Source organism: Phyllopteryx taeniolatus, chromosome 5, assembly GCF_024500385.1.
Source record: "Phyllopteryx taeniolatus isolate TA_2022b chromosome 5, UOR_Ptae_1.2, whole genome shotgun sequence".
Taxonomy (NCBI): domain Eukaryota; kingdom Metazoa; phylum Chordata; class Actinopteri; order Syngnathiformes; family Syngnathidae; genus Phyllopteryx; species Phyllopteryx taeniolatus.
The window spans coordinates 14,245,319-14,317,407 of NC_084506.1; the positions used below are offsets into that span (position 1 = coordinate 14,245,319).

At 43.3% G+C, this 72,089-nt stretch overlaps 1 protein-coding gene across 1 annotated transcript; it reads right to left on the reverse strand.

The window, feature by feature from the left end:
* Nucleotides 1-7,707: 7,707 nt before the first annotated feature.
* LOC133477733 (exosome complex component RRP40-like) lies at nt 7,708-46,361 on the reverse strand. Its single transcript, XM_061772806.1, has 4 exons — nt 45,940-46,361; nt 45,810-45,878; nt 10,701-10,823; nt 7,708-7,800 (listed from the first exon to the last, which is right to left on the reverse strand). The coding sequence occupies exons 1-4, from the start codon at nt 46,321-46,323 to the stop codon at nt 7,708-7,710; spliced, it is 669 nt and encodes a 222-aa protein (XP_061628790.1). The 5' UTR covers nt 46,324-46,361.
* Nucleotides 46,362-72,089: the final 25,728 nt, after the last annotated feature.

Genomic DNA, 72,089 nt, shown 5'->3' on the forward strand with positions numbered 1-72,089 from the left:
CTCTCCAGCGTGTCCTCGGTCGTCCCCGGGGTCTCCTCCCGGTGGAACGTGCCCGGAACACCTCACCACGGAGGTGTCTGAGAGGCATCCGAAGCATATGTCCCAGGCACCTCATCTGACTCCTCTCGATGTGGAGGAGCAGCGGCTCTAGTTTGAGATCCTCCCGGATGACCGAGCTTCTCACCCTAACTCTAAGAGAGAGCCCGGACACCCTGCGGAGGAAACTCATTTCGGCCGCTTGTATCCGGGATCTCGTTCTTTCAGTCAAGACCCACAGCTCGTGACCATAGTTGAGGGTAGGATCGACCAGTAAAGGGAGAGCCTCGCCTTTCGGCTTAGCTCCGTCTTTACCACAACGGACCGATACAAAGTCCGCATCACTGCAGACGCTCACCGATCTGCCTGTCGATCTCCCGTTCCTTTCTTCCCTCACTCGTGAACAAGACCCCAAGATACTTGAACTCCTCCACTTGAGGCAGGATCTCATCCCCGACCAGGAGAGGGCACGCCGCCCTTTTCCGACTGAGGACCTTGGTCTCAGATTTGGAGGTGATGATTCTCAACCCAGCCGCTTCACACTTGGCTGCGAACTGTTCCAGTGAGAGTTGGATGATAAAGCCAACAAAAAAGCAGAGATGCAATACTGAGGCCACCAAACCGGACTCCTTCTACGCCTCGGCTGCGCCTAGAAATTCTGTCCATAAAAGTTATGAACAGAATCGGTGACAAAGGGCAGCCTTGGCGGAGTCCAACCCTCACTGGAAACGAGTCCAACTTACTGCCGGATATGCGGACCAAACTTTGACTCCGGTCGTACAGGGACCGAACCGCCCGTATCGGGGGGTTCGGTACCCCATACTCCCAAAGCACCCCCCATAGGACCCCCCGAGGGACACGGTCGAACGACTTCTCCAAGTCCACAAAACACATGTAGACTGGTTGGGCGAACTCCCATGCACCCTCGAGGACCCTACCGAGGGTGTAGAGCTGGTCCACTTTTCCACAGCCGGGACAAAAACTACACTGCTCCTCCTGAATGTGAGATTCGACTTCCCGACGGACCCTTCTCTCCAGCACCCCTGAATGGACTTTACCAGGGAGGCTGAGGAGTGTGATCCCCCTGTAGTTGTAACACACCCTCCGGTCCCCCTTCTTAAAAAGGGGGACCACCATGAGGCCATGTTCAGAAATATATAATGTAATATCATGTAATACAACAACAATTTAATATTTGCAATGTGACATTTGGGTTGTGTGAGGTGAAACATCTCATCGGGTTCAGTTGACAAACCGATTTGACATCAGCCATTCAAATTTGCAGAAATATAATCACTCGTGGCGCTATTCCGATTGTAACACTGGTGGCGTTTAAGCGAAGTTCTTAAAATATGATATAACATTAAAGTCCAGTGAAGATTGTGATTAGTTAATCCGGGGTTGCAGTAGTGTTCCACTACCTGTGGGTGTCGCTAGTGCTCCATCCATTGTCCCAGACAGAAGGAACAAATGTCACTGAAAACAGCGGGGAAAAGAAGTCTTTGTTGATGAGAAGCTTCCGGCTGGCTGGGGGTGGAAGTTAATTAATTTAGCGTCCGAATGAGAAACCAAATGGCTGTGTCTCAGCTCTGATGAGCTACTTGGGACTGACCGGTAATTCATTTAGTGTCGGTGTACGAAGTTAAACCTTAAGTACAGTGTGCTTGTTGTGGTCTGGACCCTTTCACATCTAATTTAGCTCTACAGTATGTTGCCCCTGAACGTTTGACCCTCATGCAGTAGGCACTCAAATTAAATGCATTACTGATATTATTAACAAATATAAACTTTACAAACTGCGTTGTATCAATTTTTTTTTTTTACATTTGACACAGGAAAGAGGAAACGTAAAAGGAGCGGAGGAAATGAATGAAAAATTTAAGAACATCTCATCTGGCTCCTGGAGGAACGGGAATCAAATCCTCCACCACCTGTGAGAATACGCTTTTTATGACAAGCATGTTTCCTTGCTTGAAAAAACTGCCACATAAGAGGAAGGAATTCGTTAAATTACAATTTCACAAGTTACTTTATGAACAAAGCACGTTTACTCTGCATTTAGAAAATTTGCCTCAACAAATGTGCAGGTGGCAGTCTTTTCTTGAAAGGAATCATGCTCGTCATAAAAACTGTTTTTTGCGTTTATAATTAAAAATTTTTATGTGTTTTTTTTATATATAATAAATCCACTTTGCTTTAATTTTTTGTCTTTTACCATTTTTGGGACAAAAATATAGTTAACATATATGTAAACAACTTTGTTCCTTACCTTATGTCATGGTGTCAGGTTTATTTCCAAATTTCTCTGCAGTGCATTAAACGTTAGGTTTGGTTGCCTGCTTAATGCAGTCCAACAGTTTTATACAGTGTTGCTATTCCAAAAGTGATGCTTTAATGCCTCGCAATACAATCTTCTTCTTCTTCTTTTCCTTTCGGCTTGTCCCGTTAGGGGTCGCCACAGCGCGTCATCCTTTTCCATGAGAGCCTATCTCCTGCATCCTCCTCTCGAACACCAACTGCCATCATGTCTTCCCTCACGACATCCATCAACCTTCTCTTTGGTCTTCCTCTAGCTCTCTTGCCTGGCAGCTCCATCCTCATCATCCTTCTACCAATATACTCACTCTCTCTCCTCTGGACGTGTCCAAACCATTGAAGTCTGCTCTCTCTAACTTTGTCTCCAAAACATCGAACCTTGGCTGTCCCTCTGATGAGCTCATTTCTAATTTTATCCAACCTGGTCACTCTGAGAGCGAACCTCAACATCTTCATTTCTGCCACCTCCAGCTCTGCTTCCTGTTTTCTCTTCAGTGCCACTGTCTCTAATCCATACATCATGGCTGGCCTCACCACTGTTTTATAAACTTTGCCCTTCATCCTAGCAGAGACTCTTCTGTCACATAACACACCTGACACCTTCCTCCACCCGTTCCAACCTGCTCGGACCCGTTTCTTCACTTCCTGACCACACTCACCATTGCTCTGGACGGTTGACCCCAAGTATTTAAAGTCCTCTACCCTTGCCATCTCTTCTCCCTGTAGCCTCATTCTTCCCCCACCACCCCTCTCATTCATGCACATATATTCTGTTTTACTTCGGCTAATCTTCATTCCTCTTCTTTCCAGTGCATGCCTCCATCTTTCTAACTGTTCCTCCAGCTGCTCCCTGCTTTCACTGCAGATCACAATGTCATCTGCAAACATCATGGTCCACGGGGATTCCAGTCTAACCTCATCTGTCAGCCTATCCATCACCACTGCAAAAAGGAAGGGGCTCAGGGCTGATCCCTGATGCAGTCCCACGTCCACCTTAAATTCTTCTGTCACACCGACAGCACACCTCACCGCTGTTCTGCTGCCCTCGTACATGTCCTGTATTATTCTAACATACTTCTCTGCCACTCCAGACTTCCGCATGCAGTACCACAGTTCCTCTCTGGGTACTCTGTCATAGGCTTTCTCTAGATCTACAAAGACACAATGTAGCTCCTTCTGACCTTCTCTGTACTTTTCCATCAACATCCTCAAGGCAAATAATGCATCTGTGGTACTCTTTCTAGGCATGAAACCATACTGTTGCTCGCAAATACTCACTTCTGTCCTGAGTCTAGCCTCCACTACTCTTTCCCATAACTTCATTGTGTGGCTCATCAACTTTATTCCTCTATAGTTGCCACAGCTCTGCACATCACCTTTGTTCTTAAAAATGGGCACCAGTACACTTTTCTTCCATTCCTCAGGCATCTTCTCACGCACTAGAATTCTATTGAACAAGCTGGTCAAAAACTCCACAGCCACCTCTCCTAGATGCTTCCATACCTCCACAGGAATGTCATCAGGACCAACTGCCTTTCCATTTTTCATTCTCTTTAATGCCTTTCTAACTTCCCCCTTACTAATCATTGCCACTTCCTGGTCCACCACACTTGCCTCTTCTACTCTCCCTTCTCTATCATTTTCCTCATTCATCAACTCCTCGAAGTATTCTTTCCATCTACCTAGCACACTGCTGGCACCAGTCAACATATTTCCATCTCTATCCTTAATCACCCTAACCTGCTGCACATCCTTCCCATCTCTATCCCTCTGTCTGGCCAGCCTGTATAGATCATTTTCTCCTTCTTTAGTGTCCAACCTGCCATACATGTCATCATATGCCTCTTGTTTTGCCTTTGCCACCTCTACCTTTGCCCTGTGTCGCATCTCAATGTATTCCTTTCTCCTCTCCTCGGTCCTCTCAGTGTCCCACTTCTTCTTAGCTAACCGTTTTCCTTGTATGATTTCCTGTACTGTGAGGTTCCACCACCAAGTCTCCTTCTCTCCTTTCCTGCCAGAAGATACACCAAGTACTCTCCTGCCTGCTTCTCTGATCACCTTGGCTGCAGTGGTCCAGTCTTCTGGAAGCTCTTCCCGTCCACTGAGAGCCTGTATCACCTCTTCCCGAAAAGCTGCACAACACTCGTCCTGTCTCAGCTTCCACCACATGGTTCTCTTCTCTGCCTTTGTCTTCCTAATTTTCCTCCCCACCACCAGAGTCATCTTACACACCACCATCCTATGCTGTCTAGCCACACTCTCCCCTACCACTACCTTACAGTTGGTAACCTCCTTCAGATTACATCGTCTGCACAAGATGTAATCCACCTGTGTGCTTCTACCTCCGCTCTTGTAGGTCACCCTATGTTTGTGCCTCTTCTGGAAAAAAGTGTTCACTACAGCCATTTGCATCCTTGTTGCAAAGTCTACCACCATCTGTCCCTCCAAGTTCCTTTCCTGGATACCGTACTTACCCATCACTTCTTCATCACCCTTATTACCTTCACCAACATGTCCATTACAATCTGCACCAATTACGACTCTCTCTCTGTCTGGGATGCTCAGACCTACATCATCTAGCTCCTTCCAGAATTTCTCTTTCACCTCTAGGTCACATCCTACCTGTGGGGCATAGCCACTAATCACATTACACATAACACCCTCAATTTCAAATTTCAGCCTCATCACTCGATCTGATACTCTTTTCACCTCCAAGACATTCTTAGCCAACTCTTCTTTTAAAATAACCCCGACTCCATTTCTCTTCCCATCTACACCATGGTAAAATAATTTAAACCCTCCCCCTAAACTTCTAGCCTTACTGCCTTTCCACCTGGTCTCCTGGACACACAATATATCAACCTTTCTCCTAATCATCATGTCAACCAACTCCCGAGATTTTCCTGTCATAGTCCCAACATTCAAAGTCCCCACATTCAGTTCTAGGCTCTGTGTTTTCCTCTTCTCTTTCTGCCAAAGAACCCGCTTTCCACCTCTTCTTCTTCTTCTTCTTTGACTTCGACTTCGACCCACAGTAGCTGAATTTCCAACAGCGCCCTGCAGGTTGACGGCGCCGGTGGCGGACGTTGTTAACCCGGGCCACGACCGATCCGGTATGGAATTCTTTGGATGAACGCTCATATTTGTTTGGCAAGGTTTTAAGCCGGATGCCCTTCCTGACGCAACCCTCTGCATTTATCCGGGCTTGGGACCGGCCTACAGTTTGCACTGACTTGTGCCCCCCATAGGGCTGCATTAATGCCTCGCAATACAATAAAATCAATAAAAGACAAAAATATCATGGATAAAATATAAAAGCAGACAGAATGTTCATTATGATATGCATATGAATTTATGTTTTGTACACAGACAGGTACAACAATTTTGTTGCTGATGAAGTAATATTGCAGGAGGTTTGCTCAAAAGTAGGGGTGGGTGGCTCTTATAAGAGCTGTTTTGGGTGTGTAATATGTGTATTACACGTTATCTTGCCATGGGATAGTTACCTCAGCTGAGAAGAAGGATGTGAAGGCCTCCCTAACCCTGACAGCCTCTCTCGTCGGGTTGTTGGCAGCAACTCTTCCGATACCTGGCAGTGGTTCCACCTCTTCAAGTGGGATGCTTCCAGCAGATGCCTGGGTTTTCCGCAGGACATTTTAGAGAACAAAGGTGGTCTTAACACACTTCTCCGCAACTTGCTGATGAACCTCCATGGCACACCTTTATATCCTCCACTGGGCAGAGAGGATCCCGAAGGCATTCTTCACCACCAGCCGAACTCGGGAGAGAAGGTAATTAAACAGCCGTCGCTCGGTCAGAAGAATGCGTCCAGTGAATGGCCTCATCAAATTTCTCTGGAGCGGAAAAGCCTCATCAGCGTCAAAGACATATGGCTGGGGTCGTCATTGGTCAGCTCCTGGTAGTGGCCGTTCTGCTGGCAGTTGGAGGGTGCAGTGCTTGACCAAAACCCGAGTTGGCCAGAATCCCACCATCGCTGGTTCTTCCATAGCCCCTGGCATCAATGACCCTGAAACATTTTTCAGCATCCACAACTGCCAAGAGAACAAGTGAGTATGTTCCCTTGTAGTTATAGAACTGTGATCCAGAGTTGGCGGGGGCTTCCAGGACCACATGTTTTCCATCCAGAGCACCACAGCAGTTAGGGAAATTCCACTGCGTCTCAAACCTATCACCACTCCTCTGTGGTGGGCACAGCCATGAAATCATCCACTAGACAGTCCCAAATTGCTGTTCCCACATCGGGTACAATCTTGGATATGGTGGAGACCCCAACACGGACACTGTTGGCAAAGGTCCTGAAGGAGTCACCTGTGGCAAAGTATCTGCAATACATAACACATTAAATTCACCAGTGTCGAAATGAAGATGCTGTAGTAGTCTATAAAAGTAGTAGTCTATAAAACACACAGTTGTGCTAAAAAAATATTGGCACCCCATGAGCATAACTGTATTGTCTATTATATATAGTCTAAAAAAAATCCTTCTGTCACTATAGAAATAATTTTGGGAAACCTAATTGACCTAAAACAGGAAAGGTTTAGTCTGATTTCATGTCAGACAGTCAAGAAGAAAATAAAAGCATAGTGTCTTTTTATACAGTCATGGCTAAAAATATTGGCACCCCATTGTTGCCAATATTTTTGAGTGCGACTGTAGCAAACAAATTCAACAAAAGTAGCCTATAGAATTAAAACAATCATAAATTCATAATTAGCTTACATACACAAGACATAATCATACATTCATAATGAATCATGAATAGATAAATACATCAGACATAAAAACATGTTGCTAGTAGTTGTACCATTTTCTTTATATGGCTGTGTAGCTGCTTTCAAAAATTATAATAATAATAAATTCCAGTGTGCTTTCAAAAATTATAATAATAATAAATTCCAGTGACTTTATTTAGCTGTACAGTATGTTCCACACATTTCATCAGTCAATTTCTTTTTACTGTTTGAATGATGTAGGTGTTTCAACATGATTTGGATATTAAAATAATCATTTTAGCGCTGTAATGAACTGCCGTGAGACTCAGTTGATATAGTGAATATTTACCAAATAAAACTGTCACTCACCGGAGACAAATGGACAGGCGTTCCGCAGGTGGGATAGAACGCCTGTAGTTGGTGTGCATGCATCTGATCCTGGCCCCGATACAAGCCAACAAGTGGTCAAGCTGGGCACAGGTCATTCAAAAATACTGCTGGAAACGGCAGTCATCCAGAAGCAGTTCTTGAAGAAAGCGGTGGAATTCTCCAAGTTATGTGTGCCTCTGGATGGTGTCGTGTATCCAAAAACGACGCAATTTTTAGGATGTTTGGACTTCTTCTACTTCTTCTTCATGTACAGAGCCACAGTGCAGGTCAGGTTGTCGTCCATTGCTGCTAGTGTGGCGCCGGGAGGAAATGTTGTCAGCGCCTCCTGGAGGGTAAGCCCCGCCCCTTGCCGAGTTTACAGCGCTGATGAAGCATATACACGTTCAATGTGTCCGAATGTGTCATGCGATCAAACGAGGGACGCGAGGCGAAGCGCTCTTTCGCATCCGGTAGGAACGTAGCATAAGCCATTCTACTCGCCACACGAGTTTGCCTCTTTCATCCTCACGGGTGTCTACATTCCTCCCCAGGCTGACATGAACGCTGCACTGCTAATGCTCGCTGAACAAGTAAACAAACTTGAAAAAGAGCACCCAGATTCACCCCTCATTATTCTTCGTGACTTTAACAAAGCTAAACTCAACCAAGAACTCCAGAAAACAACATTCTAGACCACTGCCACACCACGCTAAATGACGCATACCGCGCTATCCCCCCATGAAGCTCTGGGTTCGTCTGATCACTGCTTAATTCACTTAATACCAACATACAGACAAAAACTTAAATTGGCGACGCCTATGGTGAAAACAGTAAAGAAGTGGACCAATGAAGCAAAGATAGAACTTCAAAGCTGTTTAGACTGCACAGACTGGATTGTCTTTGAAACTTGAACTGGCAGCCTGGATGAATATATGGACAGTGTTACATCCTATGTCAGTTTGTAGCGTATATGAGGGTTAACTAAAAAAAACTATAATTTGGGAAAAGATGAAGCCGGAAGCGATGCCTGCGATACCTCCGGTTTAGCGTAATTTTAAGTTTAATCGTTAAACTCAAACTGATCTATATCGTAAAGGGGGACCACGTCACTTTTTATATGTATAAAATTTAGGGAAAGTGACGATAAACTTTTATATCAGTCTCGTAATTTGAAGGTTGCTACATTTTATGAAATTTTGAGTTCTAGATGACAGAGGTATACTTAAACTCAGAAGACACACAAAATACAACCAAGAGTGGAATTTTATAGTATATTTAATGACATCTACAAGGGCTCGAGAGGGAACCACAAAAAGGGGTCTGACTTAAAAAAGAAAATAACACTAATAATGATAAAAAGAAGGAATATAGGCATACGAAATAGGACATCGTGTGTTGGACTGAAGTTGGAAACGTGAGCGTTTACTGCGTCCAGTGCAGACGGGCGAGAGAGAGAGGACAAAGTTGAGATTTTGTCTGGGACGAGCAATTTCCCCAAAATTATTAGGCACGAATATTCCACAGTCTGGCAAACGCGTGCAGTGTCTACTCACGACTGTACATCAGATGGCCTCTGGGAGTGGTCTCTCGCTGGGCGCATCACAGGAAGCAAGGAGACAGATTTGGTTGAAGAAGGAAAACAATGTAGAAAAATAAAACAAAACAAAAGAGGCGGAAGAAGATGTTCGTCACGCCTCCTTTGGAGAATATGACCGTCTCTCTCCACGCCTGATTTCCGAGATCCGCTCGCAAGTTCAGAGAACTCACGCTTGGCTGGGAGCCGAACAGCAACTGTTCGGGAGGCTTAGCAGCGGGGTTCCATAGAGGCTAGGGAGCCGGATCTCCATCACCAAGGCCTGCGGTTACCGAGCCATGTGTCCGAAAAAAGAAAGGACAGGGGTGGCCGAGGCCAGCCCGTGGCTGGCGAGCTGCCACCAAGACAAGAGCTAAGAAGCCAGAGGAGAGAAAAAACACAAGAGAGCGAGAGAAGGCGGGAGTCAGGGGTTCAGTACCCCGGGGCATGTCGAAGACGACTGAGGACCAGACAAGACCGCACCCATTAACTTGAGTCTGGTCTACAAAATTTCAGAAAACGGGTTTAAATTCATATATTAATATAAAATAACCTCAGTTGGTACTCTCTTTACTCACAGGTCAATCACATAGAATGTCTGTTTATACTTTAGTTTTGGCAAATCAACTGCTTATGGTTCAAATGACATTTCAATTGACGCACTGACACAGACATCAAGGCATACATTTGGAATATTTCTCCAGAGTTCGTGAACTATCAAAACAGAGATTTATCCTTGGTTAAACATCAAATGAGAGTTCACAGGTTGCAGTACTCTCAAACGCCAGTGGGTATCGCCTTGCGTGCACGTTTGGATATTAAGCAAAGTTTGTTGCTGTATTTGCATCCCATCATCGATCGGTCCCCTCTTGGGCTGTTGCCAGTTCAAATGAAGAAAAGAACTTTGGTCTCTCGAAAGCAAGATTTCAAGGGGACCTGCTCATTACTTTAGGGTCCATTTGGCGTCTTGTTGGGGGAGTCTCACAGCAGGGCGGCTTCGTAGAATGACGTTTATCAAGCCGTGGGGAGTCACTGTGTCACCTCAGTTTGCAGGACGCATGTCTGCTACACTTTTCTGTGACGATGTGTGTGCACCAACCAAGACATTTCACATGTTCGATAACAACAAGCCGTGGTTCACCGCTAAACTTAAGCAACTTCGCCAGGCTAAAGCGGCGTCCCTATAGGAGTGGGGACAGAGCCCAGTACAGCTGCGCAATTTCGGATCTGAATGACTACAGGCCTGTCACCTTGACATCTGCGGTCATGAAGTAATTTAAATGAATCGTGCTATACCCCCTCAAGAGAGTCACAGGACCCCTGCTGGAGCCCCTGCAGTTTGCCTACCAAGCAAACACGTCTGTGGATGACACAGTCAACATTGGACTGCACTTTATCCTAGAACACCTCGACGGCACGGGGAGCTATGTGAGGATCCTGTTTGTGGACTTCAACTCTGTGTTCAACACCATACTCTCCTCCAAGCTTCTCCAGCTCAGCGTCTCGTCTGCCATCTGCCAGTGGATTGACAGCTTCCTGATGGGCAGGACACAGCAGGTGAGGCTGGGGGACACCACCTCATCCAAACGCACCATCAGTACTGGGGCGCCCCAAGGATGTGTCCTCTCTTCGCTGCTCTTCTCTCTCTACAGGAACACTGCACCTAAACGCACCCGGCTGTCAAACTCCTGAAGTTTGCAGACGACACCGCAGTCAACGGCCTCATCAAAGACGGTGACAAGTTTGCGTACTGACAGGAAATGGAGCAGTTGGGGCTTTGGTGCGGCCGACACAACCTGGAGCTGAACACGCTCAAGACTGTAGAGATGGTCATTGACTTCAAGAAGCATCCTCCGCCACAGCTACCCCTCAGGCTGTTCAACTGCCTGTGTCAACTGTCAACACCTTCAAGTTCCTGGGAATCACAGTCTGTGAGCACCTGCAGTGGGAGACAAACGTCAACCCCATCCTCAAAAAGGCCCTGCAGAGGATGTACTTCCTGTGGCTTCTGAGGAAGCACGGCTGCCACAGGAGCTGTTGAGGCAGTTCTCCACAGCAGTCATCAAATCAGTCCTGTGTTCATCCATCACAGTCTGGTTTGATGCTGCCACAAAAAAGCCATTACCCGTTAGTCGTTTGCGCAATGAACGATGTATTCCGCAGTGAATGTACTCATGAATGATTTTAACCGTCAAGCACATGAAAACACAAATGATGAATTTACCATTAAAATGACAGAAGTTGTTGTAATAAGTGGAAGTTCTGCGCATGTTCTCTTCAATGAGCTGGTCCCATCAAAAGATCTCCAAAGATTTGTCTTATAATAGTGGCCGCCAACATGTTTGAAGCGGAATCACTCCTCGCGGTTGTCGTGACCATCATTACGAAATGGCGAAAAAATATGTAATCTTGCTAGATATCACAACTAAACCGCTGTAATTGCCGACTCACAGTAGCTCTTTGACCAACTCAAAATATTTTTTGTTCAGTTTCTCTGTGCGGCCACGCACTGTGGCTGGGGACGCTGCTTAAAATGATCAAAATCATAATCAGCGGTCAGGGGGTGATTGGTCTGGCAGGAAAGCTGAGCTTCATGTCAATATGCTGTCGGTGTGTGCGAATTTTGGCATAGGACTGCATTAGACTGCAATTGAAACAACAACAACAACAAACATTCCTATAGTGGCAGTTTAAATATACTTGACAGCTTTCTGGGCAGCCAGAAAAGAGCACAATTGTGCACCTTTTTCCTCTTACGCAAATGTGAAAATATGGCCCTGTGTGAGGCATTTTCGAGCTCACTGTTGATTTCAGCAGAAAAGTGGCCCTAAATCACACTCTCCACTTGTCATATAGTCTTTAATTAAGAGTTGATCACTCTTTCCTGCCACCCCTGCATTAGGGTGTTTAATTTCCTGCTGTCATATAGCCTTCACTTCTGGATGTATTATTCATCATGCCAACACAGCCCTCGGTGTTGCCAGGGGTAGTGGGATGACTCCTATTTCTTGAAGCGTCAGCTTGACAATAAAGACAATCTAAAACCATAATTCCTTTAGATGTTGCGCTCAGGTTAAAATGTCAACATTTACAGTAGATAACAGTGCTGTCGATTCAGCAACTTTACTGGATGAGGGATTAAATCATAAATGCCTACTGTTGTCTGTTTTTTTTTTTTTTTTAAATAGAAACACCAGTGTATTCTTTGGCGAAAATATATTATTGAAAAATATGATGTGTGATGAGAGTCAGGAGTTGTAAAACATAAGGTGTCATTATCTTTAGTGTAACGTGACCTTCAAGTCCACATTCATTTTCCTTTGCACTTGAGGATTCCAAAAAGCACAAAACCCATTCACTACTTCCTTAAACGGATGGATGGAGGTTGATGATTCGCATGGATTTTTGCTTTTCCATTTTCTATTTCAAAAACATGGCAGAGAGCATCTCTGTTTGCTCAGAAAGCCAATAAAGTGTGGCAACTGGCCACCCACTACTGTGACAAGCCCAGAATGAAAAACACTCAAGAGCACGACACAGAGCTGCTGCCACCCGTCAAAAGGTTGTCTTATCGGTGCGACGCGGGCCGTGAGCACTTGAGTGAAATGGGCAGAGAGACACTCTGATAGGAGGAGAAAGTAATGCTTCTGCTCTGGTTTGTTGGCAGAATAGTGAGGAACTGAGACCAAAGCAGAAGCATGTGGGTCAACATGCCTGCACAATTTTACAGTTGAGGTGCATTTGTCACTATAGATGCTGGTACAGGCCGCCTTGTTCCAAACAGCTTTGTTTAAGTTGTACAAGAAGCCACCAAATGTAAAAGAATGCGGACTCTGGTATTAAGTTTTTTTTTCAATCTTGTTTTCCTCTTTTGTGTTCACTATAGCGCTATTTTTTCAGCCATCACAGCAACACAACTTGGCATAGAAATTTTATCGTATGTTGTACTGCGACAACTTTGTCAATAGAAAAACACCCCACAAAGATAAGGACAATCCAAACAGAAAGAATGGGATATAAAATAAGAGAGATTGTCAATACAGCACAAGATAATTAGGGAGCATAAACTTGCTTTCTTTAAATAGCAGTCCTTTTGCTTGAGCACATTTCTATTTCAGAGCTATTGACTATGAAAAGCACCAAGAGAATCCTTTCATATGCCCATGTCATTCATAAATATTGTCAGTTTCTTTCTTTTTTTTTTTCTTACAATAGAAAATCTGTATCCCTTGTTTCATATTTAACATGCAGTTTGAAACGTTTTATAATGCAATAAAAATCAGGGACTAATCTTGGTTGATTTATTGCAACCTGCATCAATTCAAGTTACTTGGAATTGCAAATGTCATTTCGACTTCAGCTTGCGAAAATAATTGCATACACGTACATGTTTAATTTCCCTACACTTAAACATTACTATTAATTGCACTTGGTGGTGGCCTCAGGCACTGTGATGGACTGGCAGGAAAACATAAATGGAAAAAAATCAATCAAATGAATAAAGATTTTGGTGGAACACATGGGTGAGTAAAAATCATCAGGCATGTTGCTACAGGCTCTGCATATGCATATTAAATATGGGTGACAGCATTAGAAGATGATTTCAGTCCTTGATGAAAGCATCCAGCCATATTCAAATTCAAAGCATGTACAGTATGTTATATGCAGAACAAACCAGGCAGGCGTTACAGACAGACATGATTATGATATGCATTAAATACTGTAGACTGTGTTTTTTTGTTTTTTGTTTTGTTTCATTCATGTAGAGCAATATTGTAGTGGGTAGCAAAGGCATCTCAGCAAAGGCAGAGATGTGCACTCCACTTGTTACAAAAGGTTGCATTTGCGGTTTCACGGTTGTCATGGTATTTTTTCTCTTCACCATCTCTGGTTTGTGGTGGCATCACAAAAGAAATGCTCACTGAGCTGAAGTCTAATGAGATGCTCAAATCTTGTGAGATTTATTGAGCTCGCACATGACAGCAGTTGGAATTGGAATTTTCCTGAAAATGTTGGTCAAATTCCAAGTTAGCTACTGAATAGTGATACTGTATATCCAAGGATATACTGTACATTTTAATATTAACCCTGATTGCATCAGACAAAACAAGCATTACTAGGTTGGATTTACATTACAAGGGTCAAGTGGTCCGATCCTGTTTTTTTTTTTTTTTAATTTGGTGTGCCACATGGCCCATTTTAAATAAGCGTCATGGTAGTGTAAGCAGAAAAACAAAGCTACGTTCACACTGCAGGGCATGAAGCCCAATTTGGATTTTTTGTTAAATCGGATTTTTTTATGTAGTCATTCACATTACAAAAACCAATGTGGTTTATACTGTAGACGAAAGGCATCTGTGATGTAAAACACATGCGTACAAAACAGGACGTCACATTGCACATACACACAAAAACTAGCCGCCATGTTTACGGACGTAAACAGAGCCCCTCACATACAGTAGGTCTCGCCATTGACGCATTTTTGGTAATTTCAAGGATTTTGTGCAACTGGACCCAACATGTTCTTATATTCATCATTTCTAAAGCATCTTCTTTTCGCCACTGACTATTTTCTGCTCCTTTGTCTGCCGTTTGCTTTTGTCTCATCTGTTTTGTCAAACAATTGTGACATTTGTCGTCTTGTGATGATGTGCGTGCCATGTGAGCGTCCATATTGCACTTGCGTCGGATACATTAGCCGATTCATATCCATATTTATATCCATTTGTATGAATGGGGCCTGGGTCGGATATGAAAAAAATCAGAACTGTTCACATTGACATGAAAAAATCCGATCCAAGTCACATTGGGCAAATAAATCAGAATTGACCTGCAGTGTGAACCTAGCCCAAGTAGATGTCTGAATCAGAATTAGGCATTAAGCTCTACAACGTTAATTTATCCTTTGAGTCGAGGATAGGATTCGGGTTAGGGTTAGGACAAGGACAAAGTACGACTACAAATGCAGTCATACTTCATTAACTGCAGAGTAAAATGTGTGCATGACGCAGTATAATATAAAGTACTGTATATAAAAAAGCTGAAGGAGCACTAAAAGCAGAATCCAAATCTTCATGAATTTACCTTGAATGAGGGCCGTAGTAATTTTCCAGCACTCGAGGTCACTGATGTGGACTAATCACCCACAACCTCCGCTCAGTCAGCATTGTTCCCCTCTCCTGAGGGCCCACAGGGCCTGTGCCTTGTGTCCTGGTGTTTGGCCCATGGGTGGCCTCTCGATGACAGAGAATGCTCGAAGAACCGAGATAGAAATCACAGCGCATGGGGCTGCTCCCATCTGTATAAGGGCAACCTTTTTGTCACACACCCAAGGGTCAGTGTTTCCTTTGTTCCCTTTCTGGTTCAACTCCCCATTGCCTCTACATTCTGCTGCTCGAGTAGCACAAACCTAGGTCACATCAGCTGGTATTTCTTTGCCCACCCCACGGCACTCCCTGGTTGCCCTGCAATCCTTCACATCCATGCTGTTTTGACAAGTCTTTATATAAAAGCCATACATCATAGGTGGAATTTCAGTCTGTTAAAAAGTTGGAAACTGAGGCAAAGTGAAAGACAAAGTAAAAAGTCACATTACATGATATGACCTGATATAATGTAACTATGTGGTTCCATTTGGACACAGTGAGGCAGGGTTGATATTACAGTTGAATTTATTTTTGATTTTTACATACATTTTCTTTACTGCTTAATGCTTATAGTTTAGGGTCACCAGGGAGAACCAAGAGGCAGGGTGCAACCATACATTATTTTTACTGCAGGAAGAGCCACTAGATAAAAACACACAAAGGCAGTAAAAGAGCTGGTACAAAATGTACAGAAAGCTCCTTATTACACTGGAAACTCAGGCTATTGATTATTTCCCATTATTATACCTTGTAGTTAGTGATAGACATGTTACAAATTACATACAGATGAATTATTATTTTTATTAACTCGACAGGAATATACGGTAAAATATTACCAATTTTTTATTATGACAGAGCATATTTTATAGATGTGATAAGGAAAATTACAAAACTGAATCTGTATTGCGGAGCAAGCTCAATACCTTTTTAAATCTAAACAGACAGACTGAAACCTCTTATCTACTCAACGAGGATCCTATAAATGAAAAAAAAAAAAAAAAAACCTAAATTGCTTAAAACCTGGAAATATTCAATGGTGATTGAGCTGGGTAAAACACATTTAGTCATTTGCACACCTACCACCTCTTCAGTGCAGCACATTTACCAAGCGTCTTGAGTGTCGTCAATGGCCCAGCTGCATCCAAGCTACATCCCTCTCCCGGGGCCCTGCCATAGCCAGACTGGGCCAGGCCACTGAGGTGCTAGCGTGAAATACCTCTTAATTCCTACCACTATCTTTCCTACACAGATCCGGGTTTTAAAATCCATGAATCTTTTCGAGGCAAAGTATTTAAAAACCTGATAAGCACACAAACCAAAGGACAACATCAAGTGAATATCAACAAAATTACTAAATTAAACAAAATAAATATGCCAATTAGTGCGCAGTTCTATTGCTGTGATTTGTTAATTTGTTGAGTGTTTGCATAGACCTGCCTGGGTGATCTACCTTGATTCCAAGAAAGCTACAGTATCTCAGATCTGAACACAGGTTTGATTTTGCCATCATCTGAAGTCTGTATTTTTTCCTGACTGAGACACTGTACTGCTAAAACGTTTTCTATTCATAAACACTGTGGAAGCTGTGGAGGAGGTTGCAATGAAAGTTACGTAAAGCTAGGGCCTGACATGTTACAGCAGCTGCATGCATATCAACATAGTGATATAACAGACATTGGCACCTGTCATGATATATTACTGTGACTCATGAAACTTTGTTGAACACATTCCGGCATTAAGTATTGTGACATAATTCAGGTCCACTAAATTTTTTTTTCCAGTTTTTAATAATAGTGTCGACCAGTTCAGGGTGTAACCCCATGACCCTGAACAGGATGAGCGGTGTTGAGAATGGTTGAATGCATGGAATAATAGTGTCAAATGATTACGGCTCGGTATTAAAAAAATTAAATGTCTATAAAACAATATCCAGCCATCCGTCCATTTTCTGTACCGCTTATCCTCACTAGGGTCACGGGCGTGCTGGAGCCTATCCCAGCTACCTTTGGGGAGAGGCAGGGTACACCCTGAACTGGTCGCCAGCCAATCGCAGGGCATATATAAACAAATAACCATTCACACCCACATTCACACCTACGGGCAATTTAGAGTCTTCAACCTAGCATCCATGTTTTTGAGATGTGGGAGAAAACCGGATTACCCGGAGAAAACCCACGCATGCACGGGGAGAACATGCCACCTGCACACAGGCGGGGCCGGGATTTGAACCCCGGTCCTCAGAACTGTGAGGCAGATGTATCAACCAGTCATATATATGCCTAGAAAGCAATAGTAAGGAATAATTGTTGTAGTTCCTGACTCCTCCAAGTATTTGACCTGAAGCCACTTTCTTGAATGAAATAACTGGCTGACCAGTTGTTTCTTTTCAGCGTCCGTGTTCGTCCACCATTATTATTAACTACTAAAGTTACTAATCCAGAAACTCGAGGGTAATGTGTACAATTTACGCAAAGACACGCAGGTAGGCATGCATGCACACACATACACACACACACACACACCCCTACACATGCACACCCACACACACACACATGCACGCACACCTATAAGCAATTTAGATTCTTCAGTTCAGCAGACATGTAGATGGGCTTTGACTGTGGGGTGATAACTCGAGCAACCAATGGAAGAACTCCACACAGAGAGGCTCACCAAAGAGTCAAACAGATCCCACCTGAACATTCTGGGTTTTTTTAAATTTATTTTTTTAGATATTGAAATGTAAAGGGAATGGTTAATGGACTCTGTAACATTTAAATTATATTTTTTTTAAATGACCAATGACCATGAATGGGGTGCCCATGAATGTGTATTGTTGTTGGTTTCTATGTAGAGGGATGGTCATCAGCATTGTTGGAGGTCACTACTCTCTGTCCTTACTTGTCTCCCCAAAATCTAAATGAAAGAAGTAAAATAGTCATTCCCTTGGTGATGTTTTGTAAAATGTGATGAGCAAACTGGTTGTATGAATAATTTATTATGATGAATGTTATTGAAATGAAGTTAACAGGAGAACAGGTGTGTCACTAGATTTTATGGACAGGGGTCCTTAGCCCCTTCTGGAGATGCACAAGATTTGAGTGAATGTAGTGCACAAGAACAACATTTCACAAACAGCTAACGAAGATGGAGAAATTGTTTTGGGACGTTTTTGAATGTGTATTGAGTTTTAAAACTATAATACTGTTTCAAAGTTACATCACTGTTAGATTTGTAGTGTTATTTCAGTCTGTATTTTTAACTGTACAAAAACACAGGAAGTATGTTTACTGCATTATTCTGATAATAATAATAATAATAAGAAGAAGAAGAAGAAGAAGAAAAAGAAGAAAAATCTACTAAAATAATTATATTACAGTGTATGCAAAACTGTATGCAAAAAAAGTCAATGTGTTGTCACAAAGTCAACCAAGCACATCATTTTCAATTAGCAAGAATCTTCTTTTCCTTTCAGCTTGTCCCGTTAGGGGTCGCCACAGCGCATCATCCTTTTCCATGTAAGCCTATCTCCTGCATCCTCCTCTCGAACACCAACTGCCATCATGTCTTCCCTCACGACATCCATCAACCTTCTCTTTGGTCTTCCTCTAGCTCTCTTGCCTGGCAGCTCCATCCTCATCATCCTTCTACCAATATACTCACTCTCTCTCCTCTGGACGTGTCCAAACCATTGAAGTCTGCTCTCTCTAACTTTGTCTCCAAAACATCGAACCTTGGCTGTCCCTCTGATGAGCTCATTTCTAATTTTATCCAACCTGGTCACTCCGAGAGCGAACCTCAACATCTTCATTTCCACCACCTCCAACTCTGCTTCCTGTTGTCTCTTCAGTGCCACTGTCTCTAATCCGTACATCATGGTTGGCCTCACCACTGTTTTATAAACTTTCATCCGAGCAGAGACCCTTCTGTCACATAACATACCTGACACCTTCCTCCACCCGTTCCAACCTGCTTGGACCCGTTTCTTAACTTCCTGACCACACTCACCATTGCTCTGGACGGTTGACCAGTATTTAAAGTCCTCCACCCTTGCTATCTCTTCTCCCTGTAGCCTCACTCTTCCCCCACCACCCCTCTCATTCATGCACATATATTCTGTTTTACTTCGGCTAATCTTCATTCCTCTTCTTTCCAGTGCATGCCTCCATCTTTCTAACTGTTCCTCCAGCTGCTCCCTGCTTTCACTGCAGATCACAATGTCATCTGCAAACATCATGGTCCACGGGGATTCCAGTCTAACCTCATCTGTCAGCCTATCCATCACCACTGCAAAAAGGAAGGGGCTCAGGGCTGATCCCTGATGCAGTCCCACGTCCACCTTAAATTCTTCTGTCACACCGACAGCACACCTCACCGCTGTTCTGCTGCCCTCGTACATGTCCTGTATTATTCTAACATACTTCTCTGCCACTCCAGACTTCCGCATGCAGTACCACAGTTCCTCTCTGGGTATTCTGTCATAGGCTTTCTCTAGATCTACAAAGACACAATGTAGCTCCTTCTGACCTTCTCTGTACTTTTCAATCAACATCCTCAAGGCAAATAATGCATCTGTGATACTCTTACTAGGCATGAAACCATACTGTTGCTCGCAAATACTCACTTCTGTCCTGAGTCTAGCCTCCACTACTCTTTCCCATAACTTCATTTTGTGGCTCATCAACTTTATTCCTCTATAGTTGCCACAGCTCTGCACATCACCTTTGTTCTTAAAAATGGGCACCAGTACACTTTTTCTCCATTCCTCAGGCATCTTCTCATGCACTAGAATTCTATTGAACAAGCTGGTCAAAAACTCCACAGCCACCTCTCCTAGATGCTTCCATACCTCCACAGGAATGTCATCAGGACCAACTGCCTTTCCATTTTTCATCCTCTTTAATGCCTTTCTAACTTCCCCCTTACTAATCATTGCCACTTCGTGGTCCACCACACTTGCCTCTTCTACTCTCCCTTCTCTCTCATTTTCCTCATTCATCAACTCCTCAAAGTATTCTTTCCATCTAGCTAGCACACTGCTGGCACCAGTCAACATATTTCCATCTCTATCCTTAATCACCCTAACCTGCTGCACATCCTTCCCATCTCTATCCCTCTGTCTGGCCAGACCTGTATAGATCCTTTTCTCCTTCTTTAGAGTCCAACCTGCCATACATGTCATCATATACCTCTTGTTTGGCCTTTGCCACCTCTACCTTTGCCCTATGTCGCATCTCAATGTATTCCTTTCGCCTCTCCTCAGTCCTCTCAGTGTCCCACTTCTTCTTAACTAACCTTTTTCCTTGTATGATTTCCTGTACTGTGGGGTTCCACCACCAAGTCTCCTTCTCTCCTTTCCTGCCAGAAGATACACCAAGTACTCTCCTGCCTGCCTCTCTTATCAGCTTGGCTGCAGTGGTCCAGTCTTCTAGAAGCTTTGTATAGATCCTTTTCTCCTTCTTTAGTGTCCAACCTGGTATACATGTAATCATATGCCTCTTGTTTGGCCTTTAGCATCTCTACCTTTGCCCTGTGTCGCATCTCAATGTATTGCTTTCTCTTCTCCTCGGTCCTCTTAGTGTCCCATTTCTTCTGAGTTATCCTCTTTCTTTGTAAGATACACCAAGTAGTTTCTCTGATCACCTTGGCTGCGGTGGTCCAGTCTTCTGGAAGCTCCTCCCGTCCACCGAGAGCCTGTCTCACCTCTTGCCGAAAAGCTGCACAACACTCGTCCTGTCTCAGCTTCCACCACATGGTTCTCTTCTCTGCCTTTGTCTTCCTAATCTTCCTCCCCACCACCAGAGTCATCTTACACATCACCATCCTATGCTGTCTATCCACACTCTCCCCTACCACTACCTTGCAGTTGGTAACCTCCTTCAGATTACATCGTCTGCACAAGATGTAATCCACCTGCGTGCTTCGACCTCCGCTCTTGTAGGTCACCCTAATTTCGTCCCTCTTCTGGAAAAAAGTGTTCACTACATCCATTTGCATCCTTGTTGCAAAGTCTACCACCATCTGTCCCTCCAAGTTCCTTTCCTGGATGCCGTACTTACCCATCACTTCTTCATCACCCCTATTACCTTCACCAACATGTCCATTACAATCTGCACAAATTACGACTCTCTCTCTGTCTGGGATGCTCAGAACTACTTCGTCTAGCTCCTTCCAGAATTTCTCTTTCACCTCTAGGTCACATCCTACCTGTGGGGCATAGCCACTAATCACATTATACATAACACCCTCAATTTCAAGTTTCAGCCTCATCACTCAATCTGATACTCTTTTCACCTCCAAGACATTCTTAGCCAACTCTTCTTTTAAAATAACCCCGACTCAATTTCTCTTCCCATCTACACCATGGTAAAATAATTTAAACCCTGCCCCTAAACCTCTAGCCTTACTGCCTTTCCACCTGGTCTCCTGGACACACAATATATCAACCTTTCTCCTAATCATCATGTCAACCAACTCCCGAGATTTTCTTGTCATAGTCCCAACATTCAAAGTCCCCACATTCTGTTCTAGGCTCTGTGCTTTACTCTTCTCTTTCTGCCGAAGAACCCGCTTTCCACCTCTTCTTCTTCTTTGACTTCGACTTCAATTAGCAAGAATGACAGAGAATATTTTCCTTCAAGGATTTAGCAATGTAATCAAAATCAAACAGCTGCAATCACCAACTACTTAGTGGGTGGAAGCATCAATGAATGATGTCTGTTTTTAAGGGTGGCCAATTGATCTATCACACAGTTGTGACTCAGATGCTGAAGTGTGTCTTTTCTATTTACATTAGTGCAAGACTGTGAATTATTCCCCTTTGAGACACATTGAAACAAATTTAATCAATCTATCAATACAGAGGCTAATGACATGACTTGTTGCAGAGATTACATTTTGGGCGCATATGTGACTAAAATGGTTGAATAACAATATTACTCAATTACTTTAAAATGAAATAATAAAGTAACATTTAAGTAGTCTAGAAAAATCTGGTACAGGTTAATTTGGCTTATCTCTTGGCTCTCCCCACTTTCTAATCATTACTCTCCTACATGAAATGTTAAAGTTAATCTCAAGTCTTATACGTTGCACTTTGACTGAAATTATTCATATTTCATGTCCATATTGAGTTATTTAGGATTCCTAGGCTGCCGCACAAATGACTATTGAGTGAAATCCTTTACACTCACATTTGGACTCACACCCACGAGATGTCGCTCCCTTGTTACTCTATCAAGTCATCTGTCCTGATTTCTACACTGCAATATGAGTGGGAGGAGTGGTTATTATTATTATTATTATTATTATTATTATTATCCACTAATGACAACGATAGTTGGAAGACCTCAGCTCCTGTTTCATGGTGTGAATTCATACATAAAGTTCACTCTATTTCTTCCTTCATCTTTTTGGATACAGCCAGGAGCTTCACAATGCATTTCAAGCTAATTGACAATGTAGTTAGTCGTAGCATGGTACTTTCTTCTGTCAGCTGGGGGCCATAGGTACAGTAACTAATTGTTACTATCAGCAGTGATGAAGACTTACAGTACTTTCTTGAAAAACTTTATGTCCATGATCCTTCACGTCGTTTTCCTCATGCTGCTTTGCTTTTAGTCAGCCCTGTGTGCTACCCATGCACGCAAATAGCAGCAGGCAGGTATACCAGTGTGAGCAAGGTCGCAGGGAAAACATGGACTGGCATTTGAGTAATAAGGACTTTCTCTAAATGAGGAAGTGAAACGGACAGGATAACTACAAGTGCTCTCTACCACACTATGAAGTGAAGGGAAACCCATAGATTTATGATCATATTTAAGTAAATAATGATAGGTTAGGTAATTATCTATTGAAACAAATTTTCTGGCCGTTTTATATTGAATTTGTTGGTACTTTTTTGTTAGAAGAAAATAAAAACACAGCCAAATCATTTAGAGGGGCTGAAGGCAATTTAGGGTGGCTGCAGCCTCCTAAAATAGGCCTAATGACACCACTGCAGGAGAACATTCACTGTCTTCTTCCTCATGTTGACCAAAGCACAAGGTCACAGGTGAATAAATTTCTATGCTCAGCGTTCTTTTTCAGTTAACAGAGAAATGCATTGAACACCGAAAAAGAATAAGAAGTTTGGGATGAAAATGATAAGGGTGAAAGACAATGTTTTCAAGCATTGTGCAGATAACTATGATGAATGGGTCTCTCACTCACACACATTTTGTACCGATTCATTTAAAAGCATTGCAGAATAAACCATGGAGATTGATCACTGAAACTCTGCACTGCATAACATGAGTGAATGATGTCGTTTCACACATCCAACAAAGACTACAAAACACAATAATTCTTCATGCTTTCGTCTCAATTTTTGTTTCTATTCTTGTTTCTATTTCTATTGTAAGCTGATTTATATATGAAGGTACTCATAGCGGCGGCACGGTGGACGACTGGTTAGAGCATCAGCCTCAGAGTTCTGAGGACCTGGGTTCAATCCCGGGCCCCACCTGTGTGGAGTTTGCATGTTCTCCCCGTGCCTGTGTGGGTTTTCTCCGGGCACTCTAAATTGCCCGTAGGTGTGACTGTGAGTGCAAATGGTTGTTTGTTTGTATGTGCCCTGCGATTGGCTGGCAACCAGTTCAGGGTGTACCCCGCCTCCTGCCCGATGATAGCTGGGATAGGCTCCAGCACGCCCGCGACCCTAGTGAGGAGAAGCGGCTCAGAAAATGGATGGATGGGTGGATGGTACTCATAGCATGAGACTCATCCAGCTTGATGTTCCTAACTGGATTAAAAAAACAGTCTTTTGCAGCTACCACTCGAGAGCCATAACACCAAGAAATGATAGCGCTTTGTTTCCCTCTACTGGTACTCAGTGAAAGTACCATTTTACGCTACACAGTTTTCTGTTTGCATATTTGTACATTTGTGCATGCAACTGAAGTCATGCGCATTTCAGCTTGTTTCAATATACAACAGGAGTGACAGCATTGTAGGATCAAATGAGGAATAACAATCAAAGAGATGCATAAACTGAGTGGAGAGAGGACTGACAGATGAAACAAGAAAAATAAAACAGGGAACCAAATGGTGTATAAATGCTGCACACTGGCAACTCTGCAGGGGATCAAAGCACTGGATGGCATTCACCATAAATAGAGTGGTTGGCAGCAGAGCAGGGGGGCCTTTGTTTTTCAGCATGCATCCATTGGGGATTGGCTGTCAAGTGCCATGGGATCATTTTGATGTTAATTGATAGGTTGATAGAGACAGACCAAGAGATAAAACGACTTCCTGCTGAGTACTCTGCAGTGCAATTCCCCTTCCTGCATTGTCTCCCCAGAAATCTCAGATGATTCCAGGAGCAGTGTCTCAGCATGCAATGGGATGGACTTTTTTTGATGAACATTTTATTTTCACATCTCAGTTGCCGGTGTTGACAAAGAGAATGCATGTGTCTGGAAAAAGAGGTGGTCCATGCTGCAAGGGCTACGACTGAAGCAAGTGTTTATATGTGAACTATTCCCTCGCAATTTTTTATCCCTCACATCTGAGGGGACAGGGCAGTAGTTCGACCATAAACACACACTTGTGTACATTGTGAACACAAAGAACACCATGGACACACTGCACGCAAGGCTACTGGGAACACAACCCCTGTGTGATGAGCTGATGCTGGTGTGGCATTGTGAGGCCAAGGTCACACAGTCTCATTCCTTTGTTCCCTTAATCCCATATGTTGGCTGGGTGAGAGGCCTACTAATGGCCAACACCCTCCAAAAGGGAACCACTGCGTTGACATGGACTCTTGAGACTCCCACAAACCTCCGCCCTATGAAAAGAGCTTTGCACATGTTCTTCATAATCAATCAACATGGCTAATTAGGCCCCAACCAAGTCCCTCAGAGAGGCATTAGGAGTAGAACCGGAGGTGTCATCATCACAATCATCAGTGCAGAAAAAAAGTTAAGACTTCTTGGAATGAGCTGGCTTTCTCAAATCCATTGTACAAACAGCACAGGTCATAACTGCTTACTGAAGAAAAAAAACTAAAGCTGAGAAGAAATTCTGCATAAATTAGTCTTGTGAAACACAGAGTCAGTGGCTTAACAAAACAAATGGACTCTTAAAGAGGAAGTTTTATTATTTTTTTTAAAGAAACAAATGTGTAGTGTTCCCCTGTTTGCTGGTATGCTTTTATTTTGAAGGCTGATTGTCCATGCTACTGGAAATAAGTGCGGGAGTTAGATGAGTGTCGATAAGCACTGGAAAAATGGAGAGTTCTCCGGAAGAGTTTGAATTGGCAAATCCCCAGGATTGGGAGAGATGGATCAGACGTTTTGATAGACTTAGAATGGCCAGGAACCTGCATCTCAACTCACAAGCCAACCAGGGACACACGCGGATTTACTCCATGGAAGATTAAGCAGATGACATACTGCTGACATACTGACATACTTAACCGATGGACAGAGGCAACCGTATGATGACGTCAGAAGGATGTTTGAGTTAAGTTTCGTACCAAGGAAGAATATAATCTACGAAAGAGCTAGATTGAAACAACCTGTGCAATAAAGTGATGAAACTGTAGATTCATTCGTTACTGCATTGCATTCAGTACCAGAGAATTGGAACTATGGAGCACTCCATGATGAATTAATAAGTGATAGCCTCTCCGTTGGACAAAGAGACTAGCCGAGCTGAGAGAATGCGGCTAGACAAAGATTTGACACTGGGAAAGGCTTTTAATATGGCAAGGCAGTCAGGGAGGAAAGGCAAAAGAAGAACTAGATGCTGTTACTGAAAAGCACAAGAAACAAAAACAGTACCCATCCAAGACAGTTTCAACAGAAAGGTAAGTGCACTAAGACAAAGACAGACAAACAATGTTTCAACGGTGGAAAATCCCCACTACATGGCAAATTCCAGTGCCCAGCTAAAGATGTGACATGTCACACATGCAGAGTGTGTAAATCGGCAAAAGCTGTACATGTGGTGTAATTCTACGGGAGGCCAAGAATAACCGTTGTTCCTGGGAGAACTGGATGCTGCCACAGACATCTACTACGCTGACCTGACCATCAGTAACCACAAAGTCAGATTCAAGATTGACACAGGAGCAGACGTCTAAGCTATTTTGGCACAGATGTATTATAACATTGCGGCTCGTGACTCCAAACTTGCAAAAATGGACAGACCACTGATTGGCCCAGGTGTCACAGTGCTCACAATAATAGGAAAATACACAGCATCACTATGCATAGGCAATTAGGTGATTCAGGAACCAGTGTATGTCATAAAAGGCCTACAAGTTGTTTTGTTAAGTAGACCAGCGAGCATGAAACTAAACCTTGTTTCTAGAACAGATAGCCCAGACAAGGGACTCTTGGTTGATTTTTACCCCAAACTGTGTCAAGGTCTAGGCATGCTAGCGCAGCAATACACTATGAAGCTCAGACCAGATGCCAAGCCATTTTCATTAGCAATGCCACGACGTGTTCATATCCCCTTACTTGACAAAGTGAAGGAGGAGTTGGAGAAAATGGAAAATATGGGAGTAATTTCCAAGGTGTAAGAGCTATCAGAGTGGTGCTCTGGATGGTCCCGGTGCATTCCGAAAATGGTTCTGTTCACAGTTGCGATAATATTACACTTCCTAATGAAGCAGTCTGCAGAAAGAACTCTTAACTCTATGGAAAACACACTCGGATCACTCGCAGGTGCGCAGGTCTTCAGCAAATTGGATGCAGATCGAGGACTCTGCCAGATTCCATTGTCCCCAGAATCAGCTAAGTAGACGTTCATAAAACGTTTTGGTACACTGAAAAAAAATTTAAGCTCAATTTACTTAGAAAATGTAAGGCAACTAATTGGATAAAATTATCGAGTATATATAGAAAAACCTTTCTTTGTTAAGACAACAGCACTTTTCAAATGTGTAAAACACAAATTTGCAAGTAAAGTCATCTTGAGCTTCCTATTTAACTTGTTAATCTTTCAGTCTTTGCGATTAGTTATATGAATTTTTAAATTGTTTTTTATGAGTAGATGCTACTTACTTTTCAAAAATATCTATATTACCCATTTTAAATATGATGTACTTGTTTTTTCTATTTACATTTTATTGGCTTTTAGGGATTTTATATACAGAATAGTTTCAAGTGAAACATGAGAAAATAAACACTGCTTTGCAAGTACTTTTATTAATCAAAAAAACAAACGCATACATACACAACTTAAACTATACAAATGTTCAGTGTTTCTGAACTTTATGCACAACTTGCTCTTCTCTAATGGAAGCTGAAAGGCACAATCAAGTCCAGCTGTATTTTTCAATTTTTTATTTATTTTTTTTCTTCCAAGGAGAATCCAGTTCATTCTTTCTGGGACCCTTCCAATCTCAGTCTTTCTAATACAACCTGCTGATTACACTGTGACAAAGCTCAGTGTTTTTTTTAACTCCCCGAGAAGATTGTAATGCCAAAAATAATATACAAAAATAAAATTAATTATATATAGTATAACAATGTAACTTTTTGTGAGTAGCTGTACAATCCTCACAAGAAGTTACTCGGGATATTTGGCTTTACATAGTCCTCTTTACCTTGCTGTTTATTGACATTATGAGACTAGATGACACCAAATGCCTGGATCAGACGACAAGACAAATTTGGTATTTCCCGATTGCACTATGTGAGCCTACTGCCATCAAATCTTGCCGTTTCTCGGGCAAACAGTGGCAACACTACACGACATTTATTCTGATGGCACCGTATCCCGTCTTTTACGATCACTGGGCTTTATCTTGTCAAATCAAACACTGTCGGAGAGGTGTAAGCAGAAAACTGTCACTGGTCAATGCGACCAGATACACTCGTTACAATGGCGACGACAACAACAATGCGCCCCATGTGTTTTTTCTGTGTGTGTGTGTGTGTGTGAGTGAGTGTGGGGGGACAAAAGGAGGAAAAATGTGTGGCGTTCGTCACTGGTGCTTGGGAGAGAACGTTCATTCAAGGATTGCTTGAGGTATGTCCATGTAATTTTAATACGATACGGCTCGCAAGCAGGCAACAAAATGTTATGTAGCCTAGCAAGCTAGTGCTAGCACTAACGGGTGTAAGTAAACATGCCGGCGTTCCGTCGAATCATGCTCTAAAGCTTCGGTAAACATTGGTTTGTGCGCGTGAATAAATGTTGACAATGGCGTGCAAGTATGTTGACAACGGCAAGCATGGGAGGTGATGCGGCGGTCACAATACGCAATCCTATTGGTCGACGTCAAGCTGCGCTGTTGGAGAGTTTTCGCTGATATCACACTACATGGAAGATATCCCAAAAAATGAAACTTGCTAGACTTTTCATTTTGGCGTCATAGTGCTATCGTAGGGCCAAATCGTTGGTCGTGGCTTATGTCACACTACAAGAATTTTTGTCGTTCCTGACAAAATATGTCAGGCCTGATCTGGGAAATCGGCTGCGATAGCTAATCGGGCCAATATCAGGGCTAAAATCCTGTAGTCTGAGCTAGCCTTAACAATTGATCAACAGTACCTAACCGTTATGTGGCTTCAAAGAGGATGTTCTCAGAAGGAAGTGGCCACTGATTCTAGAGTGTCACAGTGTCATCATCTGATTGGAGCACAGATCAAAGTCACAAAAGGTATAGAAGTGGACGTCTTTGAAAACTCACTTCAATTGCATGAAACAAACCAAAAAACCTAAAGGATCTCAAGCCTCTCACGTGGCATGCAAACAGACATTGAGTTCTTGTACTTTTGAGGACATCTTTTGGTTGACATCAAGCTCCAAAAATACATTTAAAAAACACTCAAATATGTACTTTGCGTAGCTGAGGACCAAGGCATACACTGGGTATGGAAAGTTTTCAGACCCCTTAAATTTTTCACTCTTTGTTATATTGCCGCCATTTATTAAAATTATTTAAGTTATTTCCCCCCCTAATTAATGTACACACAGCACCCCATATTGACATAAAGAAACGGAATTGTTGAAATGTTTTCTTATTTATTGAAAAAGAAAAACTAAAATATCACACAGCCATAAGTATTCAGACCCTTTGCTGTGACACTCATATATTTAACTCGGGTGCTGTCCATTTCTTCTGATGATTCCTTAAAATGGTTCTACACTTTCATTGGAGTTCAGCTGTGTTTGATTATACTGATTGGACTTGATTAGGAAAGCCACACACCTGTCTGTATAAGACCTTATAGCTCACAGTGCATGTGAGACCAAATGAGAATCATGGGGTCAAAGGAATTGCCTCAAGAGGTCAGAAACAGAATTGTGGCAAGGCACAGATCTGGCCAAGGTTACAAAAGCAATTCTGCTGCACTTAAGGTTCCTAAGAGCACAGTGGCCTCCATAATCCTGAAATGGAGGACGTTTGGGACGATCAGAACCGTTCCTAGAGCTGGCCGTCCAGCCAAACTGTGCAATTGGGGGAGAAGAGCCTTGGTGAGAGAGGTAAAGAAGAACCCAAAGATCACTGTGGCTGAGCTCCAGCGATGCAGTCGGGAGATGGGAGAAAGTTATAGAAAGTCAACCATCACTGCAACCCTCCACCAGTCGGGGCTTTATGGCAGAGTGGCCCGACGGAAGCCTCTCGTCAGTGCAAGACACATGAAAGCATGGAGTTTGCTAAAAAACAACTGAAGGACTCCAAGATTGTGAGAAATAAGATTCTATGGTCTGATGAGACCAAGATAGAAATGTTTGGCCTTAATTCTAAGTGGCATGTGTGGAGAAAACCAGGCACTGCTCATCACCTGCCCAATACAGTCCCAACAGTGAAGCATGGTGGTGGAAGTATCATGCTGCTGTGGGGGTGTTTTTCAGCTGCAGGGACAGGACGACTAGTTGCAATCAAAAGAAAGATTAATGTGGCCAAGTACAGGGATATCCTGAACGAAAATCTTCTCCAGAGTGCTCAGAACCTCAGACTGGACCGAAGGTTCACCTTCAAAAAAGACAATGACCCTAAGCACACAGCTAAAATACCGAAGGAGTGGCTTCAGAACAACTCCGTGATTGTTTTTGAATGGTCCAGCCAGAGCCCTGACTTAAACCCAATTGAGCATCTATGGAAAGACCTGAAAATGGCTGCCCACCAACGTTCATCATTCTACCTGACAGAACTGGAGAGGATCTGAAAGGAGGAATGGAAGATGATCTCCAAATCCAGGTGTGAAAAACTTGTTGCATCATTCCCCAAAAGACTCATGGCTGTATTAGCTCAAAAGGGTGCTTCTACTAAATACTGAGCAAAGGGACTGAATACTTATGGCTGTGATATTTCAATTTTTCTTTTTTAATAAATCTGCAAAAATTTCAACAATTCCTTTTTTTCTGTCAATATGGGGTGCTGTATGTACATTAATGAGGAAAAAAATGAACTTAAATAATTTTAGCAAATGGCTGCAATATGACAAAGAGTGACTAGTTTAAGGGGGTCTGTATCCTCTCCGTACCCACTGTATATATTTATATATATCCATCCATACATTTTCTAAACCGCTTATCCTCAATAGGGTTGCAGGTATGCTGCAGCCCATCCCAGCTAACTGCGGGCAGGAGGCAGGGTACGCCCTGAACTGTTTGCCAGCCAATCACAGGGCACATAGAGACAAATAACCATTTGCACTCACATTCATACCTACGGACAATTTAGAGTCTTCAATTATTCTACCATGCATGTTATTGGGATGTGGGAGGAAACCGGAGTACCTGGAGAAAACCCATGCAGGCACGAGGAGAACATGCAAACTCCACACAGATGAGGCTGGATTTGAACCCCAGTCCCCAGAACTGTGAGGCAGATGAGCTAACCAGTCTTCCACCGTGCCGCCTATATATATATATATATATATATATATATATATATATATATATATATATACACACACACACACATACAAACATATACACACAGTATTATAAAAGTTAATATTTACTTTTATCAATCAGATTCAAAACCAAGCACATTTTTGCATTTGTTATATTCTCTTTTAGAGAGCGATATGACAGTACAAAACCGAAATACAAAATGAAATGCCTTGTTGATACAGACTGTGGACCATTTATATAACATTGTGATTTCAGTCCTGAATGTAGAGTCATCAACAGTAGCAGATTGTGTAATGTGGACAGGTTTTGCATTGTGAATATCCCCACATCACATGAGTAACAGCTCATTATTGCTTTTAGGTAAAATAAATGCTCCTTATCCGCCATTTCCAGGGTTGTTCAAGATGCACAAATAGGATTTTCTCAATATTCTCTATAGCAGTCTTCAAATCAACAATCTGTCCTCTTGCTAGGTGAGAACAGTCAGGCAGCTGGTTAATGGTTGAAAATGGTTCAGATTAAAATGAGGCAATGGAACATTTGCTAGGCCTTTTGTGTCAGCAGCGCTTGCAATTTAAGGAGTTGTCATACCAGCAGCTTCTTAAATTTCCATACAGAAGTTAATATTTCAATGCATGCCATAAAATGGGGATAGTGAAGAGAGTAAAAATACAACACATTCTACTATCTGACTCTTCACAGCAAATCAGCAAGAGTTGGTGTCATTCCAGGGTCCTATTGAACTCTCACCCACCATTCCAAGCTTTCAGCAGCCATGCTGGCTCCCTTAACACCCACCGAACGGTGAGTGTATTTTAAGATTTAGCAAGGAATAAAGTGTCTAGGTCTCTCCCTGGTTCTTGCTCCCTATTTGCGGTGTTGGGAAAGTTCATTTTATACGCAAACTAGTTCGAAGTTCAGTTCACAAATTTTAAAACGAACTTGTTCACATATTTTTTTTTTTCAATATGTTGTATAGGGTATATATTACCCTCAACATACTGGCATTTCCCCATTGTTGCCACCCATTCAGTCCACACTAGTAGCTAGTGGCAGCCTCCTTCACCCTACAGTCTCAAATACATAAGTAAAAACTTGTTGCTTGAATGGTCTTTATTTTAAAGCTAATCCACAAAAATTTTTTGTAAAAAAAATTGTAAAAAAATAATTCACCCAAGCCAATACTAGAGGAGATGAGAAAATGCTGATTAAGCCTCTTAGCTCCTCCAACGTCTTGTCGTGTTCATTTTTAAAAAAAATTTTATTTTTGTGTATTTAGTCAATGCCCAATTCATTTCCCACGCTGACCCAGTTGGTGGCACACCGAAAATGACGTAGAAGGAAATGACGGCACAGAAATGAGGCATTTTGCCGAGGAATGGGCGGCGCGTAGTTGTAAAGTGCTCACTAAAATTATTATTTTGCGATTCTGTAGCATAAAATAGTAACATATAGTTATATAGTTAATAGTTACATAATAATTACAATAATTACTGTGTAAACAAAAACAATAATAAAAATTGACGCAAATGAACAACATCTACCTCTTTTCGAGGAGCCGTTGGCTGACAGCAGCGCTCTGGGTGGTCTTGTGGTCACGACCCAGCATTCTTCTTGTCTTTACTTCTCTGTTTTTATTGCTTTTATTGATCTCAGTTCTTTTGCCGTGTGTAAGTTAATGGATATGTGGACATGCTTGATGCTGCTTGATGCTGCACAAACAGTATGTTGTACTTTATCATATTTATTAAACCATAGAAAGATAGATTAAAAGTTGGAAGAAGCAGGTTGCTACAGAATTAGGACGTGGGAGCGATACGACATTTTAAAGGATACTTGCTTATTTGAATGGCCGGTGAGAGGCACAAACGTACGTACATATACCACCCGTGGTACTGTAACAGGTACTGTAATTCCGCAATGGTTAGAGAACGTATTTGTATACTGGATATTGAACTATTGACAGTTTCTCTCACCCGTTTTAGTTACCTCACAGGTTTTAACAGCTCTATTATATACTTTTGCTGGTGTATATTGATCCGCGGGGTTGGAAGAGCGGGATACAGGGACAGCTGGACTCGACACAGCATATGTCATATCGAAGCGACGGACCGCTTTGTTGTAATGCTCAATTCCAGCAGTAGGGGGCGCCGAAAATTGCAGATTATAGCTTTAAAATGAAGAAAATAAAAACAGAACTGCAGTCCTTAATATGAAAACCCAATTTCAGGAACCAGCGTAGAAAAGTAGGCCTCACTGCAACTATGTCCCTCTAACTACCTAACACACACTAACTAAACTCCTCCTTTAGTCTCCAGGTGTGTCATCATGAGTAGTTTTTATGCATCTAAGCCCGGGAGCATCCGTAAAATGGAAACCCACCTGTGACATTGGAGTGCTCCCAAGCCAACTACTTCACCTTCTTTCTTCACCACACTGTCAATCCCCCCCAGCGGAATTTAAAGGGAAAATGCTTATGCCTACCAGGGACTAGCAGACTGTAACTACCCCTTACTATTTGTTGCCAACCAATGCAGATTTCCCAACTGAGGTAACCGCCACGAGCTCTTTTTTTCCCCTGCGAGTATGTGTCCACATTTTGATGACACAAGCGTCAGTGTGACTGTGGCTGGGTTGCCACAGGGGTAATTACCCCCTCACACATATGAAGGCTCGTTTACAGTGTTAAGATGGGTTTTCTCCTGAAAGTGTCTAAGGAAACCTGGCACTCAAATGAACAAAAATGAACTGCCATTGAAAAACCAGTCACCAAGGCCAGAATGAATGTGCGTTCATCAGGCAGAAATACATGACGTTCAGTTCACATTCGCCCAAAATATGAACTAGTTTAAGAACTTTCATTCATTGAACTCGTTCAGGTACAACACTGCCTATTTGACCGACCCAGGAGGTTCTGTTTTCATTAAGGTGTGTTTGTCTGATTTTTTTTTCGTTAGTTTGATGAACAATTCAAGAAAAAAAAAGTTCATTAGGTGTTCTTCAAAGAATGTTCTTCATAAATGTTGGTGAGCACATATTAATGGAAAAGCATAACCTAAAACCTTAAAGTCCCTATAAAGTAAAAATAAATATGTCAAACCACAGAGTAGAGCGTTGTTAACAACCCGGCCAAATTTGGCTTATTAAAAAAAAAAAAATCATAAAATCACCAATAATATAAAATGAGTCACTTAAACGCTGCCACCGAAGCGGAAATCCCATGTCCACATGCTACCTGTCACGTCGGACATTTAAAAAAAATTCCCCAGTTCTTCCGTCTTCTCTCCGAGACCTGTGCGCACCCATGACAGACAACAAGGTGCTCTAAAGTGAACATGCCTGCCCGATGACCCGGTCCACTCGCTGGCTGTCGAGTCGCACTTCCCAACCCGCCCCCTTCTTGTTATTCCACCTTTCGCTGCATAGCGTACATGCACTCACACCCAACAACAAGGTGCTCTAAGGCGGCCACACTTTGAGACTATCAAAGGGAACATGCATTTTTGGGGTGAAGGCATAGCTAGCAAGTCAACTGCAACATGTGCAATTGAGCCGTTTAACCACTGGTGCTCAAGTTCTTATATAGTGAGGAAGGGGAAACTCATGCCACAGCTGAAGCGGCCTTGTGATACCACGAGGCACCTTTTTAGCCACGCCAAGCCCAAAAAAATGAAGATAACGGAAATGGTGAAAAACAGTTTAACGCTATATCTCCACAATTGTGTTCCTAGATAGTTGTCAGTCTTTGTACGTTTTAAGCAATTATTTTAGAATATTTATAATGTATAAATAAGTATGACTGTACAAGTATTATTGCGGACTTCCATTTTTTGCTGCTTGCTGTTGACACATGTAGTTGTCTTTGTGCATTTTGGGCACCTGCTTGCTAATTGTGGGTAAATACAGTGAAATAGTGTACTACCATCCATCCATTTTCTGTACCACTTATCCTGTTCAGCGTCACGGAGAGCTGAAGCCTATCCATGCTATAACTTTGAGCAAAATAGGACTACATCTTAGACTGATCGCCCCTCAATCAAGAGCTGATATAGAGACAGACAACCATTCGTACTCACATTCACACCATTATATTGAGTTGGAAATGAACCCACGGTGCCTGCACTGAAGTCAGGTGAGTGAAACACTACACTGTCAGTGACTATGTACTATAACGTATGTAAATAGACAGTCAGAAAATGTAAACAGGCATTAAATTGCAATTTGGCCCTTAGACCTGCGGTGTAAATCCAATGAATACAGCCTCTGTGTGAACTTTTTTTCTTGACTCTTGAATTCTGTTTCCTTTGCTTCCTCTGTCACCATCCTGAACGAATGTGTTTCTCCCACCACACCTTCAACTCTGCCTCGGCTGGGTGACAGAGTCAAGATGAGGGAAAGAACGAAAAGTTCTGATTGACTTAAATGCTGGGATTGAATCCTATGCTTGCTGAAATGTGAAGTGTGTATGTGTGTTTGTGTGTGCAGTGTGCACGGGCTGACTGGGGCAACGTGTGATTCTCAGTTTATTGCATCAAAAGCTCATTTGTTTGTATTTTAAACCTCATTTCAGCTTAGACGAAGCAGTTTTCACATCATGGCTGTCACTGACCCACTTTGACTCTCTCTCTCAATCGAATACAACCACCCCACTGCACCCCCCTTTTGATCCATTACTGTTACTCTGCACTGGGTGGATGAGATTTAATGGAATATGCCGACAAAGTAGTTCAGTGAGGAAAATACAAAGTCTGCTATTCCACAGTGTTACTTTCTCCTCCATTGCCTTAGGCACTGCTACGCAGTACGTTTGCATGTTAGTGCTGTGCTTGACACCACTCTGACAGCACTCAACACATCAGAAGGACTTAGGCTCATCTGGCCCGTTAGGGGCATAAACATTGGTTTTTCAAACATAGTTTAGTGTGGTTCATGTGAAAAGAGAAGCACCTGAGGAGATAACATACATATGGATAAAGTGGCATAAATTTACAACAGATGTCTTTTGGGGCAACTTTCTAAACTACATGGTGGTAGAGACAAATAGTCAAATATGTTGCACTATGTATATTGCAATACCTTGTAAAAACATGCTGAATTCCCTTACTTCTAATACCATACATTGATACTGAAATAAAAGCTTCATTCTTGTGGAAAACTACTCTGACTGACACCAGTGATGACACTGCACAGGACAATGTAACATATAATACAACTAGTATTTTACATTTAATTAAGAGAAATACTCCAATTTAGAAGCTGCTGTGCATGAATAACCTTGTTTAGTAACTCTTATAATGCTGTTTTGGGAGTAATTTCCTTTGTGTGTGTCTTTCTGACTTTGTTTCTTGCCAGCTGTGTTGTGTAGAAGAAAACTTTGAAGTCAGAAACCTCTGGCTTCCAATTAGGAAAAATGCATTGGAATACAAAGTTAGTAGCCCTTTTTGCACTGCCTACTAAAGCCATGATTTTTCCACCCTATTGCCAGATCACTGTTCTGTGTGAACAGAACCAGCATGGAATCAGGGTTGAGTAGTTTGCAGCGGATTTGCCTGCTTTGGCAGTAGCATCATAGACATAATAGAGGTGGAAAGTCAGGACAGGCACATGAAGTTTAAAATTAAGAGTCATTTCTCTGCCCTTTTGTTTTTAAAGCAATTATCGCTGTCTGACAGTTATTTTGTCTTGATGCGACAGGTGAACAGAATCAGAATGTGAAAGAGGCTAAAATATAGCATCTGTCCAATGGTCAAAACACCATCAGCCCCAAATTGCTCATTTAAGGGTTTGTAATAGACTAACATGACAATTTCTTAGGGGGCTTGTAGGGTAGTTATGCTTGAGCCCTATTAACTCTGCCTAGCAACAAGTAATTGCACAAATGTGTGCCCAGGAAGAAGACATTGGTGATTTATCTTGCTCGCTAGATAAGATGTTAATTATGGCATGACCTTTTGTAATATGATTCAAGAATATGTTTTGTGTGTGTGTGAACTGTACCGGTATAATATTGTTTTGCTGAGACAGAATAGTAATTGGCACCCCCCCCCCCCCCCTAATATTTTCTACCTGTATAAAATCCCCTTTGAATCCATACATTAATTCTCAATACCGCTTATCCTGGTTAGGGTCACAGGGAACTGGAGCCTATCCCAGCTGACTTCAGGCGAAAGGCAGACTACACCCTGAACATGTCGCCAGTCAGTCACAGGGCACATAAAGACATGGACAACCATTCACACTCACATTCACACCGTCACTGAGTGAAGACTGAACTCACACTGCCCGCACCAAAATAAGGCAAATGTACCACTACACCATCAGTGACTACACCTTTGAATCACACCAAGTTTTTTCTGCATCTTTGTTTCTCCCTTCTATAGGTGTCAGAAGATTTTCCATTGTCCAGATTGACAAGAGTAGTGTCAGTCCATCTTTCCCTTCAAGTGCAAGGAATGCTGGTGGGCAGAGGAAGGGATTGCCAAGGAACCAAATGGGGCAGAAAGGCTTACTGAGTCATTGTGGGAAGATGTGGTGCAGCTCAATCATTCTCCTACCCTGAAGGCACCTTGGAGCAAGGCATCTGCGAGAAGGCTGTCATTCAGGGAATCTCATTTTATGTACAGCAAGTTTTTGTGATATAGCATGCAGTGGGTGCTTATGCATACATTACAGTATATACACGACACACATGGATTGTCCATTCCGACTAGCAGACTTGCGAGCCAAAGGGAGAGGCCAACATATTTTATTAACTAAATGCTAATCCTCACACCCACACTCTTGCGACTGAATTTCACTCACTTTGTTCAATTCACTCGCTATCCACAGTCCATACTTGTCCTCTCTTCCACTAACCTATCCCCCACCCTCACCCCATTCATTCAGCCCCCACTTTTCGCTCTAGCGACAGCACAGCATGGATGGGTAGTAGCTTGCCTGTGTGCCATCCATTATTCCTAGGCAGGAGCACATTAAAGATTCATCTCTGCAGCTCAACCTCAAAGGAAAGACTACGACCTCTGGTATAGCTGCTGAATTATGGAGACCGCCAATAAAGTTGTTTGCGTTTGATGTCATTCTCAGCTTTCTCCTTCCCAGGTGAATGTGGACACATGACATACGGGCACACAACACACAAAAAAACAAAGTTATCATATGCTGTATATTCTTTTTTACTCTCCTACATTTGCACTCATATGTTCTCTTCATCCCTTTTCTCTCCCACTGGTTTCCTTTTCTTTTTTTCCCTCAAATGTGCACAGGAATACACACAGAAGTGCCTGACAAAAGCAAAACAAACAAAACAAAAGAGGACAAACAAACCATATCTCTGAAATGAGGATGATGGAGCAAGTATGCAAAAACAATCTTTGCTGTCTCCACTCTGCATACCAAGTAACTGTCTGGCACTGTGAATTTCATCCCAGCCAACATTCCACGCCTCCCTCAACCAAGCTAAAAGGGGCTTGCAGCTCTTGTGGCTGTGGTCGTTTATACTGTATAGGATCAATGCCTAGTGGAGGGCCCACCTTAAAATGGCCATCATTTGTGTCATGCATTATTTATTCAGCTACATGAGCCTCAGAGGGTGTTGACATACTCAACCAATTGACTGTTAGTTGAAGCTAAACAATCACTTAATTTTCCTCACTGGATTAATAAACTATCGATCATCGAACGATCGATCAATACTGTCAATCTGTTTATCTATCCATCAATTGATCTATCTATCGATCGATCGATCAATCTATCTATCTATCTATCTATCTATCTATCTATCTATCTATCTATCTATCTATCTATCTATCTATCTATCTATCTATCCATCCATCTATCTATCTATCTATCTATTTATCTATTATATAAGGTATGAATTTTAAAGAGGCTGTATTTGCATTACCAACTATATTTGTTTTTTGTTTGTTTGTTTGGAATTTTGAAATAAAGAAATACAATAAAAATGCAATTACTAATATTTTTGTTTAAGCGTTTACCTTTTGTTAATGATTTTATTTTGTCAGTTTTTCCGCTATCAATGTGTTTCTAAACACATCTCAGTTAATGACTCAATCAGGGGTTTATTCTTATGTATTCTTCTTGCCAAGACAGTTTGGACAAATCTATGCTTCCAACTTTGATTGGGGAAATACATTGTTCCAGCATGACTGTGCACCAGAAAGGAAAGCAAGGATGCAAACAATATTGTTTGTGTCTGCCTCACAGACAATGTTCCCTCTAATTTTCTATGTGTCTGAGCAAACACACTAAGCCCCTGAGCGGTCCCTTAGACCACTGTGGTCAGGTCAGTGTCAAATTCATTGAAGTTACATGGCTTATTAAAAGGATCAGATTACAGCATTTGCATTCCCATCAGAACACTTTTATTTAAGTGTTTTTGCAAACTTACAATGAAAATGTCAACAAACTTCAAAGGTACATCTTTCCACGCATCATCAATGCCCAGGTCCTCTCTATGGGCCACACAGTGTTGTTCAGTAAGGTGTGACATTTGTCGCTTCAATAAAGCTGCAACTCCGTTGTGTTTTCCTAGCATTACTGAGGCAGCATCGGAGGTCAGCATTACCATTCTCTGTAGGTCCAGTTCATGCTTGGTGTAAAACTGAATTATTGCCTGCACAATATTTTTAGCAGTGCATGCTGACAGATGATTGATGTTGCCAAACACAGTTTTATGGTGAACGTTATTTTCTTCCCTGTATTTAAAATACAGAACTAGTATTTTGTGCACTGTAATGTCTGTGCTTTCATCTATGATGATGATGGTGTGCCAAGGTGCATTTTTAACATTACAAACCGTCTCATCCTGCAATATTAAATTGATTGAAAAAAAAATTCAAAGGCATAATGTTTGCTACGCCAGCTTTCTGGTATACTCAGGTACTTTGCCATGTGATTGTGAATTTGTTAAACCGACAGCAGAGATGCATTCATGTTGATGGCTAGGAGAATATCGTCGATGAGAATTTTAACTTGCTCTGGGTTCGATTTGTTAACCAGTGTCATCTCGTTCCTCTTCTCTCTGTCTTTGGCGCTCTCCCCCAACAAGGTACCAATCCCCATTCCCATCTTACATCTGCATACAATTCCAACTGCTTTCAAATGACTTGTGTGTTGAATGTGACGCTTGTGGTAATCCACCTTCCATTCTGTCCACACATTTCCTTCCGAAAACTCGCTTGCAACTTTGGCTTCGCAACACGTTTTGCAGACCAGACCTTTCTTGCTCGAAAAAGAGCAAATCTCGTCCAGTTTCACCACTTTTTCTTCTATTTGCACATACTCCGACAGCCATTTCATCTTAAAAGAAGAGCATTTCTTTTTTACTTTGGCTTGGTTTGAGGATATGTCACTGCTCGTTCGTTTCGCCATTATTATCGAGAGTAAACATAAGCAGCGTGTCTCGCACGTCTTCGCTCTACGTTGACCAGACCGCTTTGTTAGCTAAAACACTAGTGGCGGGCGGCGCATAAGGACGCTGTCATTGTAAACAATGTTGACAGGCTGCGTAAGTACATATGTGAATTGTGCCATTGGATGTAGCAGCCAGTCACCCCTCACTCATTGAATCACATTGCAAAATAACACAAACTGAATAGTTGTATGTTATACTTTCAATTCAGGTTGGATTTTATTTTTTGTGCACAATGCAGAATGTCTCAGAATGTCTGTGTGCGGAGACCACATCAGCAGTGCGGAATTTGCGTATGCGCGTAGTTTGGAGGGAACAGTGCTCACAGACCAAATCTAAGATATAATCTTTACCCTTTGTGTGCCTTTATTTGTTGAGATGGTATGCTTTCATGGTGCTTGCGTGGGTTTTCTCTGATTACTCCAGCTTTGTCCATAGGTGTGAACGGGAGTGTAAATAGTTGGTTGTCTATATGCACCACGCCTCGCACACAATGTCAGCTGGGATAGACTCAAGCTCCTCCTTGACCCTGATGTTTAAATTGTTTATTTTTGTTCTTCAGCACATCTGCCTCACAGTTCCAACTCCCCTGTGTGGAGTTTGCATGTTCTCACCGTGCCTGTGTGAGTTTCCTCCGAGAACTCCGGTTTCCTCCCACATTCCAAACATGCATGGTATGGTGTGAATGTGTGTGCGAATGGTTGTTTGTTTATATGTGCCCTGCGATTGGCTGGTGACCAGTTCAGGGTGTACAACGTCTCTTGCCCAGAGTCAGCTGAGATAGGTGCCAACACACCCGCGACCCTAGTGAGGATAAGCGGTTAGGAAAATGGATGGATGGATTTTTAGTACAGACGTGTAGGAGAACAAATAATTACTTCATTGGAAGGGATTGCAGGGGCATGTAACAGTTACACAGGGGCTACATGATAACTGTAAAGGCCCTCTTCACCGGAACCAACAGATGGGCCCTTGAAGTGCACAGTATGTCAAAGCAAAGTGCGAGTTCATTTGATCATGTATTATGCTTTGTAGACAGCCATACTTGAGTGAACATAATTGGACATTAGTTTTCTTCATGGGTTCATATACAATAGTTGTGTGTGGCCTTGAAGAGACAGCGAACAGATGGTGATAGGTGAAGGTGGTGTACTCTCTGTGTTTGATGGGGATGTCCCAATTTCTGCATCCAAATCCCGGACCCAAATATAAAGCCACAAAGCCCTGAACAGTGGAGCACAGGAAGGACGTAGAGAAGGCTGTGGTTAAATCAAGCTGGGTGCACTTTATTCCTCATACACACCCTGTGGTAGTTTCTTGTATGTGTGTTATGTGCGGCCACACAAGGCAGCATTTCCGCCCCCTTGAGGAAACATAATGGATTTTTAAGGATTTCGCAGTGAGAGGTTCTCGATGTCAAGGAAGTATGACATCTTTGTTGTTTTAAGATCTTTTTATTTAGGGGAGGAATAAAGGTAGCTCATTGTTTGTAGAAAGTAATTGTGAGTATCATGGCCGCATATGTACTGTGGCCATGTTGAGTCATACAAGGAAAAGCTGGGGGCACTATCAACACACTGAAGATGAGGGTCTTTCATTGACCAACAGCCACAGATGTGCACTTGCAAGAAGCCAGCCACTGGAAAACGGGCAGGGTGTCACCACAGAAAAGCACCCAAACAACAGCACAACAAAACGAAAACCAACAGGTAAGTAAAAAAGAAAAAAAAACATACAACCACTATGACTATGTCGTTGTTGGTAGTGGTGGGGGCGGGAGCACCAAAGGGGGGTCTCATACAGAATGCCATTCAAGCTAGGACCACCACTGTATCAACCTTGCTGCAAAGCGCCACCAACTAATGTGTCTTTCTTAAGTCTTGATAGATTTGTAGATTTTATACAAAGGATACAGGTGTATGGCAGCAGAAAAACAAGACTTCCTGGTTGATTAATGAGGTGTGACCAGTCCTCAGCATACTGATTGAGGGAACTCTTTTTCTCATGGGATTCCAAGCGAATAAAAGAAAGCAAAACACATCGAACCACTGAGCGCTCAACTCCCTGTGGAGTTCCTGGCTGGTCCTTGTAAAAGTGCACATGTTGACTGGAGACTGCCGTACTGATGTGTTATGTTAGTGATTTGGAAAATGGAGCAGTAAATTTGTGTCAAATGATAAAATGAATTCAGAGTGGCAACTTCACCATTCTAGGGCAGGTGCTTGTTGGAGGACACCAGGTGGTGGAAGAGAATGTTGGTGAGAGGATGACAGAGGAAGGGCAACGAATCATACACGCGGTGAAGGGGGATGAAGCAAAGTGAGTGTTAAGAAAGTAATGGCCATGATGTGTTGCTTTCGTGCATGAGCAAGAACAAGGTGATAAAAAGCAGCATTCCTATAAGAGAAATACATTTCTACTGTCGGGGGAAACAGGAGCTGTTTTCACACCAGTGTAGGTCACAAAGTAAGAATGTAATAGCACACAAAGTCATCCTCTGCATGAGTAATAGCCTTGCCTCAAATCGATCGATCGATCGATCGATCGATCTATCTATCTATCTATCTATCTATCTATCTATCTATCTATCTATCTATCTATCTATCTATCTATCTATCTATCTATCTATCTATCTATCTATCTATCTCTCTCTCTCTCTCTCTCTCTGTCTCTCTCTCTCTCTCAGTCTCGCTCCCTCTCTCTCTCTCTCTCTCTCTCTCTCTATCTATCATAATATGCCCAACCAACTCAAACCACTTAAAGTGATAGGGTCGAGGCAAAACTGGACCTCAATAGAAACATTTTATGTTTATGCTGAAGTCATGAAGTTTATTCATCATATTACCACTGTAGCATCCATCCATCCATTTTCTGAGCTGCTTATCCTCATAAGGGTCGCGGGAGTGCTGGAGCCAATCCCAGCTATCATCGGGCAGGAGGCGGGGTACACCCTGAACTGGATGCCAGCCAATCGCAGGGCACATATAAACAAACAACCATTCGCACACACATTCACACCTGCGGGCAATTTAGAGTCTTCAATTAACCTACCATGCATGTTTTTGGGATGTGGGAGGAAACTGGAGTGCCCGGAGAAAACCCACGCAGGCACGGGGAGAACATGCAAACTCCACACAGGCGGGGCCGGGGATTGAACCCGGGTCCTCAGAACTGTGAGGCAGACGTTCTAACCAGTCTCAACCGTGCCGCAGGCTGCAAATTGTCCTTGTTACTGGCAAACATGTAGTCATCTTTAATCTTCATTGGGTTTTCCATTAATTGTTGTCTAATTACTAAAATAGACTTAGTTCAGATACACCACTACTATTATTTCAACATCATCATGCAACTCATTATTGGAAAGATGATAAATGTTGTGATATGAATGACTCAAAACATTTTTAGACCAACAGGTAGCTCAGTTACTACTGTGGCTGGCCTCAATCATACTACTACTACTACTAATGTAGCCCTCATGGGCAGTACTCACAAAACCGTTGAACCCTCAGTTCACTGGGGGGAAAAAACCCAAACCGATTGTCGTAGGAACGAGCCCTCAAAACGCTTCAGTAGGCACAGCGACTGGATCCCGTAGCGTCGAAGCGGCAGCCCGGTGGCGTTGAGCAGGCAGGACCCGTGGCGTTCAGCAGACAGGACCCGTGGCTTTGAAATAGTAAATCCGTTCGCGTTCAAAACAGTCCAAGAATCCGTTCGTGTCCAAAAACAGTCCAAGAATCCGTTCGTGTCCAAAAACCAGGTGCAGACCCCCGCCAAAAAAACTCTCTCCGTGGCCCCGCATCTCCCGCTCTTTTTCTCCACGACCCACCTCCTTCCCCCAATCCCATTGGACCACCACCCCTTCACAACAGCAATTCAAACAAATACAGTTCAACACATTTTAGTCAGTACACTACACTCTCCCCCCACAAAAAAAAAAATTTGTCATGCCCTCATGACATGTATAACAACATAAACTTTTATGAACAGGATAAACACTCCCCTCTCAAACCAATCCACTTATAAAAAATGCTCTTGTACCTCAAAGGTGATGGAGATAAGCCATATGTCTTATCATCAACCTTAGCTAGAGAGACAGTATGAGTACTAACTGCCACCAAGCTTGGACTCCCTAACAAGTCATAGGTTAGTCGGGTAGGAACCCTTTTCAGTCTTTGAGGCCGTCGTGCCTCGTCTGAACTCTCTGTAACACTGTCTTGTCTCGCAGTCGTTACATCGAATGTCTGTGCTTCAGTGTCCCTTCCAGTATCAACAGTACTTTCAAAAGTCTCATCTTGCACTACGGATCCATCGTCATCTGTTGCCGCAGATGCCTCAACTGTAACCTCATCCATCTCTTGGTTATTTGGAGGGACAACTTGATCCAAATCCATGCTGACAGGTTCTGATTGAACAGTTTCCTGAGCTTCCGGTTGTCTTGACTCACATATGGAGTGATAATCATACCACACACCCATTTCATCCTCTTCTGAGTCAGATGCAGACTCAATCTTTTCAACATGATCAAGCGCTGGTACACCAGAAAGATTACAGTTTTCAGCCCTCTTTGCTTGGAGTCTTTTGCTGGCTCTCCGTTTGCGTTGAAGTGTATCTTCGTTCTTTTCCACATTCAATTTCACTTCCTGTCCAATGGGCAGAATGTGATTTCGGTGCAATACTTTGTTAGAGCCTTGTCCGTTCTCTGGCTTCAACTTGAACACAGGCAAACCAGGGAGTTGACTCTCCACAACGTATGGTGTAGCTTTCCAACGATCAGCTAGCTTGTGTTTTCCTTGCAGTCCAAGATTTCTGATTAACACCCTGTCACCAGAGACTAATGGACAGAAACGAACTCTCTGATCGTAGCGTTGTTTGTTCCCTTCATTTTTTTTTCTAGCCATGCTCTCGGCGAGCTGGTAGGCAGTCTGTAATTCTCGTTTCATGTTTTTGACGTATTTCAGATAGGACTTGGTGGATGTACCATCACTTGAGACTCCAAATGCCACATCTACTGGCAGTCTAGCCTCTCGACCGAACATGAGAAGATATGGCGAGTGGCCTGTTGACTCATTTAGCGTGCAGTTGTATGCATGCACCAGCTGACTGATGTACTTACTCCATTTACTTTTGTCCTGCGCATCAAGAGTACCGAGCATGTTGAGAAGAGTTCTATTGAAACGCTCAGGTTGCGGGTCACCCTGCGGGTGGTAGGGTGTGGTTCTAGACTTCTTTATACCAAGCATACTCAACAGTTCATGAATGAGGCGGCTCTCGAAATCTCTGCCTTGATCCGAGTGTACTCGCTTCGGTAGACCATAGTGGACAAAATATTGTTCCCACAGGACCTTAGCAACTGTTGACGCCTTTTGATCCTTATTGGCTACGATCAATTGCGCAAACAGCAGGTCGCCCACCTGCAAAGAGGAGGGTGAGCGGCGGGTGACGCAGGCGTACGGCCAGAGGTGGAGGACGCACCTGCACGTTGGGTCTGTTCCTCTTGGTGGCGCCTTCGAAGGCCAAGTAGGACAATGACGCCTGCTCGCTTCCGCCCACGTCAACCTTGAACACGTCGCCAGACTTGGACGTCACGATGCCGATGACAGTCTCTCCTTTGGCCGGAACGTACCGTTTGTGCTGGGCGTCCATCCAGAACATGTTGGGCTCTTTGTGTCGCAGAACCCCGCTTTTGTACACCAGCAGGCGGTCGCCGCTCCGCCGCAGCCCGGGCCCGCAAACCACCTTGTCCAGCTTCAACGGGCCCGCCAGGGGGATGGTGTCGGCGTCGGAGGCCCTGTCCAAGCAGAACTCATCCCCCGGCAACAGAACCGAGCCTACTTTGCCTTTTAACCGCGAGAACATGACCGCTTTCTGCCGTCCACTGTGTTCCGCTCGCACGTTTTGATTATTTGTTCGGACTCCATGTTTTGTTTTGAGTTTTTTTTTTTTTTTTTTTTTTTCAAAACCAGTCACACAAAACACACTCAGTATTGTGATTACAGTACTATTACAACCCCGGTCAACATTGACCGAATTTCTTCCTTTTTTTTTTTTTTTTTTTTTCCCTCTTTGCTCACCAATACACTAGTGAACAATAACAATCCCGGACGAGCCCCCACATGTAGCCCTCATGGGCAGTACTCACAAAACCGTTGAACCCTCAGTTCACTGGGGGAAAAAAACCCAAACCGATTGTCGTAGGAACGAGCCCTCAAAACGCTTCAGTAGGCACAGCGACTGGATCCCGTAGCGTCGAAGCGGCAGCCCGGTGGCGTTGAGCAGGCAGGACCCGTGGCGTTCAGCAGACAGGACCCGTGGCTTTGAAATAGTAAATCCGTTCGCGTTCAAAACAGTCCAAGAATCCGTTCGTGTCCAAAAACAGTCCAAGAATCCGTTCGTGTCCAAAAACCAGGTGCAGACCCCCGACAAAAAAACTCTCTCCCTGGCCCCGCATCTCCCGCTCTTTTTCTCCACGACCCACCTCCTTCCCCCAATCCCATTGGACCACCACCCCTTCAATCAATCATTAAAACAAAAAAAACCCTGAAATGTTCACAGACCCCTCGGGACGCAGGACACCCCAGTATCCATCCACACAAAGAACCAAACAAACTTTTAACTAGTTTTCACAACAGCAATTCAAACAAATACAGTTCAACACATTTTAGTCAGTACACTACACTAATAATAATAATAATAATACCCAGACAGTGATCTCATGCTCCACGTATCCCAATCCATGGAGAATTCTATGTCATAGAAAACTCCAGATTACATTTGTAAGTTAACTAAAAAACATTGTCAAACATTCAAGTACATTATTAGTGTGTAGCAACTGGCAGAATCTAGCACTGAGTTCTTCCAAAAACACAAAAGACATTCTGTGAACTACCGTTTGATTTATTTTTATCTGCAACGATTGAACCCCGGTCCTCAGAACTTTGAGGCAGACGCTCTAACCAGTCGTCCACCGTGCTGCCACCACCGTAGCATGAAACGTAAGACTTTTCCTCTGCAGCCCTTTTGTCCAACATTAAATCTACGATCTAAAAAAGCAGTCACATAATGCCTGTGATATCTGAAGCAAAAAACTTGACAGCACTTGAGCTGTACCCCATGACCCTTGTATAAATGTCTGTAATTGAAGACAGTAGACCTTCAAAAGAGAATAGAATTCATCACATCACACACTCCCCATTGCCACAATGTAGGGTAATAAATCATTTTAGACGTGTGCAACCCCTTTTAAATAATCATCTTCAAAGTTTGTCATTCTCGGTCCATCACTGCCACCAGCAATTCTCCCTAACATATTTTAACAGCAGAAGAAGCTAACTGATCCACCGTTATAGGAGCGTAAAAGTTCAATAATTGATTAGAGCACACATTTAATTGCTGATATGTTATATTTTCAACTGGGGGGTGTTCATGTGAGATGTTAGTCTAGGATACAACAGAAACATAAGGTAGCATTTCAACATTCATATTTAGTAGATCCAAATTAAATGTGTAAAAGATTCTCACTCCAGCGACTGTGAGAACGAATACTGGTAACCCAAACATTGGATAAAAAATAACAAAATCGAATGAGTACACTTACAAATTATATCAATCAAAAACACTGTTAAGCGAGCAACATTTACAATACATAGATCACATTGCACTTTCTGTATTATGCTCTTTTTCTTAAAGACAAAGTGCACCGCTTCCGCTCGCAGAAGTAGCTGAATAGCGATTGATACACGGTAACTAACTCACCAATTAACATATCATAAAATACTCTTATGTGTTGTGGTACGACAATTAATGGATAATGCCAATAAGGCACTTGAAGTATACTTGTGTGTCACGACTCACTTTGTCGTTATCACACACACTGCGGAACGAAATTTATAGTCCGGTACACACACGCTACTGACGAAGTTGCACCGTCACCATCCAGTCACCGTGACGTCACTGCCAATGCAAAAGCCATGTGAAAAGGACCACTTGAAAAACAAATATTCAGTACAAATGAACACAAAAGTAATAAATGCTTGAAACTAAAGTCCGTAAATTCTGTCACCCTCTAGGCTAGAATTCAGTATTCTATCAACAACAGAAATGGTCGCTTTGATAAGATGTAGGAGGCCCCTTGTATGTGATGATTCTACATTTTTATTCTGTTTTGAAGGACAGCAAGTAGGGGAAAAAGGGATTCTTAGGAAGATGTAGTTGTTGTAAATACACTTACTGCTGCATTTTGTGCATGCATTGTTCCGACCATGCTGAAGTTAATTTATTTTACGTCAGACACCTAGTTGGGCAGCGAAGAGGTCCTCAGGAAGATGCGTGGATTATGGTCACGGCAGATGCCTGTTATTGTTTTCTTTTATCATTGAAGCATGTCTGCATTTGTGATGAAGACATCAGACAGAAATATCCCAGGCAGTACAATGCAGATGGAGTGATATTCCCTATTAATGCTGCGTTTATGCATGGATTGTTTGGTGCGTGCATTTTAACGTCAGGCACCTTGTTGGGCAGCTAAGGGGTCCTCGGAAAGTGGTTTTGTTCATTCACGGCAATTATTATTATTATTATTACTATCTATCCATCCATCCATCCATTTTCTTATCCTCACTAGGGTCGCAGGAGTGCTGAAGCCATCCCAGCTATCTTCGGGCGAGAGGCAGGGTACACCCTGTACTGGTCCCCAGCCAATCGCAGGGCACATATAAACAAACAATCATTCGCGCACACATTAACACCTAGGGGCAACTCTTCTCCCTGTAGCCTCACTCTTCCCCTCCACCCCTCTCTTTCATGTACATACAGTATATTCTGTCTTTCTTTGGCTAATCTTCATTCCTCTCTTTCCAGTGCTTGCCTCCACCTTTCTAAATGTTCTTTCACCTGCTCCCTGCTTTCACTACAAATCACAATGTCATCTGCGAAATGATGGTCCATGGGGATTCCAGTCTTACCTCATCTGTCAGCCTATCCATCACCACTGCAAACAGGAAGGGGCTCAAGGCTGATCCCTGATGCAGTCCAACCTCCACCTTAAACTCCTCTGTCACACATACAGAATCAGAATCTAAATCAGAATCAGAATCATCTTTATTTGCCAAGTATGTCCAAAACACACAAGGAATTTGTCTCCGGTAGTTGGAGCCGCTCTAGTACGACAACAGACAGTCAATTTACAGAACACTTTGGAGACATAAAGACATTGACAAAAAAAAAAAAACTGTCACTGAGCAGTAAAGGGTTGCTAGTTATCTGGTAATGCCGGTAAATTTTTTTTGGGACAATTGTGCAAAAAAATGCAGAGTCCTCTAGAACTTAGAGTAGTTCGAATGACTAATATTGCAATAGTCCGGTGCAATGACCATTGTGCAAAGGGCGCTGAGACTCCAAGGAGTGTATGCGGTTTAAAGTGACGAGTAGTGCGATAATCTGGGACAATGTTGGTTGTGCAAATGTTACAGATACTCCTCAATCAGTGTACAAATGGAGCAGATGCTACTCTGGCATGAGTGGCCAGTATATGCAAATAGTGCAGCATAGCGAGACAACTACAGTGAGTGCACGAGTAATACATAATTGGCCCCACAGAAATGTGACAACGAACTCAAGTAAAAAAATTGCCAGCATGTTGTAATGGAATTGTAGGTCAGGTGTTTAAGACGTTGATCGCAAGAGGGAAGAAGCTGTTGGAATATCTACTAGTTGTAGTTTGGATTGATCGGTAGCACCTACCTGAGGGAAGGAGCTGGAAGAGCTGGTGACCGGGGTGCGGATGGTCGAAGAGGATTTTGCACGCCCTTGTCTTAGTTCTGGCAGCGTGCAAGTCCTCAATGGTGGGTAGGGGGGTACCGACAATCCTTTCAGCAGTTTTTATTGTCCGTTGCAGTCAGAGTTTGTCCTTTTTTGTAGCAGCACCAAACCAGACTGTGATGGAAGAACAAAGGACTGATTCGATGACCGCTGTGTAGAACTGTCTCAGCAGCTCCGGTGGCAGGCCTGAGCTGCTGAGACAGCACACCTCACCACTGTTCTGCTGCCCTCATCCATGTCCTGTGCTATTCGAACATACTGTACTTCTCTGCCACTCCAGACTTCCGCATGCAGTACCACAGTTCCTGTCTGGGTACTCTGTCATACGCTTTCTCGTGATCTACAAAGACACAATAGGTTTTAAAAGAGTATTATGTACTTAATCAAGTGCAGGGCCTTATATGATGTTTTAACACTTATACTACATCATGTTTGTGAATTCCAGGTGACAAACACGCAGTATCCTGGTGTGGCAGTAGAACATGAGAAACTCACTGCAAATCAAACTTCCAACCTGGACTCAAAGGAATATAATGCTAGCACACAGGTAATTGAGTCATCCATCCATCCATTTTCTGAGCCGCTTCTCCTCACTAGGGTCGCGGGCGTGCTGCAGCCTATCCCAGCTGTCATCGGGCAGGAGCCGGGGTACACCCTGAACTAGTTGCCAGCCAATCGCAGGGCACATACAAACAAGCAACCATCCGCACTCACATTCACACCTATGGGCAATTTAGAGTCTCCAATTAATGCATGTTTTTTGGGATGTGGGAGGAAACCGGAGTGCCCGGAGAAAACCCACGCAGGCACGGGGAGAACATGCAAGCTCCACACAGGCGGGGCCGGGGATTGAACCCGGGTCCTCAGAACTGTGAGGCTGACGCTCTAACCAGTCGTCCACCGTGCCGCGTAATTGAGTCATGTAGACACATAAATAACTGTTCCGTCGGAAATGTACAGTATATTACTTATATTGTCACATTTTGACGTTTCTGATCCAGCTGTTCAGACAGAATTACTCAAAAAATGTTGTGGGAGACTCCTGATTGAGAGAACAGTTTACATAACCCACACAATTCCAGTGTTGAACTACTATTTGTTTTAAAAGGGTATTATTTAGTTCTGAGGACCCAGGTTCAATCCCTGGCCCCGCCTGTGTGGAGTTTGCATGTTCTCCCTGTGCCTGCATGGGTTTTCTCCGGGCACTCCGGTTTCCTCCCACATCCCAAAAACATGCATGTAGGTTAATTGACAACTCTAAATTGCCCATAGGTCTGAATGTGAGTGTGGATGGTTGTTTGTTTGTATGTGCCCTGCGATTGGCTGGCAACCAGTTCAGGGTGTACCCCGCCTCCTGCCCGATGATAGCTGGGATAGGTTCCAGCACACCCGCGACCCTAGTGAGGAGAAGCGGCTCAGGAAATGGATGGATGAATGGATGGATGGATGGATTATTTATGTGCTCCACTGCAGCACCTTATATGATGTTTTGACACTTGTCCTATATGATGATCATTATCAGTTCTTAATGTATTCTTGTCCTTTATTTGTATTCCAGGTGACAAACACACAGTATCCTGCTGTGGCAGTAGAACACGAGACATTCATTGCATATTAGACTTCCAACGTGGACTGCAAGGAAGATGGTTGCACACAGGTAATGGAGTAATGTAGATACTGTCTTAAATAACTGTTCATTTGGAAACGCAAGGTAAAAAGCAGAATGCCAAAAAACAGGAAACCGGCAGTAAGTCAGTAATTGATCTTGACATCGTAGATACAACACTCTCCTTTAGCCGTGTGCCTACGGCGACGCTAAATTAGTGGGGGCAATGTATCAGGTCATTCCATGTAGCTAAGCTAGTGGGGGGAAAAATATCGGCGCATTCCATGTTTGTGGTCGGCACGGTCCATCCATCCATCAATTTTCTTCCGCTTATCCGAGGTCAGGTCGCGGGGTCAGGAGCTTTAGCAGGGAAGCCCAGACGTCCCTCTCCCCAACCACTTAATCCAGCTCTTCCGGGGGGATTCCAAGGCATTCCCGGCCAGCTGGGAGAGAAAGTATCTCCAGCGTGTCCTGGGTCGTCCCCGGGGTCTCCTCCTAGTGGGACATGCCCGCAAGACCTCACGAGGGAGTTGTCCAGGAGCCATCCTAATCCCAAGCCACCTCATTTGGCTCCTCTAGATGCGGAGGAGCAGCGGCTCTACTCTGAGCCCCTCCCGGATGACCAAGCTTCTCACCCTATCTCTAAGGGAGTGCCCAGACACCCTGCGGAGGAAACACATTTCAGCCCCTTGTATCCGGGATCTTGTTCTTTTGGTCATAACCCACACTTTGTGACCATAGGTGAGGGGAGGAATGTAGCTCGACCGGTAAATTGAGAGCTTCACCTTCCGGCTTAGCTCCTCCTTCACCACAATGGACCGATACAAAGTCTGCATCACTGCAGACGTTGCAACCGATCCGCCAGTCGATCTCCCGGTCAGTTCTTCCCTCATTTGTGAACAAGACTCCTAAGTTACTTGAGCTCCTCCACTTGGGACAGAATCTCATCCCCGAACTGGAGAGGGCACTCCACGCTTATCTGCCTGAGGACCATAGTCTCAGATTTGGAGGTGCTGATTTTATTCCCAACCGCTTCACACTCAGCTGCAAATCGCTCCAGTGAGAGTTGTAGATCATGGCTTGATGAAGCCAACAAAGAAATCACCTGCAAAAACCAGAGATACAATACTGAGGCCACCAAAATCCCAGACACTGCTTCGTCATGGGAAGGCGTGTCGGTGCAATTGAAGAATTCTCCCCAACGACTCAAGACGTCCCGAGTCGAGCTCATCAGCTCCCCCATCCCCACTATACACAGTGTTGATGTTACACTGCTTCCTCTTCCTGAGACGCCGGATGGTGGAGCAGAATTTCCTCAAAGCCATTTGGAAATCGTTCTCCATTGCCTCCCCGAACTCCTCCCACACTCGGGTTATTGCTTCAGCGACCAACAAATCTGCATTCCACTTGGCCAGTCGGTACCCATCTGCTGACTCAGCAGTCCCACAGGCCCGATAGGACTCTTTCACCTGCTTAACAGGATCCCTCACCGCTGGTGTCCACCAACGGGTTCGGGGGTTGCTGCCATGAGAGGCACCGACCACCTTACGGCCACAGCTCTGGTCGTCCGCCTTGTCAATGGAGGCGCAGAACATGGTCCACTTGGACTCAATGTCCTCCGCCTCTCCCGGGACATGGGTGAAGTTCTGCCGGAGGTGGAGTTCAGAATCAGAATCAGAATCATATTTATTTGCCAAGTATGTCCAAAAAACACACAAGGAATTTTGTCAATTGACAGAGAACACTTTTGAGACATAAAGACATTGACAAAAAACAATCACTCAGCAATAAAGGGTTGCTAGTTATCTGGTAATGCCGGTAAATAATTCTTTTTTGACAATTGTGCAAAAGATGCAGAGTCCTCTAGAACTTAGAGTAGTTCGAATGACTAATATTGCAATAGTCCGGTGCAATGACCATTGTGCAAAGGGCGCTGAGACTTCAAGAAGTGTATGCAGTTTAAAGTGACGAGTAGCGCGATAATCTGGGACAATGTTGATTGTGCAAATGTTGCAGATACTCCTCAATCAGTGTGCAAATGGAGCAGATGCTACTCTAGCATGAGTGGCCAGTATTGGTCAACAACAGATATGCAAATAGTGCAGCGTGGCGAGACAACTACAGTGAGTGCACGAGTAATATATAATTGGCCCCCCAAATGTGACAACGAACTCAAGTAAAAAAATTGCCAGCATGTTGTAATGGAATTGTAGGTTAGGTGTTTAAGAAGTTGATCGCAAGAGGGAAGAAGCTGTTGGAATATCTGCTAGTTCTAGTTTGCATTGATCGGTAGCGCCTACCTGAGGGAAGGAGCTGGAAGAGCTGGTGACCGGGATGTGGTGGGTCCGAGAGGATTTTGCACGCTCTTGTCTTAATTCTGGCAGCGTGCAAGTCCTCAAGGGTGGGTAGGGGTCTACGACAATCCCTTCAGCAGTTTTGAGTGTCCGTTGCAGTCAGAGTGTGTCCTTTTTTGTAGTAGCACTAAACCAGACTGTGATGGAAGAACACAGGACGGATTCGATGACCGCTGTGTAGAACTGTCTCAGCAGCTCCGGTGGCAGGCCGTGCTTTCTCAGAAGCCGCAGGAAGTACATCCTCTGCTGGGCCTTTTTGAGGACGGAGTTGATGTTGGTCGACCACTTCAGGTCCTGAGAGACTGTAATTCCCAGGAACTTGAAGGTCTCGATGGTTGACACAAGGCAGCTGGACAACGTGAGGGGAAGCTGTGGCGAAGGATGCCTCCTGAAGTCCACGATCATCTCTAGAATCTTGAGCGTGTTCAGCTCCAGGTTGTGTTGGCCGCACCACAGCTCCAGCCGCTCCACTTCCTGTCGATATGCAGACTCGTCACCGTCCTTGATGAAGTGCAGTCCCATGTTGACTGCATCATCCGCAGACCTGTTCGCTCGGTAGGCAAACTGCAGGGGGTACAGCATGGGACCTGTGACGCAGCCGTGGCCAAATGGTTAAGATCATCGCCTGCCACCGTGGGGGACCCAGGTTCAGGCGACAGGCCTGTAGTCATTTAGACCCGAGATTGCAGGTTTCTTGTTGACTGGAATGATGGTGGAGCCTTTGAAACAGGGTGGTACTTCGCACAGTTCCAGAGATCTACTGAAGATCTGAGTGAGGACTGGCGCGAGCTGGTCCGCGCAGACTTTGAAGCAGGATGGGGACACATGGTCTGGGCCTGCCACTTTGTTAATCTTTTGTTGTTTGAAGATGCGTCTCACATACTGTTCGTGGATGGTAAACGCAGAAGTCAGAGGTGTGATTGTGGTCGGGGTGCGCCCGGATGGGTGTGGGGTGTGAAAGTGTCCTTTTCAAATCTGCAGTAGAAGGTATTCAAGTCGTTGGCTTGTGTGCTATTGTTCTCAGCTTGGAGTGATCGTCGCTTGTAATTAGTCAGCGATTGTAATGCATGCCAGACTGATTTAGAGTCGTTAGCGCTAAACTGTTTTTCCAACTTTGCTGCATAGTTCCTCTTTGCAGTGTTAATTTATTTAGTCAGCAGGTTTGTAGCGCGATTATACACGGCCCTGTCCCCGCTCTGATATGCGTCCTCCTTAGCTTGGCGAAGCTGCTTAAGTTTGGCAGTGAATCACGGCTTGTTCTTGTTGAAAGTGCGAAATGACTTTGTTGGTACACACACATCTTCGCAGTCAGGACCCATACCCCCACCCGAAGATGGAGGGAGGCTACCTTCTTCTCCACCGGAGATGTATAGGCACCAAGCCGGGGGGCAGTAAGTATGCTCACACCTGCTCAGCGCCTCTTACCGTGGGCAACTCCAGAGTGGAAGAGAGTCCAACCCCTCTCGAAAGTACTCGTACCAGACCCCTAGCTGTGTGGAGGCAAGCCCGACTATATCTAGTCAGAACTTCTTGTCCTCATACACCAGCTCAGGCTCCTTCCCTGCCACAGAGGTAACGTTCCACATCCCTAGAGCCAGCTTCTGTAGCCGGGAATCGGTTCGCCAAGGTCCCTGCGTTCGGCCACCACCCAGCTCACACTGCACCTGACCCCTATGGCCCCTCCCACAGGTGGTGAGCCCATGGGAAGGTCAGCACGGTCAGAAACCAAAATAACAAGGATGCCTGCATATTGTGCATATTGGATTGAGTATAAGCAAAAAAGATACACAAAAATGCATGTCTTCTAACAGGAGCTACCTAGTTAATACCATACTTTAATTTATTTAGGGATTAATGGATGAGAAAATATTACGACAAAAATCAGCAGCCCAAAAGGTTCTGTCTTATGTTTTAAACACATCCCAATGTAAATACCAAGAATTGAAAGCTACAATTCTAAACTTTTGTCTTATATTCATCCTTTGACCTTAAACTGAAATGTCTCCAGTATATGGTACAAAATAAAGAATTGGCCTTTTTATTAAATGCTTTTGGAGGCTACTGCATGTTATGAGGGTCACTGATGGTGTCGTGGTGCTTTCACCTGACTTCAGTGTGGGTTCAGTTCTCACTCAGTGACGGTGTGAATGTGAGTGCGAGTGGTTGTCCGTGTCTATATGTGCCCTGTGACTGATTGGCGACCAATTCAGAGTAGTCCATCTTTCACCTGGGTCAACTGGGATAGGCTCCAGCACCCCACGACCCTGAACAGGATAAGTGGTATTGAGGATGGATGGTATGAATCAAATTATTTTTAATTTCTTAAAATTTAACTTTCTAAAACCTTTAACGTGTTGTTTTGATGACTACTTAGGCAAACAAGCTGTTATTAAAACATGCTGGATACCTGCAGAAGTGGATGCGCTTGAGAGGCATCTCAGCAAGTATATACAGTAAAGACCAGGTGCCAGGTAAAGACCAATCCCAGCGCTTTATTGACTAAATTGACGTGGAACAAGAGACTAGAGAACAGTCAAGTACCAAATCAAAAAACTGAAAAGAAGGGTACAATAAATGTTATGTTTGTTGTGTGTGTTTGCTTTGTCACGTTTTGTTAAGCCATCGTTGCAGATAAAAATAAATCAAACGGTAGTTCACAGAATGTCTTTTGTGTTTTTGGAAGAACTCAGTGCTAGATTCTGCCAGTTGCTACACACTAATAATGTACTTGAATGTTTGACAATGTTTTTTAGTTAATTTACAAATGTAATCTGGAGTTTTTTATGACATAGAATTCTCCATGGATTGGGATATGTGGAGCATGAGATCACTGTCTGGGTATTATTATTATTATTATTAGTAGTAGTAGTAGTATGATTGAGGCCAGCCACAGTAGTAACTGAGCTACCTGTTGGTCTAAAAATGTTTTGAGTCATTCATATCACAACATTTATCATCTTTCCAATAATGAGTTGCATGATGATGTTGAAATAATAGTAGTGGTGTATCTGAACTAAGTCTATTTTAGTAATTAGACAACAATTAATGGAAAACCCAATGAAGATTAAAGATGACTACATGTTTGCCAGTAACAAGGACAATTTGCAGCCTGCGGCACGGTTGAGACTGGTTAGATCGTCTGCCTCACAGTTCTGAGGACCCGGGTTCAATCCCCGGCCCCGCCTGTGTGGAGTTTGCATGTTCTCCCCGTGCCTGCGTGGGTTTTCTCCGGGCACTCCGGTTTCCTCCCACATCCCAAAAACATGCATGTAGGTTAATTGACAACTCTAAATTGCCCGTAGGTGTGCATGTGAGTGCAAATGGTTGTTTGTTTATATGTGCCCTGCTGGCAACCAGTTCAGGGTGTACCGCGCCTCCTGCCCGATGATAGCTGGGATAGGCTCCAGCACTCCCGCGACCCTAGTGAGGAGAAGCGGCTCAGAAAATGGATGGGATGGAATTTGCAGCCTTCCCCTCCATAGCACCACAAAGCTTTGGAGAATGAGGACCCAACGGGAAAGTTGAGCTAGGTGACGATCACCGTCCTGTGCCTTGCCTTTGCTTCATTTCAATTGCCCAGTCATCGGATGAAGCAGGAGAAATCATTGAGTTACCTCAACCTAATCTAACACTTCGGTCCCTGCAAAGACATAAAAACTATGAATGTGTGCGTGTGAATTTATGGACATAGACCTCACAAAGTCTGGAATGCTAGAAACATGTTCCCCATAGGTGACCAAAAAACTAGCGTGGAGTAAAAAAGTTTGAAATTCTGTAAACTTTAAGTGATATTTGTGATTGGGATTTTTTTTTCATTTTCCCTGATTTTTTTTCAGAGCTGTAGAACCACTGGAAAGGGTGGACCCCACAAATGTACAAGTTCAGTGTGGACCTCACAAATGTAGAAATACGAGAATTTGTGTGCCTGTGTGTGTGTGTGTGTGTGTGTGTGTGTGTGTGCGCCTGTCAGGTCCTGCAGGAGATGTCCCTCTAGGGGACAATTTTAGTTTACACCTGCTCTATCTTTTTCATAGTTTTGCCTCCATTCAGTGTCCTTATCTGTGAAGATGCAACCAAGCACAAAAGCTTATTTGATTTCTGCAGGGCTAAGCCCTTCGATCGGTACGTTTGATAGAACCATCTCGGTACCAATCATATAAGACAGTAGCAATCATATAAGACCAGAGCTGTCTGTTGTTGTCTCATCATCTCAGCAAAAGTCCACCCTGAACAATGCAGTTACACCAAATTGAGAGTCTGTCCAGAATGAAAAGCAATAAGGGAAGAGGTCTGTTTAAATAACCTCAGACATTCTTTTGTTTGTCGTATTTAAAAATAATCCACGTGCACATAGTTCAAGATAATAGCTTTTGCACAAGCACACGTTTTATCACTCGTACAACATGCTTGGTGTGGTTTGTGAAAAGTGTTGCATAATGTTTTTCTTTTGAACTGACTAATTATACTGGGACCTTTCTAGAGGGTAATTCAACAAGCCCACCCACACACTGATTTTGGGACGGACAGTAAACATGAATAATTACTTGTGAGCAAGAAAAGAAAGAGGGTTGTTGAATTCAACAGACATGAGTCTACAGTAAGTACAAATACCAATTCCAATGAAGTTGGGATGTTGTGTAAAATGTAACCAAAAACAGAATACAATGATTTGTGAATCCTTTTCAACCTACCTATAATTTAATTGAATCCACTACAAAGACAAGATATTTAAAGTTAAAACTGATAAACTTCGTTTTTTTGCAAATATTCACTCATTTTGAATTTGATGCCTGCAACGCGTTCCAAAAAAGCTGGGACAGGGTCATATTTACCAATGTGTTACATCAACTTTCCTTTAAACAACACTCAATAGGCGTTTTGGAACTGAGGACACCAATTGTTGAAGCTTTGAAGGTGGAATTCTTTCCCATTCTTGTGAGTTGGAAAATTTATATTTTATATATACCAAATACTACTTCTATTAGTTTTATACAACCAACACATGGTTTATTGTTCCATTGTGACTACTACCTCTTTTCCGGCCATATTGTGACTACTAGATATTTTCCGGCCATGCAGTGCGTCCTAGTTGTTCCCAGCCATGTTATGACTACTAGCTGTTTTTCAATAAAGATAAGTTGAGTGCAGCTGGACAAAGATAATTGTCTTGCTTTCCTTCTCTGTTGCTCTCACTTCAATATAAGGAAGGTGTTTTTTGTCTGGGCTTTGGTAAGGGGTGACAACTTGTAAGACATGTACCTTTTCCTCTCTTTGCAAAGACTTCTTTTTTCCTTCTAATTAAAACCCACAAAGACAAGATTGCTTCCTTACTTATTCTCTCAAAAAAAGATTTGCCAAAACACTTGATGTACAACTTCAGTTGCTCACCAGTACGGGGTCTCCGTTTTCATATTTTGCCAGTCATAATGCGCCGCCACACATTTTCAATGGGAGACAGGTATGGACTGCTGGCAGTCCTGTCTAATACTAGCGGTCTTTTACCACAAAGCCACACTGTTGTAAAACATGTAGAATGCGGCTTGGCATTGTCTTGGTGAATTACGCAGGGACGTTCCTGAAAAAGACGTTGCTTGGTTGCCAGCATGTGTTCGTACTAAACCTTTCAGCATTAATGGTGCCTTCACAGATGTGCAAGTTACCCATGCTTTGGGCACTATCACATCCCCATACCATTACAGATGCTGGCTATTGAACTTTGCACTGATAACAATCTGGATGGTATTTTTCCACTTTGGCCCAAAAACAATTTGAAATGTGGGCTCTTCAGACCAGAGCAAACTTTTCCACTTTGCGTCAGTCCATCCAGATGAGCTTGGGCCCAGAGAAGCCGGCAGCATTCGTGGTGTGGTTGTTATATGGCTTTCGCTTTGCATGGTAGAGTTTTAACTTGTATTTGTAGATGTAACGACGGACAATCTGAAGCTCTAATAGTGTCTGTACTCCTGTGATTTAAAAAATTTATGTTTTCTAAATTGGTCTGAAATCTAATAATGTGAACCAGACACAATTAAAGATTAATCATGTGCACTGTTTATCTTACAGCTGCTTTCCTAAATTCAATTTCAGTCCAATTCCACAGCAATTTTTTTAGTTGTTCCTCTTTATCAGGTAAAATGCATATGCACTATAAGGCGATTTACTTGGCCAGTTGAAAATCCTTAACTTCTTTCCCCTGATGAACAGATTTGTCGATTTGGTAGTATATTTTGGGTCACAGTACACATCGATGGAACTCCCTATCAGTTTGGTTGAATCCTTCTTTAAATTGGCAGACATAACGTGGTCTTCTGAGTTAACTTTGTTGCTGTTATCATGTGTTACATCAATGAAGATCAATGAGTCCATTCCGGAAGAAGCCATGCAAACTCAAGCCATGACATTACCACCACTGTGTCTCACATGATCATCTGTATTTGTGATCAGGAGCAAATCCTTAAGAGTTTTAGCCTTTTCTATCACTTTGGTCAAGATTAATCTTTGTCTTTTAAACAGTGATTCTCAAGGTGTAGTATGCTCCCAATCTTGGTATATGAAAGAATCAGAAAATGTTTGAAAACAAAGAAATTAAAATACATTTAAAACATGAAATGGGATGGGGTCTGGGCCCGCCACTTTGTTGATCTTTGTTGATCTTTTGTTGTTTAATGATAGGTCTCACATCCTGTTCGTGGATGGTCAACCCAGAAGGGGGAGTCAGAGGTGTGATGGTGGTCAGTGGTGTGGCTGGGTGGATGTGGGGTGTGAAAGTGTCCTTTTCAAATCTGCGGTAGAAGGTGTTGAAGTCGTCAGCTAGTCCTTTATTGTTCTCTGCTTGGGGGGATGGTCACTTGTATTTGGTTAGCGATTGTAATTCATGCCAGACTGACTTAGTCGTTAGCAGTAAACTGTTTTTTCCAGCTTTTCTGCATAATTTGTCTTTGCAATGTTAATTTATTTCGTCAGCTGGTTTCTAGTCCGATTGTACATTGTACATAGCCGAATGTGGCTGTGGCTTAGTAGGTAGAGCGGGTTGTCCAGTGACCCAAGGGTAGCTGGTTCGAATCTGACTGTCCACATGTCGACGTGTCTTTGGGCAAGACACTGAACTCTAATTTGCTCCCAGTGGACCTGGCAGCACCTTGCATGGCAGCAACCGCCCATTAGTGTATGAATGTGTGTGTGAGTGGGTGAATGTGAGACCTTGTAAAGCGTTGTGGGCACTGATGGTGTAGATCAAGCACTATTTAAGTGCAGGCACAGTGGGTGACTGGTTAGCACATCTGCCTCACAGTTCTCAGGACCGGGGTTCAAATCCCGGCCCCGCCTGTGTGGAGTTTGCGTGTTCTCCCCATGTCTGCGTGGGTTTTCTCCGGGTACTCCGGTTTCCACCCACATCCCCAAAACAGGCATGGTAGGTTAATTGAAGACACTAAATTGAACCGTAGGTGTGAATGTGAGTGCGAATGGTTGTTTGTTTAAATGTGCGCTACGATTGGCTGGCGACCAGTTGAGGGTGTACCCCGTCTCTCTCCTGAAGATAGCTGGATTAGGCTCCAGCCCCGACCCCCATCCATCACACAGCAACTGCACTGTATGTGTGGGCATGTATTGTTTGATGATTCAGTTTCCATGTCATTTAACATTACATTGTATTTGAATCATTTTTCTAATCAACTTAAAAGTGGCAGCACAGTGGGCGACTGATTAGAGCGTCTGCCTCACAGTTCTGAGGACCGGGGTTCAATCCCCGGCCCCGCCTGTATGGAGTTTGCATGTTCTCCCCATGTCTGCGTGGGTTTTCTCCGGGTACTCCGGTTTCCTCCCAAATCCCAAAAACAATCGTGGTAGGTTGATTGGAGACTCTAAATTGCCCGTATGTGCGAATGGGTGTTTGTTTATACGTGCCCTGCGATTGGCTGGAGACCAGTTGAGGGTGTACCCCGCCTCTCGCCCGAAGATAGCTGGATTAGGCGCCAGCGTGCCTGGGACCCGAGTGAGGATAAGCGGTACAGAAAAAGAATGGATGGATGGGTGGATGGATGGATGGATGGATGGATGGATAAGCTGGCGAAGTTGCTTAAATTTAGCAGTGAACCAGGGCTTGTTGTTATTGAATATGTGAAATGTCTTTGTTGGTACACACACATCATCACAGAAACTGATATAGGATGTGACACATTCCGTATATTCATCTAAGATGCCAGTTGAAGTTTCAAAGACACTCCAATCTGTGGAGTCTAAACAGTCTTGAGGTTCTACAGTATCTGTACTTCATTGGTGCACTTCTTCACCTTCACCAAAGGCTTCACACATTTACCATAATTTCTCGTGTATAATGCGCATTCCCCCCCCCCCGCCCAAAAAAATGGTCAAAAGTCAATAGTGCGCATTATACAGAGGTATAGGGTCAAATGGAAAAAACTTTCACATTGTATAAATGTATGCCTCCATCTAGTGGTTATTGAAAAGCTGTACACTTTCATTCCAAAATGCCACCGCCACCTAGTGGTTATAAAAAAAGTGTAGCCTACACTTTCATTCCAATATGACAGGGGTACGTACGTATGACTGCATACATGTGCAATTGTGCTCATAAGTTTACATACCCTGGCAGAATTTGTGAAATGTTTTTTTTTTTTTTAAATATGACTGATGACTGAACAACAACCATTATTAATTTCTTCATGGTTATGTTTTTTTTAATGATAATGGTTTTCTGAAATGCTTGACCGTTTCATTTGAATCCCATTAAAATAAAATTAAATGTGTTTCACCTTCATGTTTTCTTTAAACATCTTACAAATTCTACCTGGGTAATCAAACATATGAGCACAACAGTGTTTTCTAATCTACTAAATAAAAGTAGGGCTGTGAATTTCAAAATAAGAGCAAGTAAATTAAAAAAAGGATTACGTGTTCAAATAAAGTGATTAGCTTCAGAATAATTCTTTGAAAAAAAAACCCTAACAAAATACAGATATTACTTAATGTTTTGATCATATGGACAGGAGCAAAATCATGTGTTGAAAAAATGGGGGTGCGTATTATGCATGGGTGCGCATTATACACGAGAAATTACGGTAAGTTGTGCTTATATGTCGGTATTAAATGAATTCAACTGTGATTGGACGAGCCCAGAGCTGCACGGGGTATAGCACGGTACGCAGGTTTACTGAGCTGTGCCGCCGCGCCGTATCAAGTCATATAAATAGTACATAAAGCGTAAAATATTGTTTTACATCAATACTTAACTATATTCATATTATATAATGTGACTGTGGATGAAAAAGCAAAGCTTGTGACCAGAATGTACGTGAACATACATACACGCTGGGTAAGTTCAAATGAATGGAGCCAGCGAGCCTCCTTTCAAATATCCACACCCTCTCTTTTATTCTCACCAATACCCTCTCTCTTTAGCAACCTGCTTCTTGCTTAACTATTAATCTATCTTTATATGCTTCAAGGAATGTGATATAGTACAAGATACTGCATGCACAGCATCAAACAACTATATAGGCTCGCCAGGCATCCACTTGTTAATCGCTCATGTGCGGGGGTGCCTCGGCAATTCTACACGATAGTCTCGTCCAGTCGGGTTCGACCACATCGCGCAGGTGTAAAGCAGCTTTTGTTCTCTGGTCGACTGAGGAGGTGCGGGCATCTTTGAGATGGAAGGCGTGACAACAAACAAGCGCCTCACCTTCGTCTTGATCCCACTCCAATCCCTCCCACTTTTGATTGATGCCTGTTGTAATGGAAACGCACCGGAGGCCAGGCCAGGCCAAGCGAGGCCAGGGCAAATTGAGGCCACGCCATTCTGGAACTTGTAATGGAAAAGCGGCATTAGTGTTTTACTTCTACACTTCTGCAAGTTCCAATTATTAACATATTGTTAAAGCAGGACCTCACTGACTGACAATAAAACTGAGCGATATTATATTGCTCTTTGTATTGGATCTCACCAGATATTTTGGTGTATTTTGTGTTGCTTGATTTATAAAATAATAACAAATACAAGTATTGAGGCAAGGCAAAGCCTGTCATGTATGCAGTCTTTTTTGTTAAGTTCTGGCTTCAGCCCTTTCTCAATAGAAGCATCATATCTCAAATATCATGGAACATGAACATGGCATTTTAAGAAGGCGTCCTCTGCTGAACTGGATGTGATCTTGTACCTTACTGGTAGGGTGTCCTTCTCTGAGCACATCAGAGAGTAAATATGTCTTGGAAAAGAAAACAATCCCTGACTTTGACATTGAAGAGGCCTGATTACTTTTGTTGCTGTGTGGATTAGTCGTGGGCATGGGATTTAGAGTCTTGTCCCAAGAGACGAAAGGGGGACAGAAAGTATAGTGCTTGTCATCATCTTGTATCCGTCCTGTCCCATCCTCTTTCCCTGACATCGACGATTGGATCATGGATAATGACTCTCTCAGGGACCGTTTACTGGAGGATGGTCATTACGCAGATACGGATGGTGGAAGGGCCACAAATGCAGCTATTCTTATGACAGTTAACAACATGCCACAACGCAGTTGCTGAAAAAACAAGTACATTCAGTGTAATAAATTACCTCGTCACCATTAACCTCGTTCTATTGCAGACAAAGGAGATTTGAGAGGAAAAAAATCACAGAATTATTCATTTCTTGACAGATGACAGTATATGCTACACAGAGCGTAAGTCCCCACTCCAGCATTTTTGCATTTGTATTTAAAAAAATCAGTGAATGTGTAGTAACCAGGTTTGGGGAGTAAGAGAATACATGTACCGGGGTTACGTATTTAGGAGACAAAAACAAATGTAACTGTAATCTGGTACAGTTACAGAAAACATGCATCCATCCATCTATCTATCCTTTCATCCATCCATATCTGAAGCATGGTGAACAAGTGCTTAGCACGTCTGCCTCACAGTTCTGAGTTTTTGGATTTGAATTGCAGGTGCTCCAGCTTCCTCCCGCATTCCACAGCCATGCATATTAAACACTCATAAGACCGAAAAGACCAGATAAATATATGTAAATATATATATTGTATTTACATTTAATTTTGTTTGTCGTTTTTTTGTAGCATATTTAGAATTAGACAAATACAAATGTAAAGTAATCAAGTTACATTACTTTAACATGATGGTATTTGAATTACGCAACTAACTACAGGCAACTTGTAACTGTATCGGAATACATTTTTCAAGTAAACCCTCCCAACCCTGGTAGTAAGTTGTTCTTTCATTTAACTTCCAGCTCCTTGAATGTTGCCATCTGGATATTAAGGTTAAGACTTGGTGAACGGATGCATAGAAGCAAGCAGCTGGATAAGATGCTCTGTGTTGGCAGATGGTTCTTGGCTAGTCATCTCCCTAAATCATACTGCCAAAACAGGCATCATGACTGGCCAAGCTGCAACAAGCACTGTTTCTCTCACTGTGCAGAAACAGAACGTGGGGGCAGTCGCTCACTGTCTGAGGCTGTTGGCTTGGCCTGAGGATAGCAGGCTCAAGATGCACTGTGGATTATATGAAAAAAAGGAAAGTGGAACTGATTGCTGGAGAATGACAAAACTGCAGATGTGCCTTAGAGCAGACTACTCAACACCCAAAGTATGTGAGATGTGCAGCTTCCTATCTCTGACGTATCATGTCCTAGTGTAACATCCATCCATCCATCCATTTTCTGAGTCGCTTTTCCTCACTAGGGTCGCGGGCGTGCTGGAGCCTATCCCAGCTGTCATCGGGGAGGAGGCGGGGTACACCCTGAACTGGTTGCCAGCCAATCGCAGGGCACATACAAACAAACAACCATTCGCACTCACAGTCACACCTACGGGAAATTTAGAGTCTCCAATTAATGTATGTTTTTGGGATGTGGGAGGAAACCGGAGTGCCCGGAGAAAACCCACGCAGGCACGGGGAGAACATGCAAACTCCACACAGGCGGGCTGGGGATTGAACCCGGGTCCTCAGAACTGTGAGGCTGACGCTCTAACCAGTCGCCCACCGTGCCGCCTCCTAGTGTAACAATATATACAAAATGATGAAATGAATAAAACATAACCTTCTTGGGAAATGTTGGAGTAAAAACTCAGCAGGAGGATTCAAGAAATGTCAGGTTGCAGAAGTGTCTAGTAGATAATCCCACAATGATGCAAAACAATAAAGCATCACTCACAAAGCCGCTTCTTACTTTGTCTTATGTTGAGGTTTGAACCATGTCCATGGCTTTGACATTTGCCACTTCCATTCTGATTTATAAGATTGTGTTTTGTACACCTTCCCGTAAGGCAACCAGCAGAGAGGATGACACTCTAGACACCTACAGTTTTCAAAGTTAGAGTTGTAGATGACGAAGCCTAGACAGAGGTAGGCTGTCATCTGCAGGCTTTGTCTCTGTCAGAATCAGAATCAGAATCAGGATCATCTTTATTTGCCAAGTATGTCCAAAACACACACAAGGAATTTGTCTCCGGTAGTTGGAGCCGCTCTAGTACGACAACAGACAGTCAATTTACAGGACACTTGGAAACAGAAAGACATTGACAAAAAAAAGCAGTCACTGAGAGTTGCTAGTTATCTGGTAATGCCGGTACATTATTTTTTTTTTTTGACAATTGTGCAAAAAGATGCAGAGTCCTCTAAGCACTTAGAGCAGTTCGAATGACTAATATTGCAATAGTCCGGTGCAATGACCATTGTGCAAAGGGCGCTGAGACTTCAAGGAGTGTATGCGGTTTAAAGTGACGAGTAGTGCGATAATCTGGGCCAATGTTGGTTGTGCAAATGTTACAGATACTCCTCAATCAGTGTGCAAATGGAGCATATGCTACTCTGGCATGAGTGGCCAGTATATGCAAATAGTGCAGCACGGCGAGACAACTACAGTGAGTGCACGAGTAATACATAATTGGCCCCACAGAAATGTGACAACGAACTCAAGTCAAAAAATTGCCAGCATGTTGTAATGGAATTGTAGGTCAGGTGTTTAAGAAGTTGATCACAAGAGGGAAGAAGCTGTTGGAATGTCTACTAGTTCTAGTTTGCATTGATCGGTAGCGCCTACCTGAGGGAAGGAGCTGGAAGAGCTGGTGACCGGGGTGCGGAGGGTCCGAGAGGATTTTGCACGCCCTTGTCTTAGTTCTGGCAGCGTGCAAGTCCTCAATGATGGGTAGGGGGGTACCGACAATCCTTTCAGCAGTTTTGATTGTCCGTTGCAGTCGGAGTTTGTCCTTTTTTGTTGCAGCACCAAACCAGACTGTGATGGAAGAACACAGGACTGATTCGATGACCGCTGTGTAGAACTGTCTCAGCAGCTCCGGTGGCAGGCCGTGCTTTCTCAGAAGCCGCAGGAAGTACATCCTCTGCTGGGCCTTTTTGAGGACGGAGTTGATGTTGGTCACCCACTTCAGGTCCTGAGAGACTGTAATTCCCAGGAACTTTAAGGTCTCGACGGTTGACACGAGGCAGCTGGACAACGTGAGGGGCAGATGTGGCGAAGGATGCCTCCTGAAGTCCACGATCATCTCTACAGTCTTGAGTGTCGGCCGCACCACAGCTCCAGCCGCTCCGCTTCCTGTCGATATGCAGACTCGTCACCGTCCTTGATGAGGCTGATGACAGTGGTGTCATCTGCAAACTTCAGGAGTTTGACAGTCGGGTTCGCTGAGGTGCAGTCGTTCGTGTAGAGAGACAAGAGCAGCGGAGAGAGGACACAACCTTGGGGTGCCCCAGTGCTGATGCTGCGTGTGGATGAGGTGGCCTCCCCCAGCCTGACCTGATGTGTCCTGCCCGTCAGAAAGCTGTAAATCCACTGTCAGATGGCAGGTGAGACGCTGAGCTGGAGAAGCTTGGATGAAAGGAGTTCAGGGATGATGGTGCTGAACGCTGAGCTGAAGTCCACGAACAGGATACTCGTGTAGGTCCCTGCACTGTCGAGGTGTTCTAGGATGAAGTGCAGTCCCATGTTGACTGCATCATCAGCAGACCTGTTCGCTTGGTAGGCAAACTGCAGGGGGTCCAGCAGGGGACCTGTGACACTCTTGAGGTGGTCCAGCACAAGACGTTCAAAGGACTTCATCACCACAGATGTCAAAGCGACAGGCCTGTAGTCATTCAGACCCGAGATTACAGGTTTCTTGGGGACTGGAATGATGGTGGAGCGTTTGAAACAGGATGGAACTTTGCACCGTTCCAGAGATCTATTGAAGATCTGAGTGAAGACTGGAGCGAGCTGGTCCGCGCAGACTTTGAGGCAGGATGGGGACACATGGTCCGGCCCTGCCGCTTTGTTAATCTTTTGTTGTTTGAAGATGCGTCTCACATCCTGTTCATAGATGGTTAACGCAGAAGTCAGAGGTGTGATTGTGGTCGAGGGTGCGAGGTGTGAGGTGTGAAACTGTCCTTTTCAAATCTGGAGTAGAGGTATTCAAGTCGTTGGCTAGTGTGCTATTGTTCTCAGCTTGGGGGGATCGTCGCTTGTAATTAGTCAGCGATTGGAATGCATGCCAGACTGATTTAGAGTCTGTGTGGGCTGTTAGAGTGTTTAAACCGCGGGGTCAGTCCTGTGGGGGCATCATAACATAGACAGGCCACAAAGTGAACAAAAATAAATCTTAATGAACCTTTTAAGCCCTGTTGTCCTTCCCAATGGTGGGAATGCCATGTCTAAAGAGGTAATGTGAGGGGACAGAGGGTGAAGTGGTCTGCCAGCGGGGACAATGAGAACAAGCAGAGCGGCTGTGAGGTAAAACCGGGTGATCATGCTCTGAGGTGACAGATGCTGAGGAGGTGTTAGTATACTGGCGCACATATCATCGGGTTATTGTTGAGTGTCTGGGTGGCTGTTTATACTCTCCCATCTACTCCCCAAACTCAGACTAACTCTGAAGGCCGTTATGTCTGGGTCAGTCAATAAAAAGAAAAGATTGATTAACATGACATGCAATCTGTTGGTGTTTCCTTATTCATCACAACTCTTAGACTCACTCTGTCAGCATCAAAACATCAGCTGAAAACCTCCTTCATAAACAATCACATCAACTGTTGCCAACTCTTAAGCAGAAAAGTTGCTATTGGATATGCAAAAGTAGCTAGAAGTCATCAAATGATGTCACCTTAATTTCCAAAAGTTTTTATTTGGATTATGTTGATAGGATGGGTGGGTTTCACCAAATACAACATGACTTAAGTTGTCAACAGGGCTTGGAAACGTGTCATCACGCTACATTGCATCATGGACATTTTCGCCATTTCTCTCTTGTATACAACTGAAGACGTGATTGGTTGTGGTGTTGCCTCACTGTTAACTTCATATTGTGACATTCGAATTGAAGTATGGTGAGACTTTGCTGTGTTACAAGGTGCATCACCTTGTCACTTGAACGCGACAGGGGAAAAAAAAAATCGACAACGGACAACAAAGCTATATACGTTTTTATAGCTTTCCTGCTTCTTGAAGATTCCATGGGCTTCTTTTATGGACCTTGAGTTTCAGTTCTTTCCATAGATTTTCAGGTGACTGGCTGGGCCTTTCTAGCAGTTTTTTTTTTCTTTGAAACCAATTGGGAGTTTTCTTGGCAGTATGTTTTGGATCATTATCCTGCTGAAAGGCAAACGATTGTTTCATTTTCATCATCCTCGTAGATGGCAGCAGATTTTTGTCAAAAATGTCTCGGTATATTTTCCCACTCATCCTTCCTTGTGAAGTTTACCAGTGCCATTTGCTGAAAAACAGCCCCACACCATCATGTTCCCACCTCCGAACTTCACTGTTGGTGTGGTGTTTTAAGGGTGATGTGCAGTGCCATTTCTCCTCCAAACGTGGTGTGCATTATGGCATCCAAACAGCTCAATTTTGCTCTCATCCGACAAGACTATATTCTCCCAGTATTAAACTGGCTTGTCCAAATGTTGTTCAGCAAACTTTAAACAAGCTTTGACATGCTTTTTTTTTTCAGCAATGCGGTCTTGCGTGGTGAGCGTGCATATAGGCCATTGCAGCGGAGTGCATTACTCACTGTTTTCCTTGTGAGAACAGTACCTGCTAATTCCGGGTCTTTTTGAAGCTCTCCACAGGTGGTCCTTGGCTCTAGGACAACTCTTCTGATTATTCTTTGAACTCCTCTGTCAGAAATCTTGCAAGGAGCACCTGATCAAGGCAAATTTAAGATGGTATGATTGGCTTTCCACTTACGTATTATGGCCCCAACCGTGCTCACTGGAATATTCAAAAGGTTTGATATGCACCTGTAACCAATGCCATCGTTATGTTTTGCAACAATTAGTTTGCAATGGGGCGGCACGGTGACCGACTGGTTAGATCGTCTGCCTCACAGTTCTGAGAACCGGGGTTCAATCCCCGGCCCCACCTGTGTGGAGTTTGCATGTTCTCCCCGTGCCTGCGTGGGTTTTCTCTGGGCACTCTGGTTTCCTCCCACATCCCAACATGTATGGTAGGTTAATTGAAGACTCTAAATTGCCCATAGGTGTGAAAGTGAGTGCGAATGGTTGTTTGTTTATGTGTGCCCTACGATTGGCTGGCAACCAGTTCAGGGTGTACCCCGCCCCCATGCCCGATGATAGCTGGGATTGGCTCCAGTACCCTTGTGAGAATAAGCGGCTCAGAAAAGGGATGGATGGATAGTTTGCAATGGTCTTGAGACTGCTCTCTGTCTTGACTCACACCTTTGCAATGAGACCTTTTTGTCAGCCATCAATTAGGACTGAACCAGCTGACATTCATTTGCACTGACAAGGGGCTGGATTACTGTATGATTATTGATAGATTTTAGGTGTTGTCTTGGCTTTCCATACCTTTTTGCACCTCCTTTTCTTCATGTGTTCATGAGTGTTTGTCATGTCATGTCATGTGTGTCATTTCACATTTTTACACACTACTTTCTTCTACTTTCTTTGTATGTATGGTTTACTTGGGGTTTTCCCAACATGTGGTGAAATTTTCAGGTCAATAGCACCTTCAGAAGTATATTTTGTGAGAAAAATGGTGACGTGTTAAATATTTATTTAAATATTTATTTATTTATTTTATATATATACTGTATAAAATAGCAGAAGGACAATTGAAACCAGCAAACTCCACACTTGCTCTCTGATAGTCCACATGGTTGTAAAAAAAACCAAAATGCTCCGGATCGAAAGTGAAGAGGAGTGGAGGCTAGTGTCTTCTGCCAGCCGGCCCAAATTTACTTGTCAAGACATCAATGTAAATCAATAGGAAATGTGTCACCGAAACCTTGTCTCTTTGGTAGAAAACTGCCTGTATGTTTCATATGGTATTAGCTGAGACGAAAATGTGATGTTTAAACAGGCCATTTTCAGGTTTTCAATGGCGGCGTCCGCTCGATCCATCTAATTTTCTGAGCCAATCCAAGATTAAGTGCATTGTCGGAATTACTACAAACCTCACAGAAAACAATAATAACAATAATTCATCATGTCTGGATAGTTTTCTATCATTTCTGAATCCTATGAACATGTGATTTTGGATGTCGAGATTGAATTGAAAATTTTAAAAACGAAGTGGTAAAACAACAAACAAACAGTTGTGATCATATGTTTGATTACCCAGGCAGAATTTGTAAGATATGTACAATTCTTTAAAGAAAACATGAAGGACCAGACGAAACACTTTTAATTTTAGTTTAATGGGATTCAAAATAAACTGTCAAGCATTTCAGAAAAGCATTTTCATTAAACAAAACATAACCATAAAGAAATTAATGATGGTTGTTGTTCAGTCATCAGTCGTATTTAAAAAAAAACAATATTTCCCAAATCTGCCAGGGTATGTAAACGTATGAGCACAACTGTACATATATACAGTACCCCTG

What these genes read in the sequence shown, in the direction of transcription:
- LOC133477733 (XM_061772806.1), bottom strand. Translation starts at nt 46,323, where the DNA reads ATGTTCTCGCGGTTAAAAGGCAAAGTAGGCTCGGTTCTGTTGCCGGGG. An exon ending in AGGCGTCAACAGTTGCTAAG is followed by an intron (nt 10,824 to 45,809) that starts GTCCTGTGGGAA and finishes GTTCAGCTCCAG; the next exon opens with GTTGTGTCGGCCGCACCAAA. An exon ending in TTCAGGAGTTTGACAGCCGG is followed by an intron (nt 7,801 to 10,700) that starts GTGCGTTTAGGT and finishes CTTACCCTCCAG; the next exon opens with GAGGCGCTGACAACATTTCC.